This window comes from Panthera uncia (assembly GCF_023721935.1).
Source record: "Panthera uncia isolate 11264 chromosome C1 unlocalized genomic scaffold, Puncia_PCG_1.0 HiC_scaffold_4, whole genome shotgun sequence".
NCBI lineage: Eukaryota > Metazoa > Chordata > Mammalia > Carnivora > Felidae > Panthera > Panthera uncia.
In genome coordinates, this window is record NW_026057585.1 from 79984641 (window position 1) to 80054772 (window position 70132).

Genomic DNA, 70132 nt, shown 5'->3' on the forward strand with positions numbered 1-70132 from the left:
GTCTCCACTGCTCTCATTCAAGGCCCTCAGTGATGTGGTTCCAACTTCCATCGGCAGCCTCCCATCCCTCCCCTCCGGCCCTCCACTAGGGTCACATCCCATGTGCTGACTTAACATGTCTTTTTATCTCCCTGTACATTTGTTTATGCAACCCCCTTTATTTAAAAAATTTTTTTGAAGGTTTATTTATTTTTGAGAGAGAGAGAGAGAGAGACAGAGTATGAACAGGAGAGGGTCAGAGAGAGAAGGAGACCCAGAATCCGAAGCAGGCTCCAGGCTCCAAGCTGTCAGCGCAGAGCCCGACGTGGGGCTTGAACTCACAGACCTCGAGATCATGACCCAAGCCAAAGTCGGAAGCTTAACTGACTGAGCCACCCAGGCACCCCAACAACCCCCTGTATTTATTATCATATCCCTGCCTTCTCTGGGTGGGTACCTTCTGCTCATTCTCTAAAACCATCTTAAATAAGTGTCCCCTCCTCCAGGAAGCCTTCTTTGATTCCCATAAACATTTTTAGTTTTTAATTGTTTTAAGTTTATTTATTTATTTTCGAGAGAGACAGAGACGGTGTGAGCAGGGGAGGGGCAGAGAGAGAGGGAGAGAGAGAGGATCCCAAGCAGGGCCCGCATTGTCAGCGCAGAGCCTGATGCAGGGCTCCAACCCAGGAAACTGTGAGATCATGACCTGGGCTGAAATCAAGAGCCTGACACTTAACCGACTGAGCCAACACCCACCCCCCACAGGCATTTTTAAGAAGCTGCATTTAGCTACTCTTGCCTGCTTTCCCATCACTTTCATTACCACACGTTTTCCCTTTGCTTCACTTTTCTTATTTCACATCTTTGAGTTGATTTTTTTTAAATCCCTTTTCTTTGTTCCCTCAGCTAGTGTGGAAGTTAACTGCACAGCACACACTTAAAATCAAGAGTTGAATAAAAATGCCTCACCTTCTTTCTTCCAACCAATACAAAATCCAACTTTTTCAACCTATCTTATAATTTTTATCTTTTTTAATGTTTATTAAGTAATCACTACTTATTTAGACTCACGCACACATTTGCCAATTTCTTTGTTCACTATCACCTCTTCCTTCCCACACTTTCCATCTGGGATTTTTTCCCTAACGTCTCTATTGAGGTGTAATTGGCAGAAAATAAACTGCACGCATTTAACGTGAGCAGCTTTGATAAGTTTTGGCCTATGTACACACCCATGAAATCATCACCACTATCAAGATAATGAGCATCACCCTCAAAAGTTTCCTGGTGACTCATAATTTCTCCTTCCCTCGGCTCCCTGCCCCACCCTGTGCCAAAGCAACCTCTGATCTGCTCTCTGTCACTCTAGATTAGTTTCATTTTCTAGAGTCTTATATGAATAGACTCACACAGTATGTACTATTTTTTGTCTGTCTTCTTTCACTCAGCATAATTATTTTGAGATTCAACCATGTGGTTGCATATCTAGTTTATTCGTTTTATTGCTGAGGATATATATCCATTTCGTTGTAGGGATACATTTACCTGTTGATTTGGGGCATTTTATTTATCCATTTACCTGTCGATTCGGGACATTTGAGTTATGTCCACCTTGGGCGATTATAAATAAAGGAGGAATGAACATTTGTGTGCAAATTTGTATACAACAAATGCTTTCGTTTCTCTTAAGCATCTGGGAGTGGAAGGAGTGGGTTTAACTTTAGGTTTAACTTTATGAGAAACTGCTAAAGTGTTTTTCCAAAATGGTTGTGCACTTGACATTTGCACCAGCAACGTAAAAAAGGTCTTTGGTGGCTTCATGTTCTTCACCAACACTTGGCAAGATCTTAGCCATAACCATACGTGTGTAGTAGTATCTTCTCGTGGTTTTCCTTTGTGTTTTAATAAGGACTAATGGTGTTGAACATCTTTTTATTTTTTTAATGTGTATATATTTATTTATTGAGTGAGTGAGTGAGTGAGTGAGAGAGAAAGTGCAAGCAGGAGACGGGCAGAGAGAGAGGGAGACACAATCCGAAGCAGGCCCCAGGCTCCCATGGGGGCTCGAACTCACGGACCACAAGATCATGACCTGAGCCAAAGTCAGTCTTAATCAGTCGCTTAACTGACTGAGACATCCAGGCACCCCAGTCGGACATCTTTTTATATGCTTATTTGCTAGCCACATCTATTCTTTGGTGAAGTGCCTTTGCCCATTTTGGTGGGGAGCTCTGTGTTTTCTTAGTGCTGAGCTTTCAGAGTTCTTCATATTCTGGATATATGTGATTTGCAAATATTTTTTCCCGGTCTGTGGCTTGTCTTTCCATTTTTGTAACCGTGTCTTTCAAAGAATAGGTTTTTCTCAAATTTGATGAAATCCAATTTATCCCTTTTCTCTTGTGTGTTGTATCCAATTTTTATTTTTTCCTGTGTGGTATCCAAGAAATCTTTGCCTAGCACAAAGCCCTCAAAGAATTTCTTCTCTGTTTTCTGCTAAACGTTTTGTTTTTAATGTTTTTATTTTTGAGAGACGGAGCACGAGCGGGGGACGGGCAGAAAGCGAGGGAGACACAGAATCTGAAACAGGCTCCAGGCTCTGAGCTGTCAGCACAGAGCCCCGGCGCATGGCTCGAACTCACGAACCATGAGATCATGACCTGAGCCAAAGTCAGATGCTTACCCGACTGAGCCCCCCAGGCGCCCTTCTGCTAAACGTTTTATAGTTTTATGTAGTACGATGAAGTCTATGATCCATTCCACGTCTTGTTTTTGGTTTTATGTTTTGCCTGTGGATATCTAATTGCTGCAGTATTATCCCTTGAACAGATCATCCTTTCTCAACTGAATTGCCTTCACATCTTTTCAAAAATCAATCAGCTAAGTGTGGATCTATTTCTGGAATCTCTATTCTGTCCCATTGATCGGTCTCTCTTGCAACCAATGCCATACTGTCCTGCTTCCTGGATTTTTATCATAAGTCTTGAAGCCAAGTAGGAGAAGTCCTTCAAATTTTGTCCTTTTCTTTTCTCAAAGCTGTTTTTCCCATTTTAGGGCCTCTGTATTTTTATATACATTTTAGAATTAGCTTGTCAGCTTCTACACGTCCACACCCACGCCTGCTGGGGGTTTCATCAGGATTCTGTTGCGTCTATGGATGAATTTTGGGGAGAATTGACATTGTAACGATATGGAACCTCTAATCTAAGAACATGGTATATCTGCCCATTTATTTGGTATACCTTCTTTAACTCCTCTTAGCAAGGCTTTGTAGTGTTCAGGGCACAGGTCTCGCACATCTTCCATCTGATTTATCACTACGTATTTCACATATTTTATGCTATTGTCAATGATGTTTTTAGTTTCTGCTGAGATGTTGTCAGTATATAGAAATATTCTGTTCAGTGCCCCAAGAATTATATTTTCCACGCTGGCTGGTGGGAATGGCATTATTCCTGGGCTACGTGCAAACTCTGAGAATAGTTCCCTCTAATCCTTCTGGGAGGTTCTTTCCCCAACCCTGGATCATATCCTCACGTGCAGATTTTATCAGTATTCAGTACCGTGAGGCTCTCTCCTCTGGTATTCTGTCCTGCAAACTTCTGCTTCTTTGGCCAGCTTGAGCTCCCAGCTCCGTCTAGGGACCCAGGGTGTGCCTCAGTCCTGCCTCCTTGCACTGTGGCCTGGAAGCTTCATCTAGGTGGTGAGCTGGGAAAACCGTAGGGCTCCCCTTGTTTGTTGCCCATCTGGAGAGATCCCTGCCCTTTGTCCCTGACCGTCTGATGCCTGGGGAACCACTGTTTCAAATATTTTGTTCCGCATTTGGATTGTTCCAGGTAGGAGAGTAAATCTGGCTCTTGTTATTACAGCTTGGCTGGGAGAGAAGTCTTTCTCCTTCAGAGTATGATTTTCTTCCTGCTAAAGTTCATCCTTTATAAATTCTTTGAACAAAAGTCTGAGACCAGATTGCCTTTTCTCTCATTCTGTGGGTATGGAGAACTTTCTTTATTTCACATTCACCCTTCAATGCGGGTTAGCTAATGTAGGATTCTAATTGTTTTTCCGATCACTCTGGAGCTATTATTCGACTGGCATCTATTGCTGCTGATGAGAAATTGGCTTCAGGCAGAATGTCATTCATTTGCAGATAATCTGTTTCCTCTCTGGTAGCTTTTCAGATTTTTTTCTTTATTGTGTTTTAATTTCTCTGCAACATGTCTAGGAATGGAAATTTTAAATCCTATTCAGAATTCAGTCTTTTTCGGTTTAGGGGCTAATTTTTCTCCATGTATAGAAAATTTTTCGCCATTATTTCTTCAAATACTGTTTGCTTCTTTCCTATTTTCTCCTTCTGGAACCACTAGTGGATAAATGTTGGAGCCTCTCATTTTCTCCACCATGACTTTAAATTTATCTCTCCTATTTTTCATTCCCCTATAATATTAGCTGATTTGGGGGCACCTGGGTGGCTCACTCGGTTAAGCGTCAGTCTTCAGCTCAGGTCATGCTCTCACGGCTTGTGAGTTGGGAGCCCCGCATGGCTCTCTGTGCTGACAGCTCAGAGCCCGGAGCCTGCTTCGGATTTTTGAGTCTCCTTCTCTCTCTGCCCCTCCCCTGCTTGCTCTCTCTCTCTCTTTCAAAAATAAACATTAAACATTTTTTAAAAATTAGCTGATATTTACTGAGCACTTACTGTGCTCTCCAAGTACTGTAACTCATTGAGGGGTGCCTGGGTGGCTCAGTCAGTTCAGCATCGGATTCTTGATTTTAGCTCAGGTCATGACCCCAGGATCGTGGGATCAAGCCCTGCACTGGGCTCTGCACTGAGTGTGCAGCCTGCTTAAGATCCTCTCCCTCCGCCTTTGCCCCGCACATGTGCACACTTCCTCTCTCAAGAAAAACCCAGAAAGGGGTGCCTGGGTGGCTCAGTTGGTTGAGCGTCCGACTTTGGCTCAGGTCATGATCTCACAGTCTGTGGGTTCAAGCCCCGCGTTCAGCTCTGTGCTGACAGCTCAGAGCCTAGAGCCTGCTTCCGATCCTGGGTCTCCCTCGCTCTCTGCCCCTCCCCCACTCTCACTTTGTCTCACTCTGTCTCTCAAAAATAAATAAATATTAAAAAAAAAAAATAAAACAAAGAAAAACCCAGAAAACCAAAACCGAAACGAAACCATAACTCATTGATAAGAATTGTACTAATTTAATCCTAATAGGAGCAGCATAAGGTAGGGACTAGAACGCCTCCATTTTATAGATGGGAAAACTGAAACACAAAGAGCTTTAAAAACATGACTGAGACCTTACAACTAGTAAGTGGCAGAGCTAAAATTTAATCCCAGGCAGGTGACCTCAGAGCCTGTGCTCTCCACGCATGTTCTCTATGACCCATCATTTAATTTCATCCTTTTGTGTCACTTCCGTGCTGCATTCTGGGCCGTTCCTTCAGATCAATTTGAGTTTCCTGATTCCCTCTCCAGACTGTGTCTCGTCTGCTTTTCAAAACTTAGGTTGGGAGGGGCACCTGTGCGGCTCAGTCAGTTGAGCTTCTGACTTCGGCTAGAGTCATGGTCTCAGAGTTCATGGGTTCGAGCCCCACATCCGGCTCTGTGTTGATAGCTCAGACAGAGCCTGGAGACTGCTTCGGATTCTGTGTCTCTCTCTGTCTCTCCCCCCGCTCACACTCTATTCCCCTCTCTCAAGAATAAGTAAACATTAAAAAAGAAATAGGTTGCATTTTTAAATGTTTTTTTAATGTTTATTTATTTTTGAGAGAGAGAGAGAGAGAGAATGAGCAGGGGAGGGCAGAGAGAAAGGGAGACACAGAATACAAAACAGTTTCCAGGCTTTGAGCTGTCAGCACAGAGACCAATGTGGGGCTTAAACTCATGGACCCAGAGATCATGACCTGTGCAGAAGTTGGACGCTCAACCGACTGAGCGACCCAGGAGCCCCCATACGTTGGGTTTTTGATAGTTCATTTCTACCCTTTTCTGTTTGGTTCTTTTGTCACAAGCTCTCTTCTTACCCTATACCTTCTAGCCTTCGTTGTATCTTTTTGAAACATCCTCCCCAATTGTTCTATGGCCAGAATTTTTGGCATGTGCACCACTCAAGTCTCCCTTCACTACAGACTTGTCCTCAGCGACCAGGAGTGCAGTTAGCTGACAACCTCCGGCTTTGTGCCTCCAGGGTCTGCCTCAGCTTTTGAGCTGAGGCCACGCTCTTCCTTAGGCAGTCCCCAAGCAATGACGGATGATGAACAGGATGCTAGAGTCATGCCATTTTTACTCACCCTGGGACTCCGCTAAGGGGCACATTTTGCTCTGTAATTGGCCCTCGGGTCAGCCAAGACTTTGCCAGATCTGCCTCTCAGCTGAGGATCTCTCTGCCCACCCCCTTTGTCCTTGGGAGGCATCATCCCTCAACACTCCCAGCTCCATCCCCGCTCGGACATCCCTGGATCTCTAACACTGCATGCGATTTACCCGAGTTGTTTCATCTGCTGGCTTTGTCTCCCGGAAGTCTCTCTCCTCTCATACTTTGTAACGTTTTGTTCGTGGGAGGTGTTTTCTATGGAAGTCCCCTGTGCCCCAGATTGCAGAGAAGTGCCATGGGTAGCTTCACAAGAAGCTCCATTTAGTTTAAAGAGTTCCACAACAAATGTTATTTCCATTTCTTGGCAAGGTTTCCCCCAGCTACCGCCACCACCACTGTATCGTTAATGCAAACTTCGTCCTCACACCCACACTAGGGCGGGCTGATTGCCGGTACCCCCGCTCGATCCTTGCCACCCACAGATCTTGCGCACAGGTAGATATTTAAGTGTATACTTGTTATAGTTTATCCACCATTTCCATTTAGAGTAGGAGGTGAAAGGGGCTGTGTCCTCACTGTAGTAGGCTGTGCTTATGGAAAGAGGCCCAAGAATCCACACTAAGGACGTATATTCTGTTAGCTGCGTTTCTATATGATTGGTTTCCTTGGTCACCCTATTTTTTACGTATTTATTTTAATGTTTATTTTTGAAAAAGACGAGACAGACAGAGAGGCAGAGCATGAGAGGGGGAGGGGCAGAGAGAGAGGGAGACACAGAATCGGAATCCGGCTCCAGGCTCTGCTGACAGCAGAGAGCCCAACGCAGGGCTCGAACTCCCCGACCACGAGATCATGACCTGAGCCGGAGTCAGACGCTTCACCGGCTGAGCCACCGAGGCGCCCATCCTATCTATTTTTTAAACTTTTTATTTTGAAATAATTATAGGTCCTTGGGAAGCTGCAGAGAAGCCGCCCGTACCCTTCCCACTTTCCCCCAACCAGGAGCCTGTGTTTTCAGCAAGTAGTCAGAAGTGGATGCAGGCTGTTGCAGGTGCTGTCGGCTCCCCACCCTATCCCCACGCCTCTCCTGCCAACAGCCAACTGCTGGCATCTGCCCCTAAGCAGTGACTCGCACCCCAGCTCCCTACCCCTCACATGGGTGATTTCGGAGGCCCGTGTTTTGTACCACTGCCTAGAATTCCCCTGCTGGCATAAGCAAACTTTGAGAACCAGCTGTGATAGCTGGCTTAATAGCGTGTTCTTCTTGGATGCTTTCCTTTCTCTCTCCACTTCCTACTTCTCTCCCAGGGTGGTGGATGCTTCCCCAAATAAGCTAATTCAACTCGAGTCCTTGTCACAAGGTCTCCTGAGCTAGGAAAGCTTGTGCCAGCAATGGTGCTCGGAAGCAGGTCCTTAGGACAGGATTCTAAAAGTGGATCACTGGCCGGTCGGTGGGAACAACACCCCATTGTTGGTAGACCTTGACATGTAGAGAAGCCCCATTATAAGAACTCTCAAGGTGCCTGGGTGGCTCAGTCAGTCGAGTGTCTGACTCTTGATTTCAGCTCAGGTCATGATCTCTCAGTTTGTGGGACTGAGCCCCACAATGGGTTCTATGCTGACAGAGAGGAACCTGCTTGGGATTCTCTCTCTCCCCCTCTCCCTCTGCCTCTCCCCTGCTCACACTCTTCGTCCCTCTCTCAAAATAAATAAATAAATAAATAAATAAATAAATAAATAAACATTAAAAAAAAAACAAACCTTTAAGGGGCGCCCAGGTGGCTCAGTCAGTTGGCGTCCAACTTCAGCTCAGGTCATGATCTTGTGGTCTGTGAGTTCGGGCCCCGCATCGGGCTATGCACCGACAGCTTGGAGCCTGGAGCCTGCTTCAGATTCTGTGTTTCCGTCTCTCTCTCTCTCTGCCCCTCCTCCACTCACGCTCTGAGTCTCTCCCTCTCTCAAAAATAAACACTAAAAAAATTTTTTTAATAAAAAAAACCTTATAAAATAAGAACTCTCACTTGTGGTAAACTTGAACTAGGCTACACATGTCAGGAGATATAATGGTTTATACATTCTCTGCAGCATTTGAGAGGTGTGGGGCAATGGGAATTAGAAGAACTGGTGGAGTTTGTTGGTGAGAAGTCCCATTGACCGGAGGAAAGAAGAAAATGATGAGCTCTAACTAGCCAGCTACCAGTCTAGGGTATGGCATGAAAGCCAGAAAACCTCTATGACAGAACATCGCCTAAGGCAGACACCTTGCGAGAGGATACTTGCCCTTTTCAAGACCTACTCCCATGTTCTCTTGTGACTTCTAGGCCAATCAATACCAGGACCAGGTCTCAGCATGGCACCACTGAGGAAGTACTCTCTCTTCCCGGAGAAATGGGATTTTTACAGAAAGAACCACAGGATCTGGCTAACAGGTGCCAAGAGAAATCTGGAGAGCAGGCCTGGGAATGGATATTGACAGTATTAATTTGGGAGGGGAAAGGGAACGGAGGACTGGATTGGGGAAGAGTTTGTAAACATGAAGTCACTCTCCTGACTTCTGGGTCTATCATCCTGGCAGGGGCACCTGGCGCTGGGATAGCTCCCTGGAACTTGAGGGGGGATAAAAAAAAATTGGATTGAGGGTCCAATCAGGAGACAGAAACCACAGCACTAATTTAAACAGAGCGAATTGAACGTATAGTATGGTTAAGTAGGTATGATGCTATTAACTAGGTTAGTGAAAAGGTAAGAAGAGAGAACAAGAACTAAGTTATCACAAAAGTACCAATTACAGCAGAAGATGCCCTGCCCAAGGCTGGTGAAATAAGGTAAGAGGGTGAAGTTACCAAAACTGAAAAGTTTCAAGGAGAGATTCCCAGAAACTGAAACTCAGGCTTCTGGGGAGGGGCACTGAAGTGTGGGAACCTGCAGGCTGCATTGAGCTGCTGCTCAGGGAAGGGACTGCTGATACAGGGCAAGAACTTTTGTTAGGGGGACGCTCACAGAAACAGGAAGCCAGGGGCCCCTGGGTGGCTCAGTCAGTTAAGTGTTCGACTTCGGCTCAGGTCATGATCTCACAGCTCATGAGTTCAAGCCCCATGTTGGGCTCTGTGGTGACAGCTCAGAGCCTGGAGACCACCTCAGATTCTGTGTCTCCCTCTCTCTCTGCCCCTCCCCTGCTCACACTCTGTCTCTGTCTCTCAAAAATAAACATTTAAAAAAATTTTTTAAAAAGAAAAAAGAAACAGGAAGCCAATAGGAAGAGCAAATCCCTCCTCCCTGCTTCAGCCTGGTCAACTCCCTCTTGCACTCCTAGGGACAGGGCACAGCGGGGAGCAACGGGTGAATGCTGAATGCGATTTTCAATTTTCGGAGCCTGCTCCAACACTACACAACACGTCATACAAGGGTGGGTTTGGTGCTAAGAGGCTACAGCTTAACAAGTGACAGAGAGAACAGCTACAACACAGGATGTAGAAATCCATGAACTGCTACAACTTGGAAAGGTTCCAAGAGGTGGGGCCCGCTAGAAGAAACATATTATTGAAAACCAGAGGACCCTCCAGCTGAGTATGTTCCCAGTATGCCCCTTTCACTGGAGTGGTAAGAAATGAGCTGGGATGTGAAGGGGGTGTTGGCATCATGGAGCAGCTCAGTGGTGGTTGTTCTTTCTAAGCTAAGTGAACAGTTGGGGAAGCTGCTATGGGACTGGTCTCCTTAGTGTGTGTTCATGGTGACAATGGGATTCCAGAACAGCAGAGGCCAGGTGGCAGCACTCGACCATCAGAGGCAAGGTGGATGGAAAGTCTACCAAGGGGCCCTTACCCACAGGGATCTGAGGGATAGCTAATAGACCCTAGGGTTCCAAAGGGTGAGATCAATGGGCAACCAACAATGGTATTATTGACCCATATAATTAAAACCTATTAAGAGCATGTGCTTTGAAGGCTGATGTGAGCCATCGTAGTGGAAAATTGCTCTCTCTCACCCATTTTCCATGCTTCAGTTAGTCCTTAGACCAAGGGCCTATTGTTTGAAGGAAAGACTGGGTTCCTTTGGGAAAGGACCATGCAATGCCAAGTAAGTATATGCAGAACTGCTTTCTCCACTCTTTCCCCAAAAGGACCTATGGCCATTTATCCACACTAACTGTACACTGGGGAGTGAAGAATACCCAGATGTTTCTATGGTTTTTGGTAGTATATATGCTTCTAGGAATTTGTCCATTTCTTCCAGAGTGCCCATTTTATTGGCGTATAATTGCTCGTAATATTCTCTTATTACTGTTTTTATTTCTGTTCTGTTGGTTGTGATCTCTCCTCTTTTATTCTTGATTTTATTTATTTGGGTGTTTTCCTGTTTCTTTTTGATCCAACTGGCTAGTGGTTTATCAATTTTGTTAATTCTTTCAAAGAACCAGCTTCTGGTTTCATTCATCTGTTCTACTGTTTTTTGGGTTTTGGTAGCATTAATTTCTGCTCTCATCTTTATTATTTCCTGTCTTCTGCTGGTTTGGGGTTTTATTTGCTGTTCTTTTTCCAGATATTTAAGGTGTAAGGTTAGGTTGTGTATCTGTGACCTTTCTTCCTTCTTAGGAAGGCCTGGATTGCTATATACTTTCCTCTTATGACCGCCTTTGCTGCGTCCCAGAGCCTATGGTTTTTGAATACAGGATCTGGGCTGACACTAATACCAGGGTATCCAGGACATGGCTGTCCTGTTAAAATGGGGACATTTGGAAGCAAGATGATAAATGGAGTCTTGGCCAAAGCCCATCCCACAGTGGGTCGTTGGGTCTGCAGACTCTCCTGTGATCGTTTGCCCGTCCCCCAAAACTGGGATGAATAAACTTAGCTGAAAGAAACCTCACATTGGTTTCTTGATCTGTACAGAAAGATCCATAATAGTAGGAAGGTGGAGTGGAAGCATCTGAAATTGCACCCATACCCCTAGACAAGGTGGTTAATGTGAAATAATTCTGCGCTCTGTGGTGAATGGCAGAGATTAGCGCTTCCCTCAAAGATTTGAAGACTGTAGAAGCAGTAGTCCCCATGGCATTCCCATTGAATTCAGATGGGCCACTGCAAAAATAAAAATGAAAACCACACAAACAGATTATGGTGGGTGATGGTGCACTGCAGAGACTTAACTGAACAGTAGCCTCAATTGCCATTTTTGTGCGAGATGTGCTGTCTTAAGCAAAACAGACCAAGATAACCTCTGGCCCTTGGTTTGTAGCAACTGTCCTGGCAAACGCATTTTCCTCCCTCCTCCCCCGCTCATTTTCAGGAAGGAAGATCAGAAATAATTAGCACTCACTTGGGATGACGGCAATATACATTCATGCTTGTGCCTCAGGGCGATGCTAACTTTCCCAGTCTGTCACAGTATAGTACCTCCCGTTCCTCAGAACCTCATACCGCTTCTGAGAAATACTATGTCGATGAGATCTTATGAATCAGACTTGGGGAAGAGGAAGTAGCAAGTCCTCTGGATGCCCTCTAAGACATATGCGCAAGTGGGTAGGAGACAAAAAGATTCAGGGATCTGAAACAACAGTAAACGTTCTAGGGGTTCAGTGATCTAGGACATGCAGAGACATCCCCTTCAAAGTAATAGACAAGTAATTGTACTTTGTGTCTCTTATCACCAAGACAGAGGCACTCAGTGGACCTCTGGATTTTGGAGACAACCTATATCTCATGTGGGAATACTACTCCGAACCATTTATCAGATGCCATGGTGATAGAAGTAGGTAAAGACACATATGGAGCCTTTGACCAGCCCAGTGGGAGGCTTCAGTGCAGACCCCTAGGTATCTGAAGCAAGAATATGCTTTCTGGAGCAGGAAACCATTCAGTATTTGAAAACCAACTCCTGGTGTGCTGCGAGATTCTGATAGAGACTGAGCAATTGACCATGGGAGACCAACTGACCATGTGGCCAGTTTCCCAGGGTAAGTTAAGTACTGTCAGATTCACCAAGTCATAAAGTCGGACAGTTGCAACAGCAAGGCATCGTGGGATGGAAATGAGACATTCAAGACCAGGCCTGAGCAGGCCCAGAGGTCACAGAGGAATTACACGAGCAGGCCAGACCCCACGTGGTGACCCTATTTTCACTGAAGCCTCTCCCTCAGCTCACAGCTATAACTCATGGGGGATTCCTTATGACCAGCCACAGAGGAGGAGAACGCTTGGGCCCGGTTTATGGGCGGGTTAGCCCCATAGGCTAATAAAAGACACAGAACAAAACACAACTTTTGTTGATCTGCAGCCCCACTCAGGGGTGTCCTGCAGGAGAGTGGAAAGGGGACATTCTCCTAGGAGGCAGAACTTCAAAGAGCGTCTCAACTTGATGGAAGCCATACGTGGCCCAACGGCACGGGCTCCCTCTCACCAAAAGCGATCTAGGTGTTACTGCTACTAAATGTCCAGCCTGTTAGAGCAAAGATTGACGCCATGCTCTTGATATGCTATCACCCCTTGAGGAGAGCACCCAGCCACGTGGTGTCAGGTGAATTACAATGAGCCCAACCGTCACGGAGGGACCATGATTCTTCCATGACTTCATGAGATTTGTACAGGTTTGTCTTCTCAGCCCACAGCGTCTTGGCTAGCATTACTCTCTGAGGCTCCCAGAGTATCTAATTTATCATCACGACATCCCCCCCCCCCCGCTGCCCGTGACCATGGAGGACGTGGTCACATGACCATATTATCCACTGGTCCTGCTATACACCATATCAACCAGAACCAACCATACTAAGAAGATGTTGGAATAATCACTTGAAGGTATAACCAAGGCATCAGCTTACAGACAGGGTTGACGTGTTGCCTGAAGACATATTTCTATACTTTGAGCCAATAGCCATTATATATCTGCTATTTCCCTGATCAGTAGAATATACAGGTCTGGAAACAAAGGAAGTGGCCTCTTTCACCTTTGTTCTCACTGTCCTGCTTGATAAATTTATGCTTTCCACCCCAAACCCTTAAGCCTAGAGATCTTAGTTCTCAAAGGGTAGGGGGAGAATGCTTCTACCAGAGGATACAATAATGGTTTTTCTAAAACTAAAATCTGCAGTTACCCGCTGTGCTAGCTGACTTAACAGTGCTGCATTACAGCGCGCCCTCCCCTTCCCTGGATCACTTTCTCAGTGTTGCTTACGCTTCCCAAATAAACTATTTTCACTCCACTCCTTATCTCAAGGTCAGCTCTTGGAATAACCAATGCTAAGATGCATTTGGTTCAAGGACCAGGCTTTGCAAAGCAATGAGTTAGAGAGTGAACTCATTTGAATTTTTTAAAAAAAAATCTCTCTCCCTTTCCCTCTCTCTCTCTCTCTCTCCTGCCACCTCCTCCTCCCTTGTGTGCGCGCGCACACACACGTAAAACAGGTGAAAAGGTCTATAAGGATATAAACAAGTATTGATAATAGCTCTTTCTAGGTGGTGTAATCATGAATATTTCAACTTTCCTTTTAATTTTTCTCTGTGTTTTGTTCTTCTGCAGTAGCAACTGTGTATTAGCAGCTCTCTTTAATTGGCAATTAGGAGATTATTACCGACCTCAGTGAGTGGCAGGGAGCAGAGCCAAGCTGTCATGGCTGATGAACGGCAGGGGAGGGTGTGGGGGGGGCAGGGGATGGGCACCTGGGTGGCTCAGTTGGTTAAGCGGACTTGGGCTCAGGTCATGATCTTGAGGTTCTTGGGTCCGAGCCCTGCGTTGGGCTCCGTGCTGACAGCTTGGAGCCTGGAGCCTGCTTCGGATTCTGTGTCTCCCTCTCTCTCTGCCCCTCCCCGACTTGCGCGCGCGCTCTCTCTCTCTCTCAAAAATAAATAAACATTTAAAAAATGTTTTTAAAATTTTTTTAAGGCTGGGAAATGAGGTGGGAGCTATATAGGTGTGGGGACCGTGGACGGTGCTGTTTGAAGAGTAACTTGAGTGTGCTCACTGGCTGAGGGAAAGAGGCCAATGCTGACAGCGGAGACACAAAGACAGTGGAGAGGGGGATAATTGAAGGAGTTGGGTCCCAGAGGAGGTCTGAGGGGATTGGACCTGGACCCAGGTGGAGAAATTCATTTTGAACAGAAGGCACACTTCACCCTCAGGCGAGGGGGAAGGAAGTGAGGACGAATAAAGTTATAAATGCATTGACTTCATCCATTTGTTTATATTACACTCTGCCTCATTTCACAGAGGACTTGAGGTATTTCTATAGCTGAGTTGGCAGGCTGAAGGAGACTGGAAGTTGAGAAGTCCCCAGAGAGGGGCTCTATTTTCTTCTTGGAGTGGAAGGCAAGGTCCCCCACAGAGAAGGGAGCAGGGGCGAACCTGCAGGGCTTGAGGAGACAGGCAAGTGTTTGGCATGGGGAGGGGCTCCACTGGATGGAGCTGAGGGCCCAGATCTGGCCCAGTTCCAGGCTGCACACCATGAAATCTTCTCCAGCGGCTCTGGGTGGAGAAGCCTGTGCCTCCTACTTGGCCTGGCTCTGAGCCAGTAACTCACCCCTCTGAGCCACAGTGTCCTTATCTGCAAAGGGGGAGAAAAACAGCCAGTCTGGATGGCAGTGGTGAGGATTAAATGAAACCACGCCATGAAACACCAGGCACAGCGCCTGGCACACAGGAGAGGCTCAGTTAATGCTCATTATCTTGCCCCTCCTGCTCTGAGTAAACCTGAACCCGAGGTAGGTATCTGCATGGAAAGGGACATGGCTGTTGGTCCTTGTCCTGGTGGATGCCGTTAAACACAACAATTAAAAAAATGTTTTTTTAATGTTTATTTATTTTTGAGAGAGACAGAGTCAAGCGGAGGAGGGGCAGAGGGAGAGAGAGGGAGACATAGAATCTGAAGCAGGCTCCAGGTTCTGAGCTGTCAGCACCGAGCCCGACGCAGGGCTCGAACTCACGAACCGTAAGATCATGACCTGAGCGGAAGTCAGACGCTTAACCGACTGAGCCACCCAGGCGCCCCTAAACACAACAATTTGAAATACAGTCCACTCGTTATTCATGGTAGCTGGGTTCTCTAAAGTTGCCATAAAGATTGAAATAGGGAATACTGACTGAATCATTGCCCCTTGAGGAAATACAGTGTTAGGTTCCTGCGAGCCTCCGGCCACATTTTCATCAGCCAATCAATGCATAACCTTGTTTTATGTATGTTTCTGTTTAAAGACACCATATCTAATATGCACTGTTGATTCATTAATATTGAACTCATGGCCAACAGCACCGTAACTGAGGCCGGAAGGAAGCTCATCTACCACATGCACGTGTTTTCTCCCTAAGGCTCAACACGGCCCTCCTGGGTTTAGGAACTGGCCAGCATTTCAGTGCGACCCTCAGGGGCCAGTTTAAACAGCAACATCACCAACAAAGCGCACAAAAATGATGAAAACACGGCACTGAATACACCATGACAAAGACACTTGTTTACGGTAGGAGGGCTGAAACAAGAAGGCAGAATATCCCCTGGTCACCTTGTTGGACCTCAGCTGAGAACACGAGTGTCAGACAACTCGCAAGGGTCAGTACTCTGCGCGTGCGTAGATCCTTAAATGACTGCAGAATTTCCTCAAGTATTGATTTGGGGTTACAGATAAATTTACAAGCAGGTACATTTGCAAATAAGGAAATCATGAATAATGACATTGACATCTGACTGTGTACTTATTTTTTCTGATCACAATATTAAATAGTAAATAGAGCTACGCATACTATGTAAAAGTTCAAGTCCCCTCCATTATCCTGTCCCATAGATAAACACCGCTGGAACTCCTGCAGAGTTTTACAGATTTCTCCTAGGCAGATAATGCCTGTGTGCATGCGTGTGACTGTGTGTCTGTGTCTGAGTGTGTGTGTGTGTGTGTGTGTGTGTGTGTGTTTTCCACTCAACAAGAGCTCTTGGATAGTTTTCAAAACAACTTTTTTTCCTGAAATTATTTTTCAGAGTATGGATGGAAACAGTCGGCATATGCCCTGCGGTCAGGACCTCCTAGTCTTAGTTCAGACCCCTCGACCGCATCAAGTTGGGGAAACAACTGTCCAGAAAGAGCAATGGCTTGCCAAACTGAACCATAACCAGCAGTCTGAGTGTGGTGTTCTGCATCTTAGTGGAGATGGTGTAAGGTCAGCAGAAGAACCACTGGAAGGGTAAAAAGACGAAGCAGGAAAGCACTGGGAAAGGCCAAGAAACTGACTTATAGCCAGAGAAGACCATATTCCCCACACTTGGGAAGGGGTCGCAGCTACAGAGCAAGAGGAACTTAGCTACTTGAAAAGATTCAGGCAGTAGCTAACATAGTATCAGAGCTTCTGAAAACAGCTAGGGGATAGCATGGGCTAGGCCAAGCTGCTGCAAGAAATAGACCCGAAATACAATGGCTTCTCCAAAGTGGACGTTTATTTGTCTTTCTCTAGTCCACGTTGGTGAGTGGTTCCACTCCGTGTCGTCATTCAGAACCCAGCCTCCTTCCTTATTTTTGCTTTGTCAACCCCTTTGAAGCATTATGGAAGCTGGGTCCCTGGCACATGTGTGTTCCACCTCGAGGGAAGAGGAAATGGAGCATGGCAGAGCAAAAGCCCCAGTGCCTTAAGCACTGTTTCTATTTACGTTCTATTAGAAAGGACTTAGTCACAAAGCCACGCTCATAGCAACTAGGAAGTGCGGTCTCCAGCAGACCAGCTATGTGGCCAGCTACTATATTGCTATAGAAGAAGGGGATAGATTACATGTGGGATAACTGAAGCCCATCCACCTGTCATCAAGGCTTTTTTTCATTTCGCTTCAAATGCTTCAATAATCTATACCTCGCCCTCCTTACAAAAAAATATTGGGGGTGCATATCAGTATATTATTTGGGATTCTTTTGTTTGCCAAGTGACAGCACACAATTATTAAACTTGCTTAAGCAATAAGGTGGGCCACCTCATATATCCAAAGGTCTAGGCTCTACTTCAGAGCACCAGCCCTTCTTCCCTTGGACTCCCCCCACCTCAGTCATGCGTTGGCTGCATCCTCAGAGTGGGAGCAAGTAAACTGTGGCAACTCCGAGCATCACCACCAAACACATCCACAATCAGCAAAGGGGGCAGAGTGCTTTTGAAAGGGAAGAGACCCTCAGCAGAAGTCACCTCCCCACCATAGGCTTGCCCTCTGGTTTTTCAGGCCAGATCTACATGTCCGAGCCCAAAGTATCACTGGCAAGAGGAATGCAACCACCACAATGGAGTTGGACCAAAAGGGACTTAACTGCCAGACTGGGCTGGGGTCATCCTTCCCTTGGTCACTTGGGGAAGAGACCCACCTGAGCAAAATCAGACTCCGACTGCAAGAAAAAGTCTTCGCATTAAGGTACCAACTTGCTTCTGGCAATGATGGAGACACCGGACCGGGTAGGTGGTTGTGTGAGGGAGGGAACGTAATGTAAACAGCAGAGAAGTAAATTCAAACTGTTTCTTAAATTGTACCTCAACGAAGTTTAATTCCAGTGAAGACTTTTCTGGAGAAGGCAGAAAGTGGGGAGCCATGCTCCATTACTAAATTCCATAGTGTCTATACTCTCAATACCCTATAGTCTTCTCTCCTTCCCCAATGTCATGGCCCCAGTTCAGGTCTCCTGCAGGCACTATGACAACAGTGACCTAACTGGGGCCAGTCTCTCTTCCTGCAGTCGACAATCTTGCTGCTGTCATTCAGCTACACACCTTTACCGTGTACCAAGCACTGCGCATGTGCAGACAGATCAGAAAGAGTCCCTGCCTTCTTCACCTTGCTGCGGGCATCTCCTTGACTCCTTGACACCTACATCAGACCAAGTCATGCCCCTACTTGAAAGCTCAATGCCCTCAGGAAACCCTTTACCGTGACCCTCAACACCCTCCACTCATTGCCTTCCCCTCCCCAACCCCAACACTGCAGAACTACTTGGACTTGCCTCAAAGTGGCTCTCTTTTCACGCCTCTGTGCTTTTGCATAGGCTGTCTCCTCTGTCTAGAAATCCCTTATCCCCTCTCCATCTGGCATACAAGATAAGGTCTCCTATTACTCTCTCCTCTCCAGCTCCACCCTCTCTCCCACCCGCGGCGCGCGCGCGCACACACACACACACACACACACACACACAAATATAGCACTCCGGAAATGTTTGCTGAATGGAGGTAACTCATTGGGTCAGACAGTAGCCAGCTCCTCCAAGCACTCCTTAAGAAAGTGAAGAGGAAATGTTGAACTTGCTCTAAGCAAGCAGGGCATTTCTCTCGAGTGTATCTTTACGTTTTATGCAAAAGTTGTGTTCTATAGAGATTACACGACATATCCTTGTTTGTTTTAATAAAACGTAATTATTTTTCCCAAATCTTCAAGTCGATGATCCAGAAAGATGCTCCTTGTTTACTCGTTATCCTCTTAAATTAGCTGTCCTTACCCGCCGCAGGGACCCTAATGAGACATGCCTCTTGTTCCGTGAGCGGATCCTGAAGGAACAGCTGGGTTTCGGTCCCCGGGGGAGTAGGGGAACAGTGGGGGCGGGGAGGGGGTCCGCAGGCTGGAGGCCTGGCCCCGCCTCTCCTCTCCCCCGCCCGCCGCAGGGGCGGAGTCGCCCGGGCTCGGCCCGCGGGGGCGGGGAGGGAGTCACTGCCGCCGGCAGCTCGCGCACGGCTGGTTCCGGGTTGAGAGGCTGCGCTCGGACCGGAGCAGTGGCCGCTGAGCCGGCAGGGTAAGGGGCAACGCCGGGCAGGGTCTTGGGGCCGGGATCGGGCAGCTGAGCGTGCTCGCACCCCTCCTCTCCTCTGCCACGCACAGCCGCGGCGCAGCTGGCTTCCCCCTTCCCCAGAATTCCCCATCCCAGCTTCTCCCCCTCCCCCCACTGCACCCATCCCGGGATTTCAGCCCCCCTAAGGCCTCCGCCCCCTCCTGGATCCTCTTCTCCCAGCGCCCACCCTTTCAGACTGTCCTTTCCTCTAGAACCTCCTTGCCAGAGCCCCTTCCCTCATACACCTACGACCCCCACCCTCCAGCACCCATCGCTCCGAGTCACCCACTACCTCGAGACCACCTTTCTGGACTCGCATGCCGGCTAGTGTCTACCCTGCACCTCTTCTTCGCGTGCCCCCCTCCCTCCCGGACAGGCCCCCTTCCTTCTCTTGTGGCTGTTACTCCTGCCTCTCGCCACCTGCTCCCCGCACCCATCTCTCGGTGCTGCCCCCGACAGCGCCGCGCTCTCTCAGCAGCCCCCCTGCATCTGAGGGCCCCTCTCCGCCGCCCCCAGCGCCATGGCGTGCAGCCTCAAGGACGAGCTGCTCTGCTCCATCTGTCTGAGCATCTACCAGGACCCGGTGAGCCTGGGCTGCGAGCACTACTTCTGCCGCCGCTGCATCACCGAGCACTGGGTGAGGCAGGAGGCGCAGGGCGCCCGCGACTGCCCCGAGTGCCGGCGCACGTTCGCCGAGCCCGCGCTCGCGCCCAGCCTCAAGCTGGCCAACATCGTGGAGCGCTACAGCGCCTTCCCGCTGGACGCCATCCTCAACGCGCGCCGCGCCGCGCGACCCTGCCAGGCGCACGACAAGGTCAAGCTCTTCTGCCTCACGGACCGCGCGCTGCTCTGCTTCTTCTGCGACGAGCCCGCGCTGCACGAGCAGCACCAGGTCACCGGCATCGATGATGCCTTCGAGGAGTTGCAGGTGAGCAGCCCGGCTGGCCGGGGGCGGGGGCGGGGCCAGGGCCGGGCCGGGGGCGGGGTTAGGGCTGGGCCGCGGGCTGGGCCAAGTCGGAATTGTCACGGGGCGGGGCCGCCGGCAGGGTCAGGGCCCTATCAGAATTAGGACGGGACGGGAACGGGGCGGGGCCGCGGTGAGAGGGCGGCCTGTTGGAGGCGGGGCCTAGGGCCCTCTGCACCCGGAGGGGTCTGAGACAGACTCTAAGTGGGGGTGGGTCCGTGGTTGGGGAGAGGTCACCCACAGGGTGTTACGGCTGGGACAAATGAGATCAGAGCTGGCCCAGGTACGGGCTCAGGGCAAGGTTGGGGACGGGGAAGGATCAGAGCTGGGCAAGAGCAGGGCCACTGTCAGGGCCCATGCGGCCTGGACCTGGAAGCAGGGACCACAAATGAATGCTTCGGGACAAACAGATGAGAATGGGCTAGACAGGGGGCGGGACTGCCATCCGGGAATGGGTCAGGACTATTTGGAGTAGCTGAGGGACCGACTTGGGGCACAATGGGGCAAGACTCAATCAGGTGTGCACCAAGACCTTAGGGGACAGTACCAGGACTAAATTGTGCTGGGCAAGTCAGAGTTAAATCTGAGAGAGAGTCTAAGTTATGGTCATCCCCAAACTTCTGAGAGGATGAGTTTGGGTACCAAGAGGATGAGTTTGGCTAGGCCAAGGTGTCTGAGGGGTTAAAGATGGGATCAAGTCCAGATACTGTAAGAACTATTTTGGGTTTAAACCAGGGGCCAGGTTGACAGTGGGAACAGGACTTAAGACTCAAGATTTGGAGAATAAGACCCTAAGGTGAGGTGATTCAAGAAAAGGGAGGGGGATGGACCTCTAGGAGTCTCCAAGAGCTTTTGATGACCTCCTTGGCCTCATCAAGACCTTTGAAGACTAAATGAAACAGTATATGCAGGGGTAACCTGAGTTCAGTCAGCCTAAGACTATAACTGATCTCCCTCAAACCTTCCCATCGAAACAGACCAACTCCTATTCAACTCTCAAAGCCCTGCTCAAATGTCCTTTCTGTGTAAGCCTTCCCAAGCTCCCCCAGCCAAAAGAGGGGGAAAAAATTGCATTAGAGCTACATTTCCATAAATATCTTCTGTTAATAAGTATGATGTTTTAAAAAGTAGTGTTCCAAAATCAGGTATATTGGGAAAATATAGTATATTATCTCTACCTCCCTTGGAGGATTCTTCATGTACATTTTGCATATTAAAGGTTTTGGAGAAATCTTGTAGCAAACATACCCATTTTACTGTGTTTAATAAAATGGCACCCAAGCTTATTTCAGCCTGGAAGCCTAGAATCTTCTCAACCTAAACTGTTTCAATCCTGCAGTCCCGTTTTTTTGGCCTTGACCAGTCTAGCACACAGTTCCCAAAGAGCAGGGGAAGTCTCTTATTCATCATATCTATGGCCCCAAAGCCTGGCACATCAGTACGTATCAGTAAAGTTTGAATAATAAATGACTAATTCTGGCCTGAGCTGGCCCAGACTGTGGAGCCTTTAGAAGCAGAAGATTTTTCACTCAAACATTTTTTGAATATGCAGTGGGCTAACTTGGCGGAGACTGAGCTCCCTGACCCTTGAGATGCTTAAGCAGGAATTAAGTAACTACTTTCCCCTATGTTGTAGGAAGCCCCCTCCCCCTATGCTTATACATAAGTCTCTGTAAGTCAACCTGCACTTAGTAGATACCCATGGATGACCCTTGGCCTAGGAGAAATGGTCCCATGTTTACCACCCTCCCCGCCCTGTTCCTTTCATCCCCAAACCATTACTGACTCCCTCCCAGTCTGGCTCTGTGAGGATGGAGAGCAAGAGTTGGGGGCTCTGGGAGCTTGCACAGGCTGGCATGGGCCCTCCACCTCCAGAGTCTTTTGTGCCAGGCCCTTGTAGCCCCACCTCTCCATCTGTGAGGTCCCATAAACGGAGGAGAGAACCTTTGACATAGCTTGGTGCAGGTTGTGGGGTTTGAAGGGAGTCTGTTTGAAACTATCTGTCCAACCTCATCCTTATAATAGATATGGAGACTGAGGTCCGGAGAGGTTAATGTAACTTCCCCAAAGCCACACTATCAGACAATGAGAGCCAGACTAGAAAGCTCAGCCTGCCCCAGGCCAGATCCCTCCTCCATCACTCAGCCTCTCCTCTCTCTGTCTGACTTTCTTGCTGGAGAGCCCTCTGCCTTCTGAGCCTGGGTTCCTCTGTTTGCAAACCAAGAAGTCAGAACTATTGTGTTTTGGTTTTTTGCAGTCCATTCCACGTCCTGGGGAATGCAGGAGAAATTAAATATATCTTTTCTCCAAATGTTAGTGAAACACTTTTACTCCTGGGTGAAAAGAACAGGAGGGCCACTCACCTACCTTCTAGTATGTACTGTCCTGCGGTCAGATAGTCTTGGGTTCCAAACCTTCCTTCAGCACTGCCAGTGTGTGACTCGACAAGTCCCTTCATGTAAGCCTTGATGCTCTGGCCGGTACAATGGGGTCACAGTGATTCTTTCCTACCAGGATTTTAGGAGGCTGACCTGAGGTGGGCCTGCTGTTTGCAATGCTTGGCACAGGGCAGGGGCTGGGTCAGCATGCATTCCCATCCCTTCTCCTTCTACCTGAGAGAACTCATGTACCCAGCTGGGCAAATGTCCAGACCTGCCTTCCTTGCGAGAGAAGGAGGCCTTGCTTTGGTGCTTCCTTTGGGCTTGGCAAGAAGGTGGCAGAGAAACATCCCTGCCCACTGGAGAGGTAAGCTCCTGGGGGAGGTTCGGGCCACTCCCCACCCCACCTGCCTCTCTCTCCTTGTGGGGAAGTGGGGCTCATTAGTTATTTGTGCACTGGGAATGAAGCTGAGCCTACCCAGCACACCCTCTCCTCTCCCAGCTGCTGGTGGTTCTGTCCCACGGTTCCTAGAACCAGGGCTTGGGCCCCTCTCCTGGAAACTAACTGACTCAGAGCTGCCAGGGCCTTGGAGATCTTTTGGTGCAGCCCTCACTTGACAGATGGAGAAACGGCTGGCCGAGGAGGAGGGAGGGGACTTTGCCCAAGGCCAGAGGCCAGAGGAGGCTGTGCCTGGGCTCAGCTGGACTCTCCTCACATCCCACCTAGCGGTTGGCCTGGAGCTTTTACATTTATTATAAATCCTGGAGGTAGCAGAGCAGAAAGGTTAAGAACTGTGGCTTTGTACTTGGGCAGCTTCAATCCTGGTGCCACCATTTTCTGGCAGTGGAAACTCAGAAAAGTTATTTACCATCCCTCATTGACAGCAGTGAGGATGGATTAAATAAGATGACATTTGCAAGAACTTAGTACTGCATTCAGCACATAGTAAGCACTCAATAAATGACAGCTCTAGCATGTTAGGTCATACTCTGCACTATTGACATTTGGGGCCAGATAAGTCTTTGTGTGCAAGGCAATCTTGTGCACTGCAGGATGTGTAGGAGTATCCCGGCCTCTAACCACTGGATGCCAGTAGCACTCCCTCCCCCCATCCTCCCACCCCCTACCATGCTGTGACAACCAAAAATGTCTCCAGACTTTATCAAATGTCCCCTGGGGTCAAAATCATCCCTGGTTGAGAACCCTGACCTAGAGAAGCCCTAATCGGCTTTTGAGGCTCAGCCCAGAGATCACGTCCTCTGTGAAGCTTTCCCTGACCTGCCAAGCAGAATTGCTTTGAACTTGATTCCAATACTGGGATCAGATCCTGGCATCATCATTGATGAGCTATGTGTCCTTGGTCAGGTCACTTCACTTCTCTAAGCCTCCACCTGCTCATCTATAACATGGGGATAATATGGCCTTCCTGGGAAGGGTGTTCTAAGGGTGAGGGATCAAAAGTGCCTGATACTGTGCCTGGCACAGAGTAGTACACAACCATTTTTAGATATCTTTATTGTATCTGATTGTAAAATTAACACAATAAAGAGAGTTATATAATGTAAAAGTTAAAGTCCCCCCATAGTCTCACCCTATGGAAAAGCATGATTAGGTTTGCTTTGTAATTCTTCAGAATTTTTATTGTGTGAATAGCATGTGAGTGTGTGTATACATGTGTACATGCGTTCCCCCCTTTTTTTCTTTTCACTGCTAAGCACTGGACCGCAGAGCAAAAGGGAAGGAGGGATCCCCATCTCAGAAGGGTTTGGGGCTTCTCAGCCAATACTCATTGGGCCCTAGCCCACTGCCTGGGACTGTGCTAAGCGCTTTTGTTATATTACCTCATTTAATCTTCAAAACACCCCGTCAAGTGGGTGCTGTAATTTGCTGCTTTTACAGATAAAGAAACAGGTTCAGAGGAATTCAGGGCCTCGTTCAGTCACCCAGCTGGGAAATGGCAGAGGCAAGATTAGAAGCCAGTCTGACTGGGCCACTCATGGCCTCCAAGCTGCCTCTGAGGGCCAGGTAGTTGTCCCCCCCGCCCCTCCCCGACACTGCCTGTCTTTGTATTTCAAGTAGTCAACACAGGGTCAGGCTAAGGACACTGTGCCAGCTGATGCACCGAGGGCAGGTGGCTGGATGTCATCTTGGTCAGACGTGCATCCAGCTCTCTGGCCTGAGACCTCAGCTCCCATGCCTCCAGAGAAGGGATCGCATTCAGTCCCAGCCACCCCCTCCAGGCCTCATGTGACCACTGGAGCCTTTCCCAAGGCCTCTGTCATGCCAAAGGAGACGGTGCTGGATCAGCCTTGGATGGGAGCCCTGATAAGCTGGGCGTGGTGACCCAGAGATGCAGCCACAGGGGGACAAAGAGCAGGGTCAGGGGACAGGGTTCAAATCCTGACTCCAGCTTCTTCTAGCTGAACGGAAGGTACTGCCTCCTCTCATCCTTTCCCAATGTGGGAGAGTAAGACCCAGACCGTCCACTTGACGTGCAAAGAGGGAGAGAGAGTTGCTGTCTACCCAAGCAGGTAACTGATGCGAAGTCACTTTATTTTGTGCCGCGGACAGGGTGTTTGTGTCCTGGGGAAGCAGCCTCTGCCACTACTTTTCCCAGGAGAGGACAGGATTTATGTACAGACAGCAGCCTCCACGGGGGCGAGGCTGGCAGTGAGTCAAACCCAAGGCTTGCTGTTGGCATCTCTGCTTCCCTCCTCACAGGTGTCTGTGGGCCTCCAGGAATGCCGTGTTCATCCAGGACACCTTGGCTAGGCACAGGCCACAGTGTAGAAACTTGAATTGGCGGGGGGGGGGGGGGGAGGGGGGAAGGGCAGGACATTTATTTTACAGAAAGCAAAGGATCTGGTAGGGAGTGACAACAATGGAAATAAGAACAACTCTAAAAAAACACTAGCCAAAGTTCGTCAGGCACTTGTTGTGTGCTAGGTGCTATTATGGACAGCAAATCCTTTTTCCTTTCCCTACTCCTTGTGTGGGACTGGGGCCAAGCACCGTTTCACAGATGAAGACATGGAAGCTGAGAGGGGCAGTGACTTGCCCAAGATGGAGTGGGTGTGGGAGGACGCGAGACGGACGTAAGTGGGAGCCACCAGCCGGGACTCAGGCTCCGGTCTGTCTGGCTCAGAGCTCACCCTCCTCACCAACATCCTAACTGCCTCAGGGAGCACCCGAGTGGGGAAGGGCCTCAGAAACCACCCAGCTCCATCTCCTCCCTGCCTTACAGAAGGGGACACTGACTGCTCCCCAGACTCAGTCCAGTATTTACATGGCATCATTTACCCTCTGGACTTTGAGCTCCACTTGGACACTTGGGATGGGTGTGGAGGGTTTGGAGAGGGGTTCCATCTTGAATTCAGGGATTCATTCAATAATTCCTCCCGTCATTCCTCCTGCTGGGGGCAACTGAGGGCCAGGCCCCATGCCGGGCCCAGGAGAGAGCTGTCCCCTCTGTGGTTCTGGGAGACAGGCCTATAAGCTTCGAGGTCACGTCCCAGCCTCCTCTGGCTGTCACGGAGAGTTGTCCAGGCCTCTGTGAAGCTGACAGTTGAGCGGAGTCCTGAGATCAGAGAAGACATTACAGACAGAAGGAATAAACACACCCACGGCCACCATCGCCTGGGTGCAGAGTGCCAGGGGCAGGTTCAGTGCTTTGGCTGGCACGGTCACTTAATCAGAGCAACCCTGTGAGGTGGGTCTTAGTGCCCTGTTAACAAGTGAGGAAACCAAGGCTCAGAAACTGGGTCTACTGCCACATAACCAATAAGTGTGGCTACAACTGGAACTCGGACTCAGGGTCTCAGGCCAGGGACAGGCACGGAGGCGAGCAGGTGGTTAGCTGTGGTTGGAGGGAAGGGTGTATGGGGCGAGGCCAGAATGGGAAAGTGAGGTTTGCCCGGCTCAGAAAGGAGTGGGCCACCATCCCCCACTCCAAGGAGCTTGGATTTGTTCTCGAGATGCTAGGGAGCCAGGAACAGGTTTGAGCTGGCCTCTGGGGCCTGGTCAGGTCTGCATTATGGGCAGTGTGCAGTTGGAGGACTAGGAGAGCCTGGGGGCAGGAGGAGCAGGCCAGGAGGTCTTGAGAGAGACTGCGGTCGGTTGGGTTGGTTGGTTGGACCGGGAGGACTGGGGCTCAAAGAGAGAGGACATACAAGAGTTCAGAGCTGTCAGGAAAACAAGAGCATCAAGGGTTCTAGGCATAGGGGAGGGATGGGGGAGAGGAAAAAGGAGAGGCAAGTTCAGTTTGCCATGTTAAGATTTCTGGCGTCCTTGGGTCACAGCAGGAGAGGCAGCAATACCGGAGCTCAGAGGAGGGGAGGGGCCTGGGCACCTGCTTGTGCTGACACCACCCTGGCCCAGTGGCTCCGATCCCCATTTTACATATTAGGCTCTGAGAAGTGGGCCCTGAGAGCGGAAGAGGTGATCTGCCTAAGGTCACACAGCCGGGATTCAAACTTCAGGTTTTTCTGATGCCAGAGCTCATGCTGTCTCCACTGGGCAGCTCGGCTGGGTGACAGGGGTGAGAAAGGTCCCTGAAGCCGACAGGAGACGGCTGCCGGCAGCAGCTTTGTTTTCTAGGCTGGGGTGACCCCACGGGAGGGGAGGTCTGGCCTTGGGAGCATATGAGCCCTGGCTCTCTGTCCTCCCCACAGTTGCTGCCCCAGTCCTGGCCTCTCCAAACCTATGGGAGCCCAGAGCCTCTCAGCTGACATTTGCATAATTGTCCACCAGCCCTGACTCTGCTCCCTGTCCAGTGGAAGGGGTACAGAGATGTGGCTCTGCCCTCTGACGTTTGTCCCTCCTGACTCCCCCCTGCTCTGATGGGGCCTTCAGAGTCCACCTCTGCCAAGCTGACCTTCAAGGGCTCCTCCACCTCCTACTCGGGCCCCAGCGAGCCCCGCTGGCCTTTCCAGCTCGTGACTCCACCCACCTGTCCATACCTAGCTCCCATCATCCCCAACTGCCCCCCCCCCCGACTTCCTGCACACCACCAGGTGTGCCCCTACCCAACTAGTCTCTCCACCTGGGATGCTCAGGCCCCACCCAGGAGATCTGAAGGAACCCTGCCCCTCCGTCCATCTTCCCTGGGCTTTCCATCAGAAATAAACCCTCTCCTGGCCGCTCTGCCAGTTCTGACTCCCTATTTCACATGTAATTGGGATGATTATGATGAGAGTGACAACAATGAAGAGTGACTGAGTACATCCTGTGCGTCCTGTCAGGTTATGAATTAAGTGACCTAATCCTCCCGACCACGGAGCCGGCACTGGTATTAAGCTGAACTTTACAGATTTGGAAATGGGGCCATGTGACCTTAGGCAGGCTGTCTGACCTCTGTGAGCCTCTATTTCCCCCTCCGTGAGACAGAGATGATAAAGGCACGAACCTCATGAGGTTTGTTGTGAGAATTAGGTGACCTGTGCCCCATGAGCCCAAACCTCGCCTCTGCCCTTCTCCAGAGCTATAGTCCTACCACTCAAGAGTTTATCAACAGCTTCCTGTTTTCTGTCTCACTTCTGCTGGCAGTCAGTTTTCTGGTTGGTTCTCCTCTGTCAAGCTGTGTGGCCGTGGGTCAGTCAGTCCTTTTCCTCGGACCTCAGTTTCCTGTTAAAGAAATCCGGAGGGTTTGGCCAGATGGTTCCTGGTGCTCTGCATCTGTGCTGAGACAGTAGCCACTGGTGACGTGTGGCTATTGAGCACTTGAAAATGGGCAACCCAATACCTCCGTGCAACTGAGGAACTGAGTTTCAGGTTTATGTAATTTCAAATAATTTTCATTTTAATAGCTACACGTGGCAAGTGGCTGCTGTATTGGACAGTGCAGGACAAGACTGAGAGATAAGGCTGGAGAAGAAGTTGGAGCCAGTGGTGAAGGCCTTGAGTGCCATGCTCGGGCTTTGTGCCCGTCTTCCCAGACAACATGGAAATCCTGCAGTGGGGTAGGAGGGAGAAGCATGGACAGATCTGTCCCGTATAGCAGTCACTCCAGGGGCACTTGGAGAATGCAGGGGCGGAGAAGAACCTAGGGTCACAGTCCAGAAAAGCAGGGGTGAAAACCAAACCAGACGCAGTGGGTGTAGAGAGGAGAGAACAGATTGCAAGCCAAACCTGATGACTGATCGCGTCGGTTGGTGGACAGTGGCAAGGATGACTCCTTGATTTCTCGCTTGGATGGCAGTGGGGGTGGGGGTGGCCTTCACTGAGATGGGCCCATGGGAAGAGCAGCAAGTTCGGTCTATTTCAGCATTCTCTGCCATGGTAACGTGTGTGTCCCTGTCTTCCCCCAACTCATGTGCACCCTCCTGAGGCATCATGGGTTGGGACTTGTCCCTCATCCCTCTGCCTGTTGCTGACACAGCACCATGTGGGCCCAAGGAGGCCTCCGAACGGGTTTGGAATGGGCAAAGGAGCGTTCTGTTGTCCTGGGGTCCAGGAGGAAGGGGCAGGCCTGTTCCCCTTGTTCCTCAGCCCTGGAAGCAGGGAGTGATTTGTCCAAGTTCCTGGGGTGCCCTCAGCAATGTGAGCAACTCTGCCTCCAGAGCAGTTTTCTGAGACTCTGAGAAGCCGCTTGGGGAGCTGAGTCTCATGTGGACCCGAGTCTTAAGTGAACCCATGAGGACACCAAGGCAGGGGATCGGCATACCCGGCTCATCCCTCCGATTATCTGCGTGTTAGCCACATCCCAAGTCGGCCAGACCCGGGGCTGTCAGGAAGGGCCCAAGGAGTGATCATTCTTCGCACTTAGGTGAATGAGATTTGTCTGCTCCAATGACTCAGATGCGCATGGACCTGTTAGGAATGACTCTTGGCCATTCGTAACAGACACCTGACTAAGCAGCTGCAATTAGATGGTACGCTGCTTCTCTCTTGTGCTTCTCTCTCCCATAAAATGTGCCTGGAGGAAAGGCCCCCGGGGCAGCGGTGTGCTGGAGCCAGCTTGCTCTAGTGCCTGTGAGTTGACTGTGCCTGGTGACCTCACATTGATCCCTTGAAATCGGCTTTGGTGGGAGTATTTACACCACAGAAATTGGCCAACACTGTAAATCAGGGCTTTTTTTTGGGGGGGGGGGGCAGCTTCCTAGCTCATCCCTGAGCAGTGCACCCCACAGTCATCAGGGACCCAGGCTCCTTCCTCCTCCTACCCCTCTGGTTTCAGCTTGCGACTTCCGTCTTTACCCGAGTGCCAGCCATTATGTTCTGTGTGAGCTTTCTGCCATCACAGCCCAGGCCGCTCCTGGCTTCCTGTCCAACTCCTGTTTCCGAGGCTGGCTCTTCCTCACCCTGTGGCTGTGTGTCATCTCAGGTGGCAGCTCAGAGGAGAAAAGCCTTCCCTGACCACCCTACCCCAACTCCCCCCTGCCCCCCACCGCCCCGCCGTCCCACACTGCTTTATTTTCTCTAGAGCACAGACTATAATCCTTAATTACCTGGTGGTTTTGTTATTTCCCTTACTAATTATCTCTCTCCCCCACTACACTGGAGGAGCCCTGTGGGCATGGACTGTCTGTCTTGTTCTCTGCTGTATCCCCCGTGCCTCAACAGTGCCTGGATATAGTAGTTGATCAAATATTTGTCACGTGAATAAGGGATAGGAAGCAAAGGTAATTTTGTTTTCTGCATTCTTCCTTTAGGGAGGCATCATGATCATCTTCCCATGTTGCTACCTAGTCTGTAAAGTTAGTCAGACTAGATGTTTTCTGAGGGCAATGAGCTGAGTGAGTGGGAAGGAGGCGAGGGTGAACAGGTAAGTCAGCTCCCTGGCATCGCTCGCAGTGCCAGGTGACTGGGAAAACTGGGCCCTGCTCAGAGGCTTTCATCCACAAAGCAAACTTCCTTGAGCCCCATCTTAGTGTCGGGCTGTTGATGCACGCAGGGGGTAATAGAGCGGGGAATAGTAAGGGCCCCCCCGTTGGACTTGGGCTAATATGGGGATGGATGCACTAGGGACAGACAGGAGGACTAGTTACGATACAATGGGCTAAATGCCCAATAAATGCAGACAGCTGGACCTGTACTGGGGATGCGCACCTCAAACCACATTCATTCATTTGACAAATATGTATTGAGGCCCTACTGTGTGCTGAAAACTCTTCTAAATACCGGGGATACAACAAGCTGGACAAGACTCCTGCCCTCATGACAGTCACATTCTGTGGAGGAGACGAGCAGTAACACACTGTCGAATAAGTGAGCAAAAGCATCTTGGGCAGCAGAAAGTGCTAGGAAGACCACATAACAGGATGTGGGTGTAGGGGATGATGCTGTACGTGAGGTGGCCAGGCAAGACCTCTCTGAGGAGGCGGCCTCTGAGCTGTTACGTTAATGACACAAAGGGACGGGCACCAGAAAATCTGAGTAGAGTGCACTGGCCAGAGGAGGCAGCAAGGGTGAAGTCAGGAGGCTGAGACCAGCCTACAATGGAGCAGCAGGAAGAAGGCCACTTTGGCCGGATGGGAGTGAGGGGAGAAGGGCGGTGGAGACAGCCGTGGGACTAGCGTGAGGCGCGACATTGAAGCAGTCACCCCCAAACTCAGTGATCGAGATGGAGAAGACAATGCAATTTTTTAAAAAATCAACATGAAAGCAAAAAGCCCCATGATGAACAAAATATCAGCATTTTAAACAAAAAACCAGATCACTAGCAGTGTCGTGCTGAGCTATCCTGGAACCTGAGGCAAAGGAAAAGTCAGTACTGCTGATCCTGTCCTTATCTGAAGTTTCGAGATGTTGTGTTTTATGGATTTTTTTGTCGCTGTTTGTCACGGGCGTCATTACTATGGAAGACGTGTCACCTCATCTCGAGATGATGGTCTCCAGAACCAGACTGCTTGAGTTCCAATTATGGCTTTACCCTTACCTGCTTAGCTGCATGCTTTCAGGCCAGTTTCTTGACCTCTCTGTACCGATTTTAACGTCAAAAAATGGGGCTAATAGTGCCTACCTCTGTGTCATTCCGAGGATTAAATGACCCAATGCAAGCAAAGGACTGAGGACAGCGCCTAGCCCACACTGGACGCGTTAGCCGTAACAGCGGGCAGTGGTACAGCCTTGGTACCCACGGAAGGATTCTAAGCGGGGAGTGTCTGCCGGCAAATCAGGCTGGGGCAGAATATATGTGGAGGCGGGTTGGAGACAGGAAGACCACAAGCTCCTAGGATGGCTAGGGAGGCGGCTGTTGCAAAACTCCAGATGAGAGATGGGAAGATGAAAGCAGCCTGGATATTGGGAGACTTGGGGGTTACTGAGCTGTGCGGGGAGGAGGATGTTGGGCCAGGTCTGGGGAGCGACGGCGGTCGGCCCCGGCTCTGGGTCACCCATCCCCGCCTCGTGTTGTTCCAGAGGGAGCTGAAGGAGCAGCTTCAGGCCCTTCAGGACAGCGAGCGGGAGCACACGGAGGCGCTGCAGCTGCTCAAGCGACAGTTGGCAGAAACCAAGGTGAGCCAGGCCTGGGCGCAGGGGCGGGTCCTGCGGGGTGGGCGGGGCGTGGGGGCGGGGCCGTCTAGGAAGAGGGGGCGGGGCGTAAAGGTGCCAAACGTATTCTGAGAGGGGCTGGGGTCGGGGTGTGGAACGGAGGCTGGGGCTCACCTGAATGTAAACGGGACAGGACCCATTCCCAGGACTGAGGGCAATGATTTGGGCTGGTGCCTGGCTTTAAGGGTAGGGCTCTTTCTCCCTTCCTGCCCTGGGTGGAAGGTGAGGTGGGACCAGGGACCCTCAGGAAAACTCCCAGTCCTGCAGGGCTGGGAGAATGTACCTGGTCTCTTTTTCCTCTCGCCTTATTAAACACGCCCACCCAGGGGCACCTGGGTGGCTCAGTTGGTTAAGCCTCCCACTTGGGTTGAGGTCGTGATCTCATGGTGAGTGGGCTTGAGCCCCAAATGGGGCTTCGGATTCTGTGTCTCCGTCTCTCTCTACCCCTCCCCCGCTTGTGATCAGTCTCTGTCTCTCTCTCTCTCTCTCTCAAGTAAATAAATAAACATTAAAAAAAACAAAACCACGCTGGCCCATTGCCAGAGGAGCCAACCCTGAGTATGTGCCCTCGAAGCCCTCCTGATGATTTGTGACCCAGCCTTTGTATCATCCCCCCTCTTAAACTCGGACAGTGGGCCAAACCCTCTAGTCTCTGGCTGCGGTGGTCTGAAAAGAAAGGCTTCTTCATGACCTGAGAAGGAGGCCCTGGATTCTGATCCAGCCACTAACTCCCTGTGTGACTTTGGCTAAACTGCATACTCTTCTGGGCCCCCAGTCTTCCCATCTGTAATGGAGACTCTGCCAAGGTCTTTGCAGCCCTGAAGTTCTAGATCCCGTGGGCTTCCTCTGAGTTCCCCCCACAGATGTCTCACCAACGGGACAAGGCTTGCTTTGATTTCTGCCCTTTCTGGGACCAAAAACTGGGGGCCAGGCCCAGCTGCTAACCTCTACAGTGATTTCAGCCTGGCCCCACTCACTAGCAGGGGTGCAGCTGCCGGCAGCAGCTGGAGCAGAGCCTTAGGAATTTTCTGGGCCTCTGAGGGGTCAGCCTGGGGCCCGGAGAGGCCATTGGAGATCCAGATCTGTGCCTCGGCTTGGCCACCAACCCGTGTGGGGTCTTGGGAAGGTCATGACAAACATTTCTTCAGAGAACATTCTGGACTGCCTGCAGGCAGGACCCTCAGCAGGCAACAGATGAGAACAGTTAGAGGACTCTAGCCTATTTGCCTCCCACAGCCTCAGTTTCCCCATCTGTCCGGTGGTTCAGCACCTCTCAGGTGAAGAGAAGCTAATGGAAGCCTCTCTGTGAATGAGAGCGGAATATTATGGTCTGGTTTTCCCCCCAGCAATCTCTTCTCTCCACTCCCCATTGTTTTTCTCCACTGACCTTTTCCTCCCCTGCTTTCCTGTCCATCTGTCTACCTCTGGGGGGTCCTGTGGGGCCAGCTCCCCCTCCAGTTCCCCCAGCCCTGCTTCCTGTCTGGACTGGGGTGTTTATACAAGAAATGCCTATGGATGCTTTGGAGGTCATATTTCACCTGGTGCCTGACTCGGCTTTCCTGCAGAGCTTGCCCCTCCAGTGGCCCAGCCTGAGGGCCTGTCTGATCTCCCTCCCCAGGCCCAGTGTTTTCTTTGGTCGGTCCTGACCAAGTGACGCATTCTTGGCAGGGTATTTTTCTGAAGCAGCCCCAATTCCTCCAAGCCCCAGTGTATTCCCAGGGATGTGGTGGGCTGGGGTACGGGCTACTTTCCCAGCCACAGCACCAGAGGGACTGGGGGTGGGGTGGGGGTGGCTCTGCCCTAGAAAGAAACTAGAATAAACGGGGCACACCGGTTGAGTGGAACCTTTCTCTGTGCGGGTAATTGTGTTTCCCATTCATTGTTTCACTGAACCCCGCGGAATGTCATCTCTATGACAGCGGGACTCCCCAGAACCTAGCACAGTGCCTCCCACACACGATCAGTAGTTGTAGAACAAGTGAGTGTGTGCGGGGGGTTGGGGGGGAGGCAACTTTTGATGGAGGAATGTTATCTCCATTTTATTGACAAGGAAACTGAGGCACAGAGAGGTTGAGGAACAAGCCTAAGGCATCACAGCTAGTAAGTGGCTAGTTGGCAGCTTACTGTCCAGTTTTGTCAGAACCTAGTTCTGCCATATTCCAGGCATGTGCTGGGGTGTCCTCAGCAAGATCTATGGCTTTGTGGTCAATAGGACAGGTAGGCGGGGAAGGGGGAGGACCTTTCAGGGACAGCCTTGAATCACGTGTGGTGGCTGGCTGTCACTCCGATGTTGTTCTTTTGAGCTGACCTCTCCCTGCCTGTCTCCCTTTTCCTACCCATCTTCTTTTGTCCTGGAGACACTAGCCCGTACCCTAAAAAGAAGACAGAGTCTGCACTCACCTCTGCAGAGCAACTTTTTGCAAGACTCTTTCCCCCTTCACCTCTCAAGCAGGTTCTGACTGCCAGCCTGTGCCAGGCCCTGGGATGGGCACAGGAAGCGCAAGGCTGAAAAAGACGTCATTCCTACCCCCGGGGGGTTCATCCACTAGCTGGAGCCACATAAAATGTGAGACTGTGTATTAGGAATATTTACAAAATGCTCTGGAGACATTTAACTATTTAACTGCCTGAAAAAGTTAGGGAGGATGTCACCGAGGAGGTAGCTTTCAAGCTGGGTCTTGCAGGATGAGTAGGAGTTTGCCTGTTGAATAAAGAGTTTGTTGGGGGTGGGGCCCATTCTAGGCAGGTGTAATTACAATGCAGTGGCACTAGAGAGGTGAGCTGGGGTCAGATTGAGGACTCTGAATGCCAGGCTAAGGAATCGAGTGTTTTACTGGTTATCAAGGAGCCAAGAAATGTTCCTAAACACAACATTGGCTTTGACCCGCTTTGCACATCAGAAGGATCACTCTGGCAGTGAATTTGTTGCCAAAGACCCAGAGTTGACTTGCGGACCGAGAGAGTTGGATGGGCTGTGGGATCCCAGGAGTATGTGTAGTTGAGGCAGGTGGAAGGATGAATGTGGTGCTCAGGAGACACTCAAGACCATGGCTAAGGACACGGGAGCCATCCTCAAAGCCATGGGGTCAAACAGGAAGGAGGCCATGTAGGTGAGAATGGAAGGAGCTGGCCCAGAGAGAGCAGCCATAGAGGTGGGAGGCAAACCAGAACCTGCCGCCGGTAGAGGGTGGCCAGTGCACCAAACACTGTCATAGAGGGGTTGAGAAGGAGCCGGAAGGGGTGGCCGTGGGATTTGGGGTCCTTGGAGGGCAGCAGCAGATGATGCAGGAAGGGCAGGCCCCGTCACCCCCGCCGTGACCCACACAGAAGCCTCAGGGTGCAGGAAGGGGCTCCGGGAGGCCACAAGCAGCCTGGCTGTTCATCCCCAGCTTCTCCCCCGCCCCCTTTGTCTGCCTGGCGCTCTGGGTGGGCATGCGCGGGGAGGCTGGCCCACTGCCAGCACTTCTTCCTGCTGCCGCGACAGGAGGGAACTGGCCCTAATTGAGCCTTTGTTGAACCTCCCACAGAGTCCTGGGCACTGAACACAGCGGGGTCTCTGACTCTGTGAACTCCCAGCCAGAATCCCACAAAGTAAAATTGCAGAGGCAGGTCCCACACGCTGCTGCTGCCTGGCCACGCTTCTGTATCCCGTGTTGTCCTGACTCCGGCTGCTCCCCACACCCCCGGTTGACATCCTGCCCCTCCTTCGGGCCCCAGCTCAGAAGCCATCTCTCAGTGAAGACTTTTAGGGTATGCCTGTTAGAATGGATCCCCTTTAATAACCAGGCTCTTTTTCTGCACTTCAGACAATGGCGTGCATTTTGTGAACATGCCCTCGCTTAGTCTTCACCAGAACCCTGCGACGTGGTTGCGTTACCCCTTTCACAGAGAAGAAAACAGGCTCAGAGACATTAGGCAACCGAGGTTTCCACAGCTAGAGACCCAGAGCTGGGATTCTCACCCAGGCTGGTGGGTACCAAAGCCTGCGCCCTGCACCACTCAGGCCCCTCCTGAGCCTGCCAATGCCCGCGGGAACAGAGAAATGTGCAAGTCCAGTCTTGCCTCCTGTGATTGTGGCTTTTGCCTCCAGCTCTTGTTTTTCAGCCAGGGGGTCTCAAGGATGAGCGACCGCCAAGGTTTGCCCGGCACATTGCAGTTTATAAAGCTCTCTGCCATCCGTGATCTCCTTGTCATCTTTGCTTGAACCCCATGTGTGATTTTTTAAATTTTAATTTTATTGTTTGTTTGTTTTTAAGACTCCATGCCCAACATGGGGCTTGAACTCACAACCCTGAGATCAAGAGTCTTATGCTGTACTGACTAAGCCAACCAGGCACCCCTGAGTGATTTTTTTTTTTTTTAAAGAAAGACCTCACTGTATCCTGGACTGAACTCAGCGTCTTTTCCTGCCCCCCTGTTCTCCCCCAGCTTCTCTGTCCCTCCCACCCCCAAGCCAGAAATCTGGGCATCATCCTCACACCTTTCTTTCCTGTACCCCTACAGCCAGCCTGTCAGTCACCGGGGCTAAAGAGACTGCCCCCAAATGTCTTTCAAGCCCACAGCCCCTCTAGTGCAAGCCTCAGTGTCTCACCCAAAGCACTTCATGAGTGTCCTGATGGGCACGTGGAAGTGTGTGCCATCCCCAGCCATGCCAGCCTGACATGCCATTGCACTTTAACAGGTGCCGTTCCCACCATGGAGTGTGCCCTTCCCCACCCTTTCCCTCGCCGTGCCAAGGCTCTCGGTTTCCTCCTCTCTCCCAGGGGTCACCCCATCTGCTCCCCCTGGCATAACCCCTGATGACTGTCCCCACAGTCTTCCACCAAAAGCTTGCGGACCACCATCGGTGAGGCCTTCGAGCGGCTGCACCGGCTACTGCGCGAGCGGCAGAAGGCCATGCTGGAGGAGCTGGAGGCGGACACGGCCCGCACGCTAACCGACATTGAGCAGAAAGTCCAGCGTTACAGCCAGCAGCTGCGCAAGGTGCAGGAGGGGGCCCAGATCCTGCAGGAGCGGCTGGCCGAAACTGACCGACACACCTTCCTGGCTGGGGTGGCCTCCCTGTCCGAGCGGTACGTGCCCGCCACCGGCTGCCTTCCCCAGACGGGCATCCCGTCCCCAGCCTGTGTGGGGAGATGGCCCTGGAGGCAGATGGGGTGGTTAGCAGAGAATTCATTCACTCACATCTTCATCAGACAGTTACGGGGCATTGGCTGTGTGCCAGAGCCTGGTCTAAGGCTTTATGTGTTTCTGTCGTTCTATATGTAATAAGTAGAATCATAGAATATTACTTACAGTACAATGTTATTTATGTTATAGTACAAGTACATATTATAGTCTTTATAATAACATTGATATTATTGATAATAAATAATATTTATATTATTATAATCCTGTTAGCTCCCTTGCTGTCATCTCCATTTCACACGTGTAGAAACAGGCACAGAGAAGCCACGTCAATTGGCCGAGGCCCCTCATCTAGTATATGACAGAGCCAGGATTCAACTCCAGGTCTCTCTTGTCCCATCGCCACCGTTAGAAATAATAACACTTAATTATCGGTCGGTTGATGATCAATACTGACAGCTAACATCACGTATTTGGTGTTGACCGTGAGCCAAGCACAGTGATAAGCATTGTACATACATGACGCCATGTAATCCTCACCACAAGCCTAGGAGGCAGGTGCTATCATAGCACCCATTTTAAAGATAAGGAAACTGAGGCTAGGAGAGGTAGGAAGTGGCGCAAGCAGGCACTTGAACCTGGGGCTGGCAGACTTTAAATACACGGCCTTGCTCCCTGTCAGCTGCCCTGAAGGTGGCTGTGGGTTCCCCCGTGTGTTGGGACAGAAATCCGGCCCCCAATGCAGCCTGCTCTCCTGCTTTCCTTCCAGGCTTAAAGGGAAAATCCATGAGACCAATCTGACTTACGAAGACTTTCCGACCTCCAAGTACACAGGCCCCCTGCAGTACACCATCTGGAAGTCCCTGTTCCAGGACATCCACCCAGGTAAGGCCCTTCCTGCCAGTTACCAACAGGGCCAACGAAGAGGCAAGGGTTATCCTGGGCAGGAGCTAAGGGTGGGGGGGGGTGGTACATCCCAGCCCAGCTGCCTGCTCTAATCACTGCCTGGGGGCAGGGCAGAGGGATGAGAAGAGTTTCTTGCTGAGCACCTACTGTGTTCCAGGGCTCGTGCTGGGCACCTGCGTAATCACTCAGCTCAGTGAGTCCTCATACAACCATGAGGTCGGTTCCATTAGTGTATCCATTCTCCAGATGAAGAGACTGAGGCATTGGACAGTTCATTCATCCATCCTATACATTCAGCACATATCAAACCCCCTGCTTCACACCACGTGCTAGTCTAAGTGTTGGAGATGTAGCCGTGAGCAACACAGGCAAAAGGTCCCTGCCTTTGTGGATCTTACATCATAAGGAGAGAGAAAATAAAAGTAAATAAGTAAATTCCATAGTTCATTAGATAAGGATAAAAGATAAGGAAGGGAGCGAGGGGATGTTGAGGTAGGATAGAGATTTTAGGTGGAGGACCCAGTTAGAAGACCTCACCGAGAAGGAAGCATAGAAGTAAAGGCCTGGGGGCAGCTGGGAGGCTCACTCAGTTGGGCGTCTGACTCTTGATTTCAGCTCAGGTCGTGATCTCACAGTTTGTGGAGCTGAGTCCCACGTTGAGCTCTGCACTGACAGTGCGGAGCCTGCTTGGGATTCTCTCTCTCTCCCTCTCTCTCTCTGCTCATTCTTTCTCTCTCTCACTTCCCCGGCTTTCTCTCAAAAATAAATAAATACTGAAAAAAAAAAAAAAAGAAGAAGAAGTAAAGGCCTGAAGGAAGAAGGAGAGTGATCCATGCAGGTTTCTGAGGGAAGAGTGTTCCTGGCGGTGGGGATAGCAAGTACAAAGGCCCTGAGGCAGAGCAAGCCTGACGTGTACAAGGAACAGTGAGGAGACTCATGTGGCTAGAGTAGAAGAGAGTAGAGGTGAGGAGGTCAGGGAGGCAGCAGTGGCCAGCCCATGAGGGCCTACAGGCCAGCGTGAGAACTTCAGATTTCACGCTGAGTGAGATGGGAGCCGTTGGAGGGTTTGGGGACAGGCAGTGACGTAAGCTTAACTTCCTAGCGGCTCCCTCTTGCTGCTGGGTTGGGACCGGACTGAAGGGGATGGAGGGTGGAGGCTGGGAAACTGGTGGAGGCTACCACAATACTGCAGGCGAGGTGATGGTGGCTTGGAGCAGGGTGATGGCAGTGGAGGTAGAAAGGAGTGATCAGATTTAAGATATATTCTGAAGGGAGAGCCGACAGGATTTGCTAACGAATGGGAGAGAACTGGGGTGGGAGAGAAAGAAGACAAGGAAACTACAGCGATTTGGGCTGAGGTGCCTGGAAGGACAGAGCTGTAAGCGTGTGAGGTCTGCAGTACCGATGAGATGTCCAAGTGCAGGTGTAGAGAAGGCAGTTGGGATGACACGTGCAGTACAGGACAAGGGTCAGGGCAGTGTCGGCATCGCGTGGACAGTATTTGATGAGCCTAGGTGAGATCACCTAGAAAGTGAGAGTGGAGAGAAGAGAGATGAAGTCACTCTAAACTTTGGAGCCCTGGGGCACTCCTAGAGGTCAGGGACAGGAGGGAGACCCAGCCAAGAGGACCAGGAAGGAGCAGCCAGGGAAGTGGGAGGGGAACCTGGGTGAGTCCTGGAAGCCAAGTAGAGAGTGGCTAATGGCAACAAAGGCCGCTAAGCCAAGTGAGAGAACCCGGAACTGACTGTTCTCTGGCAACATGGAGGTCTTCAGTGACAAGAGCTTTGGTGGAGCCACAGGAGCCTAAGCCGGATAGGAAGCTGTCCGAGAGAGAGAAAGGGACATGAGGCATCTGGGTGGCTCAGTCAGTTGATTTGATTTGGCTGAGCATCCAACTTGGTTTCAGCTCAGGTCATGATCCCAGGGCCGTGGGATCGAGCCCTGCATTGGGCTCCAGGCTGAGCGTGGAGCCTGCTTGGAATTCTCCCTCTCTCTCTCTCTCTCTCTTCACCCCCCCCCCCCCGCCTTCACTCATGCTTGCTTGCACACGCACTCCTCTCTAAAAATTAAAAAAAGAGAGAATGGGAGGGGAGCGAGTGGAGACAGTGCTTTCAAGGAGTTTTATTTAAGGGAAGGAGCGAGAAGGCGGCAGAGGCTGTTGAAGGTGGGAGAAGTAACAGCCTATCTGTGGGTGATGAGAAAGACCCAGTGGCAAAACCGAGGATGCAGGGCAGAGAGAGGTGCTGCAGGGACAGCCAGGAGTGGGGTCTGCTGCTGCCTCTTCTGACAGCTCATCTTCAGGAGCCCAGAGGAGAGAGAATAAATGGGCAGCGGTGGGAGCTTGAGGGAACTCTCTGCCCATAGCCTCCCCTTTCCTAGCGAGGTAGGAAGCAAGGTCATCCGCTGAGATGATGATGGGCGAGAGGAGGTAATGGGAGGTTTGCTGGGAAGAAGGTCTGAACAGGTTTCTAGTAGAGTGAGTAGACCCTGGGACCCGAAATCATACAACCTACAAAGGCACCACGTCCTTTAGAGGTAAGACAAGGATATAAAGGGGAATCCTCCCTCAGAGGTCGGCACTATTATTATCCTCATTTTTTCAGATGAGAAAGCAGGCACAGAGCTGTTAGGAACAGATGTCTGAACCAGGCGCTGAAGGCTGATGGCTTTGCCACTCGGGGAAGGCTGGGGCCTGGTGGTGCCTCCAGACTGTCCCCAGTGTGGGGAGCTGCATGGGCAAAGGCAGTGGGGGAGGAGCATGAATGAACCCAGGATGCTCATGATCGGGCCTTCCAGGTAGGGATGGAGAGAGGCTGAAGGCACCACTGAGCGTGTGAATGCTGGACAGGGATGGGGGGTTGGTTCCCTGTAGGTGGCTGAGGACCACACTTGATGTATCAATACTGATTTCCCAGGAGTGAAGGGACAGCTCCTGGTACTTTTTTTTTTATTAATTTTTTTAAAAAATATTTATTTTTAAAAAATTTTTGTAATGTTTATTTGTTTTTTGAGAGAGAGAGGGGCAGACTGCAAGCAGGGGAGGTGCAAAGAGAGAGAGACAGAGACAGAATCAGAAGCAGGTGCCAGGCTCTGAGTTGTCAGCACAGAGCCCAACGTGGGGCTCAAAGTCACAAACCGTGAAATCATGACCTGAGCCGAAGTCAGATGCTTAAATGACTGAGCCACCCAGGCGCACCCCCCCCCACACACACACAAAAATTATTTATTTGTGAGAGAGAGAGTGTGTGAGGAGGGGAGGGGCAGAGAGAAAGGGAGACACAGAATCTGAAGCAGGCTCCAGGCCCCAAGCTGTCAGCACAGAGCCAGACACAGGGCTCAAACTCACAAACTGTGAGATCATGACCTGAGCCGAAGTCAGACACTTAACCAACTGAACCACCCAGGCACCCCATTCCTGGTACTCTTAAATCTGGATCTGTGCCTAGTCTGGGGAAGGGCGCATTTTCCAGCAGACTGGGGGGACTCTGGGTTATCCTCTTGGGGTCCTTCTGGCCTCTATGTGCTCCTAGACGTGGAGGGACCTCCACACTGAGACCCAGCAGGATGAGGGCCACACATGGGTGAAACTGCATAACTCAAGGAGGCAAGAAGCGCGTCCCCCACCATTGACCCAGGGCAGCCCCTCGGGCAGCTGGTCTCAGGAGCTCTGTCTCGGCTACCACCCGCTGCGTCCTTGTGACAGCTTAGAGAGGCAATCCAGGCACCTCGGCCTGACGATCCAGGCCCTATAAGACCTGTGCCCTGCCATTCTCTCATTCTCCCCTCCACATCATACTCAGCCACACCGAACCATCTTCTGGTCTTAAATGAGCCATATTCTCCCTCCTCCACTTTCACACATGCTGCTCCCTTGTGCCCTCTACACAAACCTCAGGCTTTGATGACTAACTCCTACTCCCCTTCATGTCTTAGTTTATAAACACCTCCTCTGGGAAGCCTTCCTGGGTTTCTTCAGGTAGCCCTGCACTTTTCTGATCTCATTCTTTTGTCAATGTGTGTGTAGCTGTCTGTGTCGCTAGACTTTTAGCTCAGGGTCAGGCCTGGGTCTAATTCATCACCGTAGATCCCTAGAGCAGCCAGCACGGTAAATGTTTGTGGAAAAGTAAATAAAGAAATGAATGAATCCGAGTCTCAGTTCTGCTACTAGAATAAAGTAGGTACTCAGTAAGTATTTTTGAATGGAACTTGCCACACGTCCTGAACAAGTCACTTCTCCTCTGAGCCTCAGTTTCCTCCTCTGTAAAATAGGGATGTTAGCCCCTTCCCAACTCCCTCACAAGTGAGTAAATGGATGTGGGAACTTGCTGGTTGCCCCAGAGCAGGGTTTCTCAACATCAGCACTGTTGACATTTGGAGCTGGATAATTCCTTATTTAGGGGGCTGTCCTGTGCATGATAGGATGTTCAGCAGCATTCCTGGTATCTACCCAACTGGATGCTCCCCTCCCCAGTTTTGACAACCAAAAATGTCTCCAGACATTGTCCAATGGCCCCTGCGAGGCAAATCGCCCCAGTTGAGAACCACTGACCCAGAGAAAACTGCGTGGAAGAGGGGCTGAAGGAGCAGTAGTCTGTGCCCTGAACATCCTGCCAAGGATAGCGGTCCCTGGGGAGTTCAGAGACCAGTGACCTGGTTAGCCAGGCCCCTTCCTTTGTCTGTAGGGCCTGTGAAGTCACTATGGCTCCTCCGCCAGCACCAAGGCCCTTTATGTCCAGGTGGGAGGGGCAGGCGCCCCCAGGGAACTAGCCCATGGATTCTAGCAGCTTCCTGCCTGCCCTGCTTCCAGTTTGGGCTTCCTATTGGGTCATCTGAGAACTCCATTTAGCACCTGTCACTCCCCTTGCTTTGGAACCTCCACTCTCTACCCACCACCCACCCCCTGTCCCCACCCTTCAGCCGACATTGGAAACCCTCCAACTGCCTGGCCTGATTGCTGCTGCCCCCAAGCACAAACTTTCTCCCCAGCCAGACCAGGTGGCCTCTGCTCCCAGGACACCAGACACTGCCTGCCTTCTTTGCTTTTACCATCTGCCTCTTCTGGGCGGCTCGCCCCTCCCCCTGCTCACCTGAATCCAGTCATTTGTGGGTTCCAGCGTGCTCACCACCTAGCTGTGTAGCCCAGGGCAAATCACTGCCCTCTCTGGGCCAGTTTTCTCCTCTGTAAAACAGGGATGGAGAAGATGTGATTTACCTCCCAGCCTAGGGATAAGAATTAAATAAAATTATCTATTTGTGATAATAATCCTGGAACTTAGTAAGAACTTGATACTTGTTTATCATTATTATAATGACAAATCAGTTGGTTCCTCAGTCTTGCTGAGCAGGCTTTCTGGAGCCACACAGAGGGAAGAACATGGTGTGACAAGGCTTTAACTCAAGTTCCAAATCTACTTCCACCCCAAGTGGCAACCTGAGCAGGCCACTTAACTCAGAGAAGTCTCCTTGGAGCCTCAGTTTCCTCTTCTGGAAAATGGGATGGTAACTTGCACTCCTAGGGCTGCTGTGGTATTCCCATGAACCAGTGGGTGTGAACGTGTTTCTCAAATGCCAGTATGGCGCAGAGGGGGCCGAAGAGGTGGGAGAACTGGGGCAGCAGATTATGTAAGGGCCTGGCCAGAGGAAAGAGCTGGCAGCGTCTCCTGTCCTATCAGGCTTCTGAAGGGTCAAGCCACTGTCCTTGAGAACAAAGAGGAACCAGCCGTCTGCTGCCAAGTGATAGTACTTGACTAGGGGGTTTCTCTGCTGCTTGGGCCTGTGATGTGTGGTTGAAGATGGCCAGAACACATTTTCCTGGGGACTCCACAGTCCATGCCCGCCCTAAATGCCTTTGACCTCGAGGTCTCAGGCTTAAATGGGCTGCTTCAATACCTGCTTTTTGTTTTTATAAAACAGTGTGTCAGGACCTAGAAAAGAGCTCTGATCTGTACTATAGTGAACCCCAGGGGACTGGTTTGTTTTGCTGAGGTCTGGCACTTCTCCCAAGGATAAAGGATGGGTGGAGGGATTGCCAGTCTCCACCCCGGACTGACGTCTCAGAGCGGAGAAAAGGTGTTGCTAGGCCCCCTTCTAGGTCTGTCTGTGGTCTGAAGGCTGTTACTCCTGCCAGCCGTCGCCTCAGGGAGGGTGGGAAGGAGGCCTGGAAGACAGAACCTCTGTTTATGAGGAGATGGGAGACCCTGGAGGTGGACCCCAGCCTGTCCTTTGGAGTGTAAAAAGCTTCTGAGAATCAGGCCACGCCCTATGCCAATAAGAATACCAGGCCCCGCCCCTAGCCCTACCCCTGAGATGTGGAACCCAGCACCCAGTTATCAGGCCCCTCCCCCACCTAGTCCCGCCTCTACTGCCAGCACTGCCCAATGAACAGCAGACCCCGCCCCTAGGCCCACCCAATGAGTGGCGGGCCCTGCCCTCACCCAGTCCCCTGGGCTTCCAAGCTGAGGCTCCACGCCCAAGGAGCTGGCACTCTACGCAGTCAGGATTTCCTCTGCACTGCAGGCTCATCTTTGTGGGCCCAATCTCAGAACCACTGAGAGCCCACTTGGCTGCCTCCTGGAGCGCCCTCCCCACTCGTCGGTGGCACTGGAAGTGGCCCACGTTGCCCCACATTAGGCTTGAGAGTCTGGGGCTGAGCCCTCCATCTGGTGTGCTAGTGTCTCCGCCCCTCCCCCCGCCCCGTCGCACGGTCCTTCTGCCCTGAGCTGCAGTTCCTGCCTGTTGCTGACCTCCTAGATCATCCTGAGCACCACAGGCTCCCGCGTGGCACTCAGAACTGCCGCTGCCCACACCTTGGCTTTGTGCGTGCTCTAACCCTTCCTCTGTACACGCCTGAGTGTGACCCGCATTCCACAGCCGGGAGGAGTGGCCCATCTGTGTCTAATTAGATTTTTCTTTCCCTTACCTCCCTTCACACATAACTTCCGACACCTCCCTCCACCTCTCACCTCCTGACCCCACTGTGGGAATTCCTACATTCCATGTGGCAGGAGCCTCTGGTTCTGACAGGCTGCCCTGTGACCGCTCGGACCACAGGGTAAAATATATGTCCACTGATCCAGTGTCTTCCTTCCCCTGACTCCCCCTCTTCCATGTCCCTGGATAGAGAATTGTGATTCCACTGACTGACCCCTCTATTCACAGGGCTAATTGTTTCCATGCATCCCTCTGAGTTCAAAGAACAGGAAAGGAGAATGTAAAATGCAAAACTAAATTTACTCCTAACGGAGCTCGTGGAAAGAGCTCGATGTAAGTCAACGGTCAGCTTTGTTAGTGGCCTTGTGAACGGGAGCACCAGTTCAGAAACTGGCTGTTGCTCCCTGTTGGTGACAGTTGCCACCACTGAGGCGTTTTATTTCCGTGCATGCGTGCAGCCAACAGAGGTGATAGAAGGAGGGGGTAAGGCTCCAGCCAAGTGTAGTCATGCTCCTGCTTCACCAGATAACGAAACCGCCAGAGAGCAGGATGAAGAAATTGTTCGCTCCCGGGTACTGGCAGCAGGATTCCTTTTCCTCACCGTTCCTCGCCTCTGTCTTGCTCTGGCCTGGAAATGGTCATCCAGGCTCAGGAAGGCCACTTCCAGGTTCTCCATCTTCTGGTTGGGCATCAGCTCCGTCACGGAGGAGAGAGTAAATAGAACCGTTGGCATGAGAGTGCATGAGACTCTGAGAGCCAGACCTGCTAAGCCAGTGTGGCCAGCCCGGAACAGGATGACCCAGCCTGTGCTACCTGTCCACGAGAACACAAGCAAGGGCCAGTTTAATTTGGTGAGCCTTTCTGGAAACGCTCACCATGCCTGTCTCTCTGCTGGGCACCGGGCGCACAAGGGACAGCCTATCTGCATGGTACACAGCCCTTACCCTCCTGGTGCAAATGGTGCAAAAAGATGTGGGCACAGAAGACAATACCCCTTATATAACCAGAACACAAAATTAAGGAATTTCAGAAGAAAGAGCAACCAGGGAGCAACCACCTTCCTGTGGGCAACCAGGAAGGCTTCTCACAAGATGGGCCCTGGAGTTGAGCCTCATGCAGAGGTGATTACAACAAGCAGGGAGGAGGCAGTGGAGGGGCAGTCCGGGTGAAGGTGTCGGGGCTGCGTGTGGTGGAAGTGACGTGTGACAGGTAGAGCTGGGGCTGGATTGCACATGACCTCGCTTAGTCCTCGCCCTGCCTTTGAGTGCTGGGTGACCTGAGATTAGTCACCTCTCCTCCCTGGGTCTCATTTTCCCCATCTGTCAAGTGGAAGAGTCGGCCTAGAATCCATGGTTTTCCGCTTTTTCAGACCTGTCACCTACATTTCATAACAAATAGTTTGCAATGTCTCAAAGGTAATAATAACCTTTCCACAACTGCACTATGTATATAAACTTGAGAAACTGTATATATACAGGTATGTATATACATACTCTGATGACAATGTAAAGGAAAAATAGAAGGAAATGATTTATAATAAAATATTGTGTATGCCAATCTGTACATGCTCACTCACAGCCACAGTGGAAAACATAATGAAGCAGTCAGGTGCTCACACCGTAGATGAAACACGACTGTGCCTCACATATGGTCCACAACAGGTAGGTTATATGAGTCAGTGGCATTTTTCTCAGACATATACTTTCCCGAAAAGTGAACAATTCTCAGCAAAGTTCCAAACAAACCAAGTTCAGTCTCCCCTCAGTTTACATGGTAGTAATACTCAGTCTGTTAAAACTGTACAAAATGATTTCCTTCCCGGGGCACTTGGGTGGCTCAGTCGGTTAAGCATCCAACTTCAGTTCGGGTCATGATCTCCTGGCTTGTGGGTTCAAGTCCCCCGGTAAGGCTCTGTGCTGACAGCTCAGAGCCTGTAGCCTGCTTCGGATTCTGGGTCTCTGTCTCTCTCTGCCCCTCCCCTGCTCACGTTCTCTCTCTCTCTTTCTCTCTCTCTTTCTCTATCAAAAATAAACATAAAAACTTTAAAAAAAGATTTCCTGTTTATACATAAAAGGGAGTTAAGTTGTAATTTTAGGTCATTATAAAAGTGATTTTTCATCCACATGATTGTCTGCTTGAGCATTTGAAAATTTATGGGTGGCAAAGGGGTCGTGGGACTTCCCTGTGCATTTCATTCAGGGCATTTAAAAATTTTTTTTAATTTTTTTAATGTTTATTTTTTTAATGTTTTTTTATTTTTAATTTTAATTTTTTTGATGTTTATTTTTGAGAGAGAGACAATGCAAGCTGGGGAGGGGCAGAGAGAGAGGGAGACAGAATCCAAAGCAGGCTCCAGGCTCTGAGCTGTCAGCACAGAGCCCGACCCGGGGCTCAAACTCACGAGCTGTGAGATCCTGACCTGAGCCAGAGTCGGATGCTTAACCAACTTGAGTCACCCAGGCGCCCCTCATTCAGGGCATTTAGATGCATGGATCCCACCTACTGAGAAAACCCACACCCCACCCCACAGATTTCCTTATCCCCCAGTCCCAGGGTGATTACCAGCACCTGGGATAATCTTTAAGCTCTCTCAGTTCTGAAGTTCCCTAATTCTGGATTTCATTATGGTTTACTCAGCAAACTTTTGTGGGGTGCCCACTATGTCCTTGCCCCAGGCATTGGCAACGAACAAGCAGCCACAGCTTCTGCTCCCCTGCAGCCAGGCTTAAATCTGGAAGGACTTCAGCTATCGCCCTTCCATTTTACAGAGGAGGAAGCTGAGGACCAGAGAGGGCAGGCATCACATGTGTTCAGCATCACACAGCCTCCTGGGCACCAACCAGAACCTGGCCCTCGGGGAGACACCACAGAGTGGATCCCCAACCTTCTCCCCACTTATCTTTCCTCCCTCCTCCGCCCCCTGCAGTGCCCGCCGCCCTGACCCTGGACCCGGGCACTGCCCACCAGCGCCTGATCCTGTCCGACGACTGCACCATCGTGGCCTATGGCAACCTGCACCCACAGCCGCTGCAGGACTCGCCAAAGCGCTTCGACGTGGAGGTGTCGGTGCTGGGCTCCGAGGCCTTCAGCAGCGGCGTCCACTACTGGGAGGTGGTGGTGGCGGAGAAGACCCAGTGGGTGATCGGGCTGGCCCACGAGGCGGCCAGCCGCAAGGGCAGCATCCAGATCCAGCCCAGCCGCGGCTTCTACTGCATTGTCATGCATGATGGCAACCAGTACAGTGCCTGCACCGAGCCCTGGACGCGGCTCAACGTCCGCGACAAGCTCGACAAGGTGGGCGTGTTCCTGGACTACGACCAAGGCCTGCTCATCTTCTACAACGCCGACGACATGTCCTGGCTCTACACATTCCGCGAGAAGTTCCCGGGCAAGCTCTGCTCCTACTTCAGCCCGGGGCAGAGCCACGCCAACGGCAAGAACGTGCAGCCGTTGAGGATCAACACGGTCCGCATCTAGGACGGCGCAGGGAGCCCACAGGGGCCACCTGGGCCACGGCCACCAGCAAGAGCTCTGCCCAGGGGACAGAGGCCAGGACTCCGGTCCAGTGTAGCCCCCACACCCCGTGAGGCCTCGGGCTGGGTGTTTACCCTTCAGCCTCCATTTCCCTTCTATATTGGTGGTCATGCTCCATGATTCTTAAATGCCATCAGCATTGGTGTCCTGTAGTTCTGACCTTGATGGGGAGGCAGCTTTGGTCCCAGGATGTGACATGGCTTCTCCTCAGGGCGGCCCCTGCCCAGCCCTCATCCCCATCCTCTGGGCGGCGGGGAGGGGGAGCTTCTCCCTGTCTCCCTCCTGCCCACATGCCCTGACCTCAGGATGTGTCAAGAGTGTTGCCAGCAGTTGGCAGCCTGAAAGATACATGAAACCCACTTATGCTTCCAGGTCTAAGACTTGCCCGGCACCCCACCGTGGGCCATTTGACCCTTGATCCCAGCCCACAGTGGACACAGGCTGTAGCTGGTCCTAGGGTTCCCGAGAACCACCTCTCCTTCTACCTCTGGACCAAGAGCTTTATGGTTCCTGTTTCTCCCACTGACCTGCAGGTAGAGATGATGCTGTGGCCTGTGGGAGGCACCCGGTCACTGAACCCACATGTTACAGTCGCTGTGCCACCAACTTCCAGCCCGCGGGTCTAAAATCAGGATGATGGCACGCAAGGCTGATGCAGAGCCCGGTAGCCTAAAAGCAGCTGCAGGACACGCATCACTGGGTGATGGAGGTCTCCAGAGGCTTAAATAAGGGTCCAAACCGGCCTCTGTGACCAGGCTTAGGGTGCGGGGAGGCTGAGGGGAACACTTGTCTCAGGCGAGCACTGGGACAGGCTGTTGGCTGGGACTTCCCATCAGGCTTGGCGTCTGTCTCAGTTAGGATCCTGTTGCAGAAAACAAGAGCTGCTTTAGCTAGTTTAATTTGACAGCATTTATTATCACATCCCTGATTTGCAAAATCATTGGAAGGGCTGGAGGAGCAGACTCCTTGCTGAATTTCCAGGAACAACTTGCAGCTCCCACCTGCAGGAAGCCACTGCATCAGGAAGCTGCTGACCGCAGAACTGTGTTCCCTCCACTGCTGGCCGGGCCGGCAAATTGGTGTCCTGAGGCTTGCCTCTGTCCCACTCAGTTTAGTTCTCAAATCCAAATCTCTGTGAGGGATACTGTTGGGGAAACATAAATCAGATCCAGAACTTTGGCGGCAAGGGTGCCTGGGAAACGTAGTTTTCTTTCTTCTCACTGCAGCCATGCAAAAAGGCCCGGAAGGATGTTTAGGTGTTGAACAAGCCCATCCACAGTTTTTGTCACTGGAGTTCACCTCCAGGCCTTGGCTTTGAAGCAGCAGAGCCTCCACGTGTCCTGCTCCGTGGCCCTGTCCCTGCCCGAGGGCAGGAGCCCAAGAGGTGGATCTATCCGCAGCACTGGCCGAATGTCTCAAGCCTTCACTTCGCTCTCTAGTCCTGGAGCCTAGATTCTGAGCTTGTGGGGTCCCTGACCACCCTCATCCCAAAGGAGCCAGACTAGCTGAACTTGGGGGGCTCCCACCTCACAACTGCTGCCCATTGGGGTCCCCTGTGGGCAGGAGGAATCCTCATTCTCACCTCACCCCTTCATCTACCAGAAGCTGGGCCACCCCCCAGCAGTATTTTTATTTTAAATGTTTCCCATTTTGTGAGTTATGATGAATTTGTATTAAATTAAAGTTACAGAATGTCAGTGGTCAGTTCTATTCATTTTGACAAAGGCCTGCCTTTTCTGTCCCAGGTGGTATTCATGTATTAACATGGCTAATCCACAAAGCAAACCTACTGGGTATGTAATATTATGCCCACTTTACAGAGGTGGAAAATGAGGTTCAGAGAGAAGACATGACTTGCCCACAGTCCCAAGTCCATGCTGGGAAGCAGTGGAACTTGGATTAGAACGGAGTTCTAGGGGCGCCTGGGTGGCTCAGTCGGTTAAGCATCCAACTTCGGCTCAGGTCACGATCTCACTGTCCGTGAGTTCGAGCCCCGCGTCGGGCTCTGTGCTGACAGCTCGGAGCCTGGAGCCTGCTTTACAGTCTGTGTCTCCCTCTCTCTCTGACCCTCCCCTATTCATGCTCTGTCTCTCTGTGTCTCAAAAATAAATAAAAACGTAAAAAAATTAAAAAAAAAAAAAAAAGAACGGAGTTCTAAAGCCAGCACTCACATCACAACTTACTTGTCAGGGAAGACTGGCAGTCTGCCTGGAGGAGGGGGTCATGGCAGCCTTGAGAGCAGAGGGGAGCTCTTGAGACCGTGCCATGGTCTCTTGAATTCTATAAGAGTGCCTGGCCTTGAATCCGAGCTCCATTGCTGTGTGACTTTAGAGAAATGGCTTAGCCTCTCTAGGCCTCAGTTTTTCCACAGAGAAAATGAGGGTAATAACACCCATCTCATATGATTTATTGGTAAGCTGCTAAATGCAGTGCACTTAGGGAGGTCCTGCCTCCCACTCTACCTGTCTCCAGGAGTCAGTGCCCTAAGACACCTGACCTTAAGGAGTCTATCTTCCTCCTTATGCCTTGTGTGGAGTGTGGGACTACCTAAGCCAGAAATGTCCCCAGGTCTGCTGTGTACAGGGAGGTCCATCCTACCTCTGACTCATGGGGAAGGAGTCTGACCAGGAGTCAGGCAGGGCCCTGCATATGGACAGATGAGCTGTGTACACTCTAAGTGGCAAAGCCCTGGGCCCCCCACAGCTGAGAAACAGGAGTCCTGAGCCTAGTCTTAGTTCTGTGCTGACTCATTTTGTACCCTGAAGGCCCTTTCCTCAGTCTTGTCCCCTGCAGATGAAGGGGGTTACACTGGATGCTCCCTGAGGCTCCAGATGGATCTTCGCCTATACCTGGAGCTGGAGAGAGAGGAGAAGGAACCACCCCAGTTGTTGAATTGCTTGGAGTTCTAGAAAAAGGGGCATGAACAAGGATTGGGGGGATTGGCAGGAGCAGAAGGAAAGGTCTCTGATCGGCTGATGGAGAGCACCCAGCTTGGGGGGAGGTGATTTTGAGACTAAAGTATCCCCAACCCGCCTGCCCCACTGGCTGCCCCAAAGCCATGTCCCTCCATCTTTGCTCAGTGCATCTGTCTTCTGGGGAGGCAGTACCCCCTCCACAGTCCTTCTTACCCTTCCCCTACTCAGCCTTGGCACAAGGTCCAAGAAGTGGTGGCCACTTCCCGGTATTTACTCTCCATTTCCTAGTGTCTGGGAGTAACTGTAGGGAGCTAATTTGCACACCTAACTTGGGACTCTGGGAAATCAGTGCATCTCCCTGGCTCCATACCATTGTGCATTTGTGCAATTGTGAGTCAAGCCTCAACTGCAAGACAAGGCTCATGTGTCTCTCAGGGTCCAAAGAATTCATGAATGAAGGAATCTGGAGTTGTCAGGCTGAATGATACCCGGAATCCCCCATTTAACACAGGCAAGCAAAGAGGGGAGGCAAAGGCATCTCAGCATTGGGGAGGGAGGAGGGATCAACAAAGGTCTTACCCAGAGCAGGAGAGAACTGATAGGAGGACAGTATCCCTATCTGGATCCCAGGCAAAGTGCTGGTACTTATCTAATATCAAGACAAGCCCATGAGGTTGGTATCATTATCTGAGTGTTTGGTGGAGAAACATTACCTCCCAGGGGATCCACAGCCAGTACTCAACAGAGCTGGAACAGACCCAGGCCCATCCAAAGCTAAAGCCAAACTCTTCTCTGGACCTCCTGGGAAATGCTTCTCAACTTTGAGGACCACTTCAGTGACAGGCAGGGGACACCAAAACTGTGATCTCCCTTGGGGTTCAAAGCGGGACTTTAACCCTGGCTCCATTCCATTGTGCATTTGTGCAATTGTGAGTCAAGCCTCAACTTCAAACCAAGCCTCATGTGTCTCTCAGGGTCAGGGGTAGACTCAAGAAGGCACTATGTGACCCTAAGCAGGTCCTTCTCTCTCTCCTTGGGCCTCAGTTTCCCCATCTCTATTGGGGAGGGACTAGGAATCTAGTTAATTGATTGCCAAGGTTCTGGCTCTGATTGGCCAGGGTTCTGTAAGCCTAATGCAGGGTTTGTCCTAGTCAGAACCTAACAAGGCCATTCGCTCTGGGTCTTTCTCTCTGGGGTGCCAGCAGGAACAGAAAACAACAGAGATGACGTCTCTTGGCAGCACAGAGCTCAGCCAGAGAGGTTGTCCCCGGAGGCTGACAGCTCACACCTGGGCAGCATTCCTGGCTTCCTCTCATCCTGCCTGGGTCCTGGGGATGTTCACCATCCCCAAACACTTCACCAGGAGGTTAGCTGCAAAGGGCCATGTCACAGGCTTAAATGAAGGGGGCTTGGAGAGGAGTGGGGTTGGTTGGGGGGTGGGAAGGAGGGGAGTAGTGGGTGCTGGCCAAGGTGCTGAATCATCATTATTGCCCACCCGGGAGTGGTTATTTCTCCTTCCTCTGGGACACCCACGATTCTACTCTGTCTCCCTGGGAATCCTGACCCACCCTTGAAGAAAGGGTGATGGGAAACAGAGTAGAAACAGATATAGAAAGAAAGAAAGAGAGATGCAGTAAGGAAGCATAGCCTCCAAAAAACAATAGCAGGAAAGGATACTTTTATTTTGAAATGTGTTCATTTTCCTTTGTTTTTCCTTTTATCTGGATGAAATGACAGTATGTTTGTTTTTGTTTTACACTGGGTACAGAATAAAAGTCTTTTATCTTCTTTCACAAATTTGACAGTTCTATTATATTTCTGACTATTTCAGAATGCCCCCCACTCACCCCGGGAATTAGATGAAGTATGGGAAGGACTGCCACTTTGGACCAGAGGCCTAGGGGCTTCCTACTTTGATGTCATGACAAGGGGGACCTTTCAAGAGGCTGGATCCAGGGGCACAAAGCCCAATTCCTGTTGAGTTCCCCAAAACTGTGGTCCTGAGTGTGATCAATCCTGAATGCCAATGGGGCCTGGGGGATCCTGAGGCCCAGAGAGGGTTGATTCCTAGCTCAAAGGCATATAGCACATGGCAGAGCCAAGACCTGATGTCCTGGTTCCCAATCAGTACACAGGAGAGGAAGAGCAGCCAGCTGAGAAGGCCCCGCCTAGGCAAGGAAAAGGAGCACAGAGGACCAGCTGGAAGGGGGCTGGAGCAGGGCTGAAGAGGGAGGTGCTCAGAGAAGGATCTCATGTCTAAGGTCAGCAGGGGTGGAGGGGTACCCTCAGTCAGCACCTGCACCCCTCAGAGAGGAGGAGAACACAAAGGGGTCACAGGGTTGGGAAGTCCTCTCTGCGATGGAGACAACCCAACTGAACATGTCAGTAAGCATCACAGGATGGCTGCTGAGAGACCACTGACATCAACTTTACAAAGAAGAAAACTATGACCCAAATGAGAAGACACCAGCCTGTGGGCCATAGCCAGGCCTGGCTCAGGCCTCCTGCCTCCCCGCCATGCGCTCTTTCCACATAACCTTCAATCTCCCTTCAGTGGATTCTGGTGCCTCCTCCCACCCCTGGGGAACCTGGAGCCTGAGCAGAAGGAAAAAGGGAGTGGCCATGGCCCCCACAGCCCTGGGCACCAGGAGCGGAGTGCCTTTCTCTGTCCTTTACCCCAAGAACAAGGGACAGTTAGCCTGGACCCTAATCCTCTTCTCCAGGGCAAAGCCAGTTGGTGCCTGTCTACACCTGGGACCTCCTTTGCTGGCAACACAGTCTGGAGCCAGAATCAGCCACAGTAGGAACAAAGTCACCTGGGCAGCTGCTGGACCCACAGGGAGTTCCAAGTAAGTGAGGACATCAGGGGCGATAGCCCAAGGGGGTCCCCTGATTCCATGGCACGAGAGTTAGCCCTGGGACTTCGGTGATTTAAAGGTTTTGGAATTTTTTTTCCTAGGGAAGGGGCTTTTGCCCCCTCACACCCTGTAGGCTGAGCCGCTGGGCCTGCTTCCTCTGTCTACCACAAACCCCAGGCAGAAGCCCCTCCCTCACCAAACTGCCAGATCTACAAACCAGGAATGAGGTCCTGGGGCCCAGCAGCAATGTTCTTGCCACTGGGAGAAGGGAGATGCAGATAAGGGCTCCAGGAAGTCCCAGAAAAAGCAGAGCTGGCTGGACATGTGTGCATCTCACAGGTGTGGAATGCAGGGTCGAGACCTGGGAGAGCCTTGCTAAACCAGGAGTGGACTCTGGCTCCATCCCTGACTCTCCAGTGACCCTGGACAGTCCCCTTCATCTCCACCTTAAGAGTGTTCATTCTTCATTGGTTCCACAAAAGGGATGGGTAGCCCTGGGTGATGGGGCAAACTCGAGTTCTAAGGTTCTAGCTTGAGGCTGTCTCGGGGAAATTGCCCCACATTGCCCACCCCTTCACCCTCCCTCTTCCTCTGTCACACTCCTTCCTCCATCAAAACACACCCTCCTGTGCTTCTCAGGATAACTGGCTTATGGTTCGAGATGCTGCCCCCTTCCCATCCTCTGTGCATTCATAATAGAGCCACTCCTGAAAGAGTAGCCAGAGGTGGGATTTCAGGGACCACACCAAGCAGGTAGGCAAAAGTTTACAGGGACAGTAGAAAGAAAGAGGGGGCTTTTTGAAAATGACTCTATTCGGACAGCACGAGAGCAGCTGTTACTGGATGGGCACAGAGCTGGCTAGCAGTGGCAGTGGCCCCCGTGTACCTGGCCAATGCAAGCGCTGCTTTTGGCCCAGGCTTCAGGCATCACTCCCTGTCCCCAACACCCCTACACAGGGTGCTGGCCATGGCATGGCTTTTCCATTTCCAGGGGCTGCCTGTGGAAGAGAGAAAGACTGCATATAATGGTGGAAGGAGAGCACTCAGAACATTAGGATCCCAAATGGAGCATGTTAAGCATGCTTTGGTCCTTAACACCTCTGCTTCTGTCATACTCATTCCCCTGCCTGGAATGCCCTTTCCCTCCTTTTTTCCTCCTGTGGAAATCGTATTCGTCCTTCATCCACCCAAGGTGCAGCTATCCCAGGCTTTCAGACCTAGAAGAACTCAATCTCCCACCATCACGAACATCTTGAGGCAGGGATCACATACCCCAGCTCTGCCCACTGGGTGCAGAGACAGGCTCAAGAAATGGTTGCTGGCTGGAACTGGCTAGTGCCAAAGCTGGATCTTGAAGCACCCCAGCTCCCAGTTGGGGGGCAATCTTAGAGACCAGAGAAATCTCCTCCCTAAAGATGCTTGGATGGAAACTGAGCCCACAGGGTGAGCCCACTGTCCTGCCCCCCATCCCAGCCAGATTCCACACTGGGAGAACCAGAGAGAGCCAGCAAAGACCAGGAATGTTGTTTGATTGTTTGCCTTTTTAAAAAATTACAAAATAACTTACCCTCATTGTTTAACAATTCAAATAAACGAAAGACTATAAAGCAGAAAACTCCCTCATCTGGCTCCCAGAAATCAACAGCTGTTAATAGTTTGATTCAGGTCCTTCCAGGCATTTTTGCTTATGCATAAACAAAACTAGAGCTTTCTTTTTTGAAAATATGATCATTCTTCATGTTTCTGTGTGTTCTGTGGAGTAAATTCCTACAAATGGAATTGTTGGTCAAAGGCTTGCTCATTTAAAGTATGTCGCTTTCCTGAGTAAATTGTTTATTTTATTTTTATTTTTTTAACGTTTATTTATTTTTTGAGGGGGGAGGGGCAGAATGAGAGGGAGACAGAGAATTCGAAGCAGGCTCCAGGCTCCGGGCTGTCAGCACAGAGCCCAATGCAGGCCTCGAACCCACAAACCACGAGATCATGATCTGAACCAAAGTCAGACGCTCAACCAACTGAGCCACCCAGGCACCCTGAGTAAATCTTTTTCTTATTACGTGCTCATTATAGAAAATTTAGAAAATACAGTCAAGACACAAAAAAGGAAAAATCATCCATCAGCCACTGTTCAGAGATAACCACTGATGGTGCTTGGGTGATAACATTTGCAGTCTTTTTTCCCATGTGAGTATGTTTATATACAAGAATCAGAACACACTTTCTTATTGCTCCATAGCCTGTTTTCCCCACTTTATAATAGATCGTATTCATTTTTCCAGGTTGTCAAAAAGTCTTCTACGCATCAGTTTAACACCAAGAGGGATGTCTGATCTCAGAGCCCCTGGAGGCCTGCTTTTCCTGCCCTCCTTTCTGAGTAGGGAGCCTGTTGCCACAGCTGCTCCAGGATCTAACCTTGGTCTTCCCCTCCTTTTTAGAAAGGGGAATGCCCTGACCCCCTGCCTACCTCCACCCCTCCTGAGCTGAGGCCCCAACACCCCACTGATGGGCACAGAGCCCCCCTGCAACTGCTCCACGGATTACCCTCCTGTGCAGTAAGTAGAACCCCGCTCCTTTCCTCTACCACTTTCTTGAACATTGGGCTCCTCCCATCATGGGGTGGGGAGGGCTCAGGTGGACTTTGAGGCAGAGGAAGGCCTCTAGACTCAAGTGGTGGCATGTGGGATTCAAGAAAAATATTACTTACCCTTGTACTTCAGCCAGCTCTTTAGCCAGCTTTCCCCCATACTCAAGGGACAGGGCAAGGAACAGGGTCAAGCCCATGCTAGGGGTGGTGGGGAGGGAGCTCAGCCACTTGAACATTTTCTGGTTCCTAAAGCAAATACCTAGCTTCCCAGCCCAGGCTCACCCTCTGCCCCAGGAATTTTCCAGCCAAATAATGTGGACTTGAGCGTGATCTTGGGCAAGACCCTTCTCTGCTCCAGGCGGGGGGAGGGTGGTGAGGGTGGGGGTGGATCTCAGTGACCTCACCAACATACCATGTGGTTCCTAAGGCATTTTCCCAACTCTGGAACTCTATAACCCAATTCGAAGCCATGTTTCCAAATGCTCTATTTTCTCTCCAAGTCCCTGCATACCTTATGATTTATTGAATCTAATTGTGCACCAAGCCTTGTTTGAAGCATTATTAGTATAATAATTATTATTAGCTGTCATCTCAGTTAATCCTTATGACAAGCCTGAGAGGAGGTACTACTTTTATCCCCATTTTACAGATAAGAACACTAAGTCCAGAGAGTTAAGATGATTTTCCAATTAAGCAGTAGAGTTCAGATTTGAACCCAGGGCTGGGTGACTCCCAAACCCATGCTCCTTGTCAGCTTCCCATTCCCATACCATCCTACGATATGTGTAGGGATCTGTTTCCTTGCTACAGTTGGGGAAACTGAGGTCAGAGAAGGAAGGTGAGTTCCTCACGGTGACACAGCAAGTTCATGGCAGAGCTTGGTAAGTCCAGCTTACCCCCACCTACTGCCCAGCACTGGCTAATTTCCAAGGAGGGAAGTTGATGAATCAGAAAGAGCCCTTGAGCTGGAGTCAAGACACCCAGAACTGAATGGGGGTGGAGTGGCCAGGTGAGGAAGGTCATATTTGGTCAGCCCACACTGGGTCCACCCTCCCTGAGTTCAGTCCAAAGAAGTATTGCTTTGGGCAAGTTCTGAAGAAAGAAAAGGTGGCATTACATGTGGGGTGGGGATGGTCCGGCCAGAGGACTCCCCTCCTTCTCTACTTTCCTCCAAAACAGCCCCACTGTGCTCTCCACTCTCTCCCTCTCTCTTTCAGTCATTCACCCAACAAACCCCCAGAGGGTGCCTACCGGGTGCTGTCACTGAGATAAGCAATGACAGGTGCATCCCAGGTCTCTATCAAAGAGTCACAGCACATGGGCAGAGGCAAGGCTAGAGAAGAGGCTGCTGGAGAAGCAGAGATCTGCAGGATGAGGAAGAACTGCAGGATGGGCAAAGTGTACCAGGAAGAGGAAACAGCATGTGCAAGGTAGCCAGAAATGAGGCTCTATGTAGCTGAGGGTTGAATGTGACGCAGGGAGGCAGAGCGATGCCGCTGGAAAGGAAAGCAGGGCTGGGCCATGCCACTCTGTGAGACATCTGAGGACACTGTGGAGCCAGGACAAGGTTTCGCTTTATTTTTTTAATGTTTATTTGAGAGAGAGAGTGAGCGAGAGAGAGAGAGCGCGTGCGCGCAAGCATGAGTGGGGGAGGAGCAGAGAGAAGGGGAGACACAGAATCCAAAGCAGGATCCAGGCTCTCGAGCTGTCAGCACAGATCCTGATGGGGTTCGAACCCATGAACCGTGAGATCATGACCTGAGCCGAAGTCACGCTTAACTGACTGAGCCACCCAGGAGCCCCAGCAAGGTTTGAAGCAGGGGAGAAGTGAGGTCATATTTGCATGTGGTAGGGCAAAGCTGGAGGCAGGGAGTCCAAAAAGAAGGCTGAAAGGCTGGTAAGGCTGAAGCACAGGATAGAGAGAAAGACAGGAGTGAGAATTCTCCTCGGAGCACTGGGGGCTGTTTCAGAGCTGTATTGCTCAGCCCCACTCCTTTACTACAAGAGCCCCAGTGAGGACAGGTACAGCAAGCTGGCAGTTCCACGGAACAGGACCCAGAGCCCCCATGCTCTGGGGCCAGAGACCCTGGCCTCCGGGTCTGCCGGTGCCAGGACCCTCAGAGTGCGATCCTTGCAGTCTCGCAAACCGTGGCATCCCTGGGTATGTTTGTTGGCAGGGAGCTCATTAGTTCTGCCACAGCCCATCCCACTACTGGACAATAATAATCAGGAGGACTTTCCTTATGTGGGTCCTCTTGTGTCCCCACTGTTCCTAGCTCCGTCTTCTGTGTCCCCCAGACAAGAATGGCCTCCTTTTCATAGGATGGCCTTTTAAAGATCCAAGGACACCTTCCCATTCTTCAGCTGAACAAACTAAGGCAGTAGTACTGGATTCCTCTGCTGCCTAAGCACCTTAGCAGACACGAGAAAAGAGGAGTCAGCCCGGGTTTGAATCCTGGCCTTGCCACTTTCCAGCTGGGTGATCTGAGGCAAGACATTTCACCTCCCTAGACTCAGTTTTCCTGTCTCAGAAATGGGAATGATACTATCTATCCTTACTCTGGGGGCCAAATGGGCCAATCTAATATTAATACATAGTGAGAGCTAGAATTTGTTGAGGGACTGTTGCGCGCTAGGTGTTGTCTTACTGGGCTGGCCCATTCTTCTGGGGAAACACGTCAACAGCATGAAGACCTGGCAGCATGCAGACCTGGGTTCAAATCCTGCCTCTGCCCCTTACTAACTCAGACAAGCCAACCTCTGCATCTCAGCTTCTCCACCTGGTAGCGGGGGGCCGGGGGGGGGGGAATATCACGGGCAGCTTGTCAGGTTGGATAAGACAAGGCATGTAAAGCACGTGGTGTTATTAACATCGCTTCTCTCCCCTAATAGTCCACAACCGTGTACCAAGTATCATGTCCTTCTAAGTGTAAACCTCTGGGGGAAAGGAACTATTGGCTCCTTGCCCAAGGCTACTCAGTCTTTGCCTCCAAGTCTGTTCTTGCCTCCTCCAGACCTGGGACCCCAATATTCTGTGGGCACAGCTACCGAGGGCAGGGGCACTGCCTGCCCCTGGGAGCAGTCTGCTACCCCTGCCCTGACTTCTCATTCCCTTTGGCCACACGTGGGTGGCTTGCAGCCTGCAGTGATCATTGTCCCAGCCCTGTTCTCCTCATCCAGTCTGCTGATCTTCAGCTGCATGTTTTGGAAGACATGCTCCCAGTGGTCTTGGGCCGCCCACCCCAGCCCACCGTCCCCATCAGGGGCGCAGGTAAGCCACTGAAGGGCCAAAAGACTGAGGAGTTTCCATTTCTGTTTTATTCTCAGTCTCCTTGTGCATAACACTCGGGAAAAGCCCTATCAAATCTGCATTGCCCAAAGGTGTGATATATGTGACCCTTAAGTCAAGAGAAGAAATCCTCTCATGAGAAGAAACCATGTTGTATGGCCTCATAGTCTCCTGTGCCCTTGTCCAGGTTCTATTGGACATTACTCACAAACCCTCAGGTCAGGAAGCCCATTCTGCAGCCCCTGTAACTGTGGCTCTGGGTGACTATGAGACCAAGGCTGCCCTTGGCCACATGCTGCCCACTATCTCTCTGGGAACCCCCCTTCCCTGGCCTGGTGGGGTCTCCACAGGGAACCTCACCAAGGGCAGGAAGTCTTTCTCCAGGGACTGGATGAGAGCATACCTGATTTCATCCCAACTGGGCACTGGCTTATCAGATTATCCAAGGCTTAGTGTACTTGGAATTTTCCACTTGTCATATCTTAAAACACCCACATCATCTTTGCTTTCCTGAGGTCATGGAGTTTCTGCTTATTACATGGTTCTTCTGGGGAACATGGCCTAAGCCCCTGACAGGCAAAGCCTGGATGGCATGGAAATTGCCAGGGCCCCGAACCCCTGTCCAACCTGGAGCCTCTCCTCTATCTTACCCCACTGCCTGAGCTCTGGGATTCAGAGGAGCAACAAAAAGAGGGAGTGGGTCTCACACACCTAATACAAAAGCCCAGCATTCTCACCACTGCCCTAAGATCTCAAACATTTGCTCTGACTGTCCGCCAGCCACAGATTCACGGCTCCTTCCACCCATCCAATGATACCCAGGTGTGCTGGGTGCTGGGTTCTTAATGATAAATGAGATCCAGACTAGTAATCTAGTGCTTGGAACAGAACAATGACAATGAGAAGGCTTGGATGGGGTACAGGAGTTTGTGGAAGCATAGAGAAGAGGCCATTAACCAGACAGGGAAGGAGAGTTAAGGAAATTTCCAAGAAGTGGCATCTGAACCAAGAACTGAAGAATGACTAGCAGCTTGCTGGAAGAATGGTGGAAGAGGATAGTATAGGAGGCAAAAACGGAAAGTACAGTGTAGGAGTTGGCAAAATATGACCCACTACCTGGTTTTACAAATAAAGTTTTATTGAAACATAGTCATATATCCGTTCACTTATGTATTGTCTCTGATTGCTTTTACTGTACACAGCAGAGCGGAACAGTTGTAACAGAGATAGTATGGCTTGTAACGCATAAGATATTTACTATCTGGCCCTTAACAGAAAAAGTTTGCTGACTCCTAGAGGTTACAGAACTCAGACTTCCCTTTAGGAATATAAAGGCTGGAGGGTAGAGGGAGGAAATGTACAGCAAGCAGCTCACAAAGAGTCCTTAATGGATTGACCCAGGAATAGACATACCTGATTTAAACTATCTATTCAGATTCTCTCTTCCTAGGAATTTGAACTGTGGAATGTAAGACCCAGAGATAGAGTTGAGTCACAATAACGTCTGCGAACCTCTGCTGCTGAGGCCCCAACCTGACTTCACTAGTTACTATCTGTGCTAGCCAAGCTACTTCCTATCTAAGCCTTGGTCTCCTAGCTTGTAAATGGAAATAACTTAAATGGTTGCTATGGTTAGCAAGTCAGGTGCAGTTCTAAGCGCTTTAAATGCTCATTAATTTAATCCTTAGAACAACGGTATGAGGTAAGGACAATTATGCCATTTCACAGACGCAGAAACTGTGGCACAAAATGTGAACCTGCCCCAGGAAACAGGCAATAACAGACAGAACCAGGATTACAACACAGGCAGCGAGGGGTAGGAACCTGTCAAAGTAACTTCACAGGCTTGCGCGGATGAAATGAAATAAAGCGAGCGAGGGGCGAGGGCGGGGCATGGCACACAGTAAGCACTCTATTCTTTCAAAATGTAAAATCACCTTGGCCTCCGGCTCAAGATTTCGTTCAAAGCCCCTGTTTTTCTGCGTGAACTCATCACGTGACCCTCTCGGGTACGAAACGAACAGACATAGAGGAAATTTGAAGACAAGCCTCCCCGCACCCTACAGATCCCGGGTCCTTTTACTCTAGGACCCTCCCACTTTGTAAAGCGAGGCGGAAGTAGCTGGTGGGTAACATGCCCACTTCCGGTGTTACTTTGAGCCTTTCTAGCCCGGCCGAGACCAGGTCGCCGCCTTCCCACGCCGCTTTCGTCCCGGCCTGACCCCTTTCCTGTGGGAGCCCCGCCCGCGGCAAAGGTTTGGTTTTTCATTGGTGGAGGCTGGTAGCAACGTCCGTCTTTCAACCAATGGACTCCGCTCTCTCTTCCCTTTGGTGAAGTCAGCTTCTCCTCCGGGCCGGCAGAGGGCGCGATAGCACGGGGCTGGAAGCCTAGGAGGCTGTCTGGCACGGAAGTGACATCACGCCACCGGAAATCCGCGGACGCCGCGGTTGGAAGCCGTGCGTTCGGTGTTCCTTGAAGCCTTGGCGGAATCGTTTCCGCCCTCGACTGGTGCTAAGTGAGAAAACCGAGCTCCTGCAGGCAGGGCCTTGCGCGTATTCACTCAGCGAGAAACTCCCCTGAGACCAGCGCGCTCCCACACGGCTCAGCGGAGGGACAGCCCCTATGGGAGCATTCCTCCGCCTGGGGGGCCGCCCGAGGCTGGTCTCCCAGAAATACCCCCTTTCACAGATGGGGAAAACGAAACCCAGAGAGAGGGTAAGATTACCAGTTTTAGCAAATACAATGCAAGACGCCCAGTTAGAGCTGAATTTCAGATAAACAAGTGACGTTTTTCTGTAAGAGTATCCCAAATACTGCACGGGATGATCGTTTACTAAAAAAGCGTCCGTCGTTTGTCTGAATACAGATTTATCTGGCAGTCCTAGGCCAAGGCCACCTAGCTAAGTGGAGGAGCAGAAAGAGCTCTTGTGGCACCGTGTGTGCCTTCCTTCCTAAGGACCCTCCCTCCGCAGGGTCCTGGCTGCTCTGGAGCTGAGCCGAAGGGGCCAGATGCCCACCCGCCCCGCCCTCCATAACTAGTTTATTCAAAAGACACTAAACACCTAGCCTACAGGCACAAATCCAGGCTCCAAGTGACGCTGGCAATTAAGAGATCCTCCATATCTTTGTGGGGTTAACAGATTGGCAAGAAGAAAAAGTAGACAAAAATTACCTTGTGATCAACCGCTCTTTAGTATGATTAGATAGAGGATACTATGAATGCTTACAAAGCAATACCTAACCAAGGCACAGAGGAGGAGAAAAGGGAGAGGTGCCTACGCTGAGATCTGAAAGATTCCTTCTTTCAGCACTTATTTATGGAACAGCTATGTATAGGGCACAGTTCTAGGCACTGGGGACAGGGCGGTGAACAAAATAAATCTGTGCCTTTAAGAGCCTAATTCCAAATAGACGGTATAGTATGTCAGAAGGTGAGCTATGGGGCGGGGTGGGGGAAGGGGAAGGGTACCAAGAGATAACAAAATGCTGGGGTGGGAATGTTAGTTTTTAAAGAGTGGTGGTGAGCAAGGCTTCACTGAGAAGGTAACATTTGAGCGAAGACCTGAAGGAGGGGGAGAAAGAGATCATGGAGCTATTTGGGGCTGTAAAGAAATGGTGCCTGGCATGTCAGAGGAACAGAAATAAAGGAAATGGTGTATTATCTCCAATAGGATAGCTTCCTAAGGATATTCAGGGACAATCCTGATGTGGTGGTGTTTTGTTTTTTGTTTTGGTTTTGTTTTGTTTACCTAAAATAATGCCTTTAGGATCTAATTCTTATAAAATGTGACCTCACCTAACATGGACAGGGGGCCATTTTGTAGAGGGTATTCAAAAAGGCCTTTCCAAGGTGGTGACATTTAAGGTGACCCTTTAAAATGAGAATGAGTCAGCCCAGGAGAAGCAGAAGGAACAGCAAGGGCAAAGGCCTGGAGGCAGGAAAGAACCCTGTAATTGTGAGGAACTAAAAAGAGGCCAGTAGGCCGGAGCATGGTGAAAGCAGAGTGGCAGATGAGATTGGTGAGGTAGGCAGAGATCTCAGCCAATTTTGCTTTTATTGGCATCACAGTGGGGATTGACTGAGGGATTTCAACAGAGGACTGACAAGATCAGATTCAGATTTCGGAAAGATACCTCTGACTGCTAGGAAGCTGCATCGAATCATTTTGCTGGTTGAATTTGTACAGGTTTAGCTGCTCGTTCCAGAGGTGCCAGGAAGGGAATTTAAAATGGAGCAGAGTGTTGAGTGGGAACTCCCATCCTGTTGCCTTCCCTGTGGTCCCTCTGTAGCTGGAATGAGCTGGCCCGGGCAGGTCTGTTTCCAAGGGGAGGGATGACACCCAGAGAGCCACAGTTTCCCTCTAGGACAAGGGTAGACAGAGGTGACAACTGTGTCCCTTGGACCTCTGTAAGGCTCCCTGGCTGGGCCCTTAACCAGGCTGTCGGGGGAAGGAAGTGCATGCTACCACCAGCCCACCAGGTCTCTTTCCTCTGATCTTTTTGAATATACTTTCAATTATCTTTTCCGAGGTCCTGTCATGCTTCTGTTCCAGAATCATGTGGGGCTCCCTACGGCCTACAGAATTAAGATCAGACTCCTTACTCTCATTCAGGCTTCTCTATGACCACACTGCCCTGTGAGTTCCGTGAGGACTCCTCTGCATCCCCAGCATCCACTGCAGGGCATGGCCACAGTAAATACTCAAGGAATTTTCTTTCAACATCATTTACTGAGCACCTAATGATGTGCCAGGCCCTGAGCTGGGTGCTTTATACCATTTTCTTACTTAATCCTCACAGTAACCCTTTGAGGGCAATTTGGCAGGCGCATTTGACAAATGAGGAAACATATTCAGACAGGTCAAGTTGCTATGTTTATTCACTTGTCCATTTGACATATACTTTTTGAGCACCTAGTTTGTTCTAAGTAATGAAGACCTAGCAGTGAAAAAAATAAAAGTTCTTGCCAAGCTCACATTCCGGAGGAGCTGACAGATGATGCACAGACCAACATGTAAGGGAGTGTGTCGAGTGCTGATAGGTACTGTGAAGAATAAAACCAGTTAAGGGAGAAGAGAGAGCCTGGAAAGGGCCTTTTCTAAAGAGTCATCAGAGAAGCCCTTGCCTGGGGAAAACATTGGAGTAGAACCTGAATGGAGTGAGCCCCACAGATAACCCGGAAAGGTCATTTCAGAGAGAGGGGGCAGTAAATGCAGGCCCAGCATGGGTGCCGTGCGTGGAGTGTTTGAGGAATAGAGGAGCCAGTATGTCTGGGGAGTAGTGAATAAGGGAGGAAAGGGAGCCAGAGAAGAAGTTGGACAAGGACTTTAAATGTTATTCTTGATGAAATGGGAATCAGGGGTGACTGGATCCAGTGCTGAGTAGAGTGGACAGTGGAGGGGAAGGAGGGGGCCAGTCCCTGGGTGAGAGGTGACAGCTTGTTCCAGGAGTGGCAGTAGCGGGTCTATTAACCTCCCGGAGTAAGTAAGTGAGCTAGTAAGCCCACGGGAGGAGGCACAGATGGATTATGGGGAGGTGTTGAGAGGAGGGTGTCCCTTAGGTGAGGTCCCAGGGCAGGATGGGGTTGGGAGAGGCCACCAGGAAAGTGACCTCTGGGGCAGCCAGCATGGCACGCAGTTTCACTGCCAGTGGCTTGCTTAGGGAGGCACTCAAAGGAGGCAAATGCCTGTGCAGCCCAGGCTCCAGGAGACCCCGGTCAGATTCCCCTGTACAGGCCTGAAAGGCCCTCAACATTCTCCACGTGTTTAATACTTTCCACACACAAAAAAAGATGGAAATGACAAAAACAACTGAAAAGAAATGACTGTTTATTACCAAGTAAGTCACATCAACTTCTCTGTATAGCTTTCTCAGAAAAGTAAGTTTCACACATTCTTGCAGCAAATGGAACATGAAACCTTTTGAAAGGCTCCAGTGAGAAATCTGTTCAAACTCCCTGCCAGCTGCTGTCACTTTAAAAGCCACAGACGCATCTCCCCAGTGAACCTGCCTCAGACAAGGTAATGAGTTAGGCCTAGATCTCACTGCAGCCAGCGGTCTTAGCAGGGCATCTGCTGCCTTTGGAAGCAGACACCCGCTTCCAGCAGAAGAACCTATGTTTGCCCTCTCCTTCCCTTTCCTCCAAAAAAGCAGGAGTGGGTCCAGGTCTGCTTGGGCATCAAAACAGAAGTCTCAGAAATGGCCTCATAGACGAGGGCTGAGCCCGGCATGGTAATATGTAAAACCTGGTTGTGGGTGAATAACTAAGGGGCAGTAGAGTGACCCTTTCTGATTGGTCCCTGAATCTCTTGGTGTCCTGTCAGCCTATTTAGTGTCAAAGTATCAAAAAGTAGGCCAAGCCTGGAAAAGATATCTCTGCTTTTGACAAGCACCCAGTTCACTCAGAACACACTGCCTCATTAGATGACCTCAGAGCCACACGCAGGACCCAGGACTGGCTGAGATGCTGAGACAGGATGACGAGATATGATATTATGACTTACAGTAATAAATGTATATTTTGTTTTCACCCCCATTCCTGGCACAGAGATCCTAAAAATCTTTGGAATTTCCTAAGTGATGAGAGTGACAAAGGTGTCTTTTGTTATATCCTACCCTCAAACTCTGGGGAGGGGAGGAGGCTGGAGATTGAGTTCAATCACCTGTGGCCAATGATTTCATCAGTCCCGTGTAGGTAATGAAGCCTCCATAAAAACCCAAAGGACAGGGTTTGGAGAGCCTCCAGGCTGGTGCGACATGGAGGTGCTGGGAGGGAGGTGCACGCTTTCTCCACACCTTGCCCTGTGCGGCTCTTCCTCTGGCCATTCCTGAGTTACATCCTTTCACAATAAACCAGGAATATAGGAAGTAAAGTGTTTCCCTGAGTTCTGTGACCCATCCTAGAAAATTAATTGAACCCAAGGAAGAGAGTCATTGGGACCTCCAATCTACAGCCTGTTGGTCCAAACACAAGGCACAGCCTGGACTTGGTGATTGGTATCTGAAAGGGGGGGAGGGCAGTGAGGAAGTCTTCTAGGACTGAGCCCTCAACCTATGGGATCTGAAGTGATCTCTAAGCAGATAGTGTCAGAATTGAATTGAACTGTGGGATACCCAGCTGGTGTCAGAGAATTGCTTGGCGGTGTGGGGGAGGAAAACAACAACAACAACAACAACCCACATACCAGGCTTACCCAGAAAGAAGCTCAAGTGAAGGTATAAAAACATTATTAATATGTCTGGAACAGACAAATCCATGGGGATGGAAAGTAGATGAGTGACTGCCAGGGGCTGGGGAAGGGGAAAAAGAGGAGTGAATGCTGATGAGCACAGGGTTCCTTTTTGAGGTAACATACATGTTCTGGGATCGGACAGTAGTGATGGTTGTACAAACTCCGTGAATTATACTAAAAACCACTGAATTCCGTGCTTTGAAAGGGTGGATTTTAAGGCACGTGAATTACATTTTAATGGTTTTTAATTGCAGAAGAAAAATCTTTTGAATCCCCTGTAGCAGCGAGGGGAACTCTAAATCTGAACTCCTTTGCTAAGCAACTCACGTACCCCGGGTGCATAGCCTGGGACCCTAGCAGTGTGAAGGAGGCTTTATTCTGATGATAGACTTCCAGTCGAGAAGACATCACTCTCAGGGCCGCTGGCACTGGATGTGGCAGTGCCCCGGGGCTACCCTGTTATGGCAGTTACTGCCTGAGTAAGTGACACCAACCTCCATGTATTTGTATTACTCCTACTGCCTTGCAGACCTGCAAGGAGAGTAAGGGTGCAAGTCTCCTCAAGACCTCTCAAACACCCATCTCTTTGCTCTTTATCTTTGGTATGTATTTCCAGAGCTGTGTCAGATATTCAGTTGCCCCTGTGTTGGGCCAGGCCTTAGGCTGGGTATTGGGTTCACACCGAGGCCCCTCACCAGTCAGGAGATGCAGCTCTAGGGCTGAAGGGTGGCAGGCAGCTCTGACCCCTACCTCAACCCTAACAGCTCACTCTTCCTCATGACACCAGGCATCACGGCCTATGCAGAGGAAGGAGATGAGTCGGAGAAGCTGGGTGCCAGTGGGAGAGACTGCAGCCAGGTCAGGACTGAAGCAGAGGGCATGGGGTCATCAGTGTAGGGTGGACTAGGCCCTGGCCTAGCCCAGGCTGCTTTGTGAATTGAACTGCTAGATTCCACTGAAGTATTAAAAAAAAAAAAAAAAAAAAAAACACCTAAATATTTATTTGCTTCATATTTACAAAGTAGGAAGGAGACCAAGGGAGACCCCCAAGAACACCCCCACACCTGGCTGACCAGGCCCCTTGCGCTGCAGAGGAGGCAGACACAGCTGGAAGGGACAGGATTTATGTTGCATACTTGAACTACAGTGAGTGTAAGACTGGTCCTATTTACAGGGCAGAAACACTACAGGTGGGGCATGGGGGGCAGCAGAGTGAGCACCAGAGTCCTGGCCAGAGGGTGCCCCTGCTTGCTGCCTTCCCCAAGTCTCCCAGAGGCATCTCTGCGGCCCCGCTAGAGTTCTCCAGGGGTGGGGGGGAACGGGGTCCGCTCACATGATGCTCGCCGGCGTGAAGACAGGGCCCACGCACAAGGTGTCTGTGATCTCCCAGCCACAGGACAGAGGCTTGCACATGCCCTCGGTGTCCTCGTCCTGTTCTGCAGGCAGCAGCTGCCCTCGAAGGGCTTCCCTGCAGGCAAGAGAGGGGCACTGGAGGCAGCCAGCATGGGGCCCACAGGCCAGAGGCTCCTGAAGGCCCCTGCACCAGAAGACCCAGCCCCCTCGGTATAGGGTTCCCACATGGGCCCCAGAGCCCAGCCTAGGGCAGGAGTGGGGCAGGTCTGCTGAACTCTCCCCGCACCGCTCTATTCTCCCCTATGGTCCACTTCCACAGTAAGGGGAGAGGAACCCACATTTATCGAGCACTCACACTATACGCCAGACGTTGTGCCAGGCACTTTACTTACAGTGTCTAATTGTATCCTCCCCCAAATCATATAAGCGCAGCATTATTATCCCCATTTTACCGGTAAGGAAGTTGAGACCCAGAGAGAAGTGACCTGCGCAAGGTCACATCCTTAGAAGGTGGTAAAACTAGGATTCAACCCAACTGTTTCCATCTAAATCCCACAATCTTTATAGCCCAGGCTTAGGACTTTAAAAAATAAAATCATCTCCTGCCCCCTCTCAAAATCCCTACGAACCTACCTACCCAGGTTGATAAATGGCTGTTCCATCTGACCAGCTGCTCAGACACAAGTTGGGAATCTTGTTCTCACACCCAGTCCATCCCTGCCAAACCCAGCTCCAGAATTCCCTCACAGGCACCCATCTCTCTCCATTCCCAGTGCTGCCACCATCTCTAGCCGGGGCCACACGGCCTCCCTGCTCTGCTCCTGCCACCACACGATTCAGGCCCAGGTTCGTCTTTCCAGGAGGCAAATTCCTGTCCTTGAGTCATTATCAGCTTCTGTTTGCTCTCAGACGCTGCTCAGTCTAGTCTCCCACCTGCAGGAGGGCCTCCCTCTTTGCTGATGTGTGCAGTTGGTGATCAGGCTGTTCCCTTCTGGCGGAAGGCTCCCCAGGCCAAGCACCCTCTGTCTGTCTCCTCATCGCTCAAAACGGATTGGTCCCGTTTCTTAAAAAGTATCAGTGGCTCTCTACTGCCTTCAAGATCAAGTCCAACCTGGACCTGCAAGGCCCTCCTCCATCTAGTCTTCCGCACAGGCCACTCCAGTCAGGCACAACTACTTGCAGCTCTGTGAATGGACTGGACTCAAGCCCCCACATCTCTCGGCCCAGACTGCTCCCTTTCAGCTTTCCTGCGCCTGGCTGCCTCCTCCGTACCCATCAGCCCTGACCACCCCTCCCCAGTCTGCCGTCTCTCACTCCCCAGTACCTTTCTGCCCTCTGCGCCAGTGTCCACGTGTGCAGGTCACCGTGCTAAGGTGCTCTTTTCCCCCCAGGGCCCAGCACAGAGCCAGGCTTGAAAGCAGGATGTTTTGCCGGGACTTCTTTGATATGGGGAATTTTTCGGCATGGTCATTTTAATACATCAAAATTTTTTGTTTCTAGTAATGAATAAACTGACTCCCCACAA

General features: G+C 50.8%; 2 protein-coding genes across 6 annotated transcripts in view; one reads left to right on the forward strand and one right to left on the reverse strand.

The window, feature by feature from the left end:
- The first annotated feature begins 18535 nt into the window (after positions 1–18535).
- Positions 18536–50067, forward strand: TRIM62 (tripartite motif containing 62). 2 transcript variants are annotated; one of them, XM_049617544.1, is made up of 5 exons: positions 18536–19974; positions 31747–31842; positions 36694–36950; positions 37775–37890; positions 47768–50067. In XM_049617544.1, exons 1-5 carry the CDS (start codon positions 19567–19569, stop codon positions 48316–48318), a joined length of 1428 nt encoding a protein of 475 aa, XP_049473501.1. In that variant the 5' UTR covers positions 18536–19566; the 3' UTR covers positions 48319–50067. The 2 variants fall into 2 exon arrangements, with proteins under 2 accessions (XP_049473501.1, XP_049473502.1); XM_049617545.1 differs by lacking the exon at positions 18536–19974 and adding an exon at positions 24278–24723.
- Positions 50068–68362: 18295 nt separating this feature from the next.
- AZIN2 (antizyme inhibitor 2) overlaps positions 68363–70132 on the reverse strand; it is a 37827-nt gene continuing 36057 nt past the window's right edge. For 3 of the 4 annotated variants that reach the window (XM_049617548.1, XM_049617549.1, XM_049617546.1), the window contains one exon: positions 68494–68722. In XM_049617548.1, coding sequence (XP_049473505.1) covers positions 68584–68722 — 139 coding nt within the window. In that variant the 3' untranslated portion in view covers positions 68494–68583. Of the gene's footprint in view, positions 68723–70132 lie in introns of all 4 variants that reach the window. The other variant, XM_049617547.1, reaches the window with a different exon arrangement.

Bases quoted from the DNA above. Each gene is read 5' to 3' on its own strand.
- TRIM62 (XM_049617544.1), top strand. From the start codon at position 19,567: ATGGCGTGCAGCCTCAAGGACGAGCTGCTCTGCTCCATCTGTCTGAGC. The intron at 19,975-31,746 runs GTGAGCAGCCCG...GTGTTGTTCCAG, and splicing joins ATGCCTTCGAGGAGTTGCAG to AGGGAGCTGAAGGAGCAGCT. The intron at 36,951-37,774 runs GTACGTGCCCGC...CTTTCCTTCCAG, and splicing joins GTGGCCTCCCTGTCCGAGCG to GCTTAAAGGGAAAATCCATG.